The following is a 70,276-nucleotide window of genomic DNA, read 5'->3' on the forward strand; positions in this document are numbered from 1 at the left end:
ACAACCCTGAGCTTGCCAGCTTCCTGCCCCAAGTACCCACACCAGTCCCCACATGGCGTGGAATGAGCCACCTCGGTGAGAAAACCCAGGAGGAGACCCAGTCCAGCCGAACTGGGAGGAAGCAGAGACCAGCACCTTCACCCTGGCTCCGCCCCAGGCCCCGCCTCCCGGACAGGACAGACTTGAAAGGGAAAAGCCTAACCCCTCAGCGAAAGAAGGCTGGGGAGGAGAGAGCAGGAGAGGAATGTCAACAAAATTCTGGAAAAGGGAAAGCAGATAGATGAGGTTTTAGCTTTCCCCGCACTGCTGAGTGTTCCGGGAGGGAAAGAAGCAAGGTCAGTGGAGCCTCAGACAGTCTTAGCAAACGGAGCCTCCAGCGTCTAGAGACTGAAGGCTGTGGTCGGAGCCCTGGGGTCTGGCGCAGCTCACTTCCCCAACCCCCTTCTGCTCCCTTTTCTTGTTCGGCTTTCCAAACACAGGGAGCCAGGCTTCCAGCCTCCAGCAGGAAATTCAGAGGATCCGTCACCGGGAAACTGACTGGATCAAGGGAATCGACCTACATATTATGATATTTTGGGGTCCTCCACCTCAGGGCCAAAACCGTATCCCATCCTTTATCTGTGAGACCCACCAAGAAACTGGCTCTGCATCCACATGGGGCTTCTCTCAGCTGTTAACCGCCTCCCTCTTAAATAGGACCAGACAGCCAAGAATCAAAGTCATTTGAGGGAAGCCTTAACTACGAAAAACACAGACCAAAGCAAACAAACAGAAAAAAATGAACTCCAAGGAAACAGAGATAATGTGGAGATGGCAATAAGAAAAACAATTTTCATTATAATCATCACTTCCAGAGGGATAAGAGAAGATCGTTAATTCATGTAACAAGAGGATGATGTTATAAAAGAGAACATTGGGTAAGGAACATCTCTAGAAAATTAGAAATGACAGCAAAATATGGAAGGGTTGAAATATAAAGGGGTGGAAATTTCCCAGAAAAATGAAGATAACAGGAAAAAACATTTAAAACTTAGAGAAGAATTTTGGGAGTTCTAACATCCAAACAACTGGTGTTCCAAAAGAGAGAACAGTTAAACTGGAGGAAAGTAACAACAAAATCATAAGAGAAAATTTCCCAGTGCTTAGGGACCTGAAGTGCCAGAATGATGGACCCATCAAGGGCCCAGAGCAAAGAAATATCCCTGGGAAATTTCAGGACAACGGACATGCTGAGAAAATGCTAAAAGCTTCCAGAGAGAAAGCGGTTTCTATCTAGAGATCACTACTCAGAATCACATCATTTTCCTCAATGGCAACACTGGAAGCAAGAAGAAAATGAAGCAACACTGTCAAAATACAGAGGGAAAATTATTTCTAACCTAGGATTTTATACCCAGCCAACCATCAATAGTGTATGAGGGTAGAGTAGAGACACTTTGAGACATAAAATGGTTAAAAACATTTGCCTCCCACAGTTCCATTCTTAGGAAGATGAAGACAAGGGATCCAGAAAACAAGGAACCAAACAGAAGTGAGGGGAGGACCCACGGTGAAGATGAAGGGAGGTCTCAGGATGAAAGCTGTTTGGTGGGACTAGAGAGCAGCACACCCAACTCTCCAGGAGGGATGACGCCAAGGCCAAAATGGACCTGATTGAACGCCAGTGGGTCTACCCTCACTGAGTAGAATTTTAGGGTTCTGTCTATCCCTTTGGGCACAAATCAATGCTAAATATATAGCATGCCAAGAAAATGAAAAAATGAGGCAAATATTTAACTCCAAGAAAAACAAAAGTTGTACAAGAAAGGAAGTGTACTCATGGCACAGTAGGTGATTCAGCTTTTAGCAATATTTACACAGTCACAATAACATAAACACTGAATAGTAATTTAACCAAACTGTCATGTTTCCATGTGGAGGATGGAGAAGTGTGTATGTGTTTAAGTGTCTGTGTGTGTATGCGGTGAGTAAGAAGTAGTAGGAAGTAGATAGGCAGTACCTAAAACAGAAACACCATGGAATAAAAGAAGATGTTTTAGAAATTTAGGTGTAAATAACAGAACATCTAAAAGACTTGAAAGTGGTTGTCTCTTTGGAATGAAATTTGGTGGGGAGAAGAGTACGACAGGGTGCTGCTTTTTACATTGTACTACTATTTGACTTTTTAAAATGTTTTTCTTTTCTATGGAGGTATACTTGACTTATAATAAACAATGCTGATTAAAAGTACACAATTTGATAAATTTGGGCATATGCACACCATACTCCCCCAAAGTTTCCTTGTGTCCCTTTGTAGTCCCTCCCACCCAGGATCATTCCTGGACAGGGACGTATGGGTGACTGGAGGTCAGGAACCACCTGTGAATGGCTCAACACCTCCCCCTTCGGTCTGTGTTTCTAGTGCGGGTTCTCCAGATGCCAGGCTGGGGAAGACCTCACAGGCCATCTTGGCCTTTAGCGCTCAACCTGAGGACCACCTCCTAGTGGAAGCCTGCCTGACTCCCTCCCTGTGCCTCCAGAACTTTCCGTTCTGCAGTGTACTGGCCTCTTTCTCTCCCGTGCCCAGTGATCCATGACCTCCACAAAGATGGAGACCCCCTTCAATTCAGAGGGCCTGGCTTAGAGCAGATGCTCAGGAAATATTTGTTGAATGAATACATGAAATAGAAGACAGAAGAGATGAACGGAAGGGTGAATGGGTGAGTAAATGAAAGGTATTTTCCCAATGATGTCAATGATGTAAGATTGTTTGTATTAAAGATGGTATCTCCTTAAGAAAAAGGGAAAGCCCAGAAGAGGTTGAAATGCGAGGAAAGCTCTGAAACACAACTGGAGCCATTAGTCCATTCTTGGAGGGACCTGGGAAATACGTGTCCCTGGAATGAAACCTTGTCCCGAACATCCCTGCTGGCCGGCTCTGGGACCCCAGGTCCACCTTGGGAGCCCTGGGTAGAGCTGTCCCCAGCAGCCAGGGATGAGTCTCACTAGGGGGCACTCTTCCATTACACTGGCCCTGCCCAAGCAGACACAGAAACCTGCCCCAGGCTCTTCTCTTCAAGGAACCCTGCAGACCCTGGGGCCTCCTCACATTCCCTGCGGCCTCTGGCCAAGAGCAGAGGTTCTTTCCAGCAGCAGTGAGCATCCACCAAATCGGTACCCACTCAGTACAGAGTAGCTTTGCAGAAAAGACCGGTGTCTGGGGTTACGTTGATATTTCAAAACGATCTTCCCTCCTTTACTGCCTCAAATATGCCAGTTCTGAGATCTCCATCCCCATCACCTTCCCCAGCCTGAGGGCTGCTCAGATAAGAATAAATTGAAAAGTGGACTCCTGCAGTTTCCCCGTTTATTCACAATATACACCGGACACACCTGTCTGCAGGGCTGGGCCAGTGGAAATTCTGGGCAGTTATAGACCCCAGAGCAGGGAGGGGAAATGGGAGCAGTGTTCAGAGATCCTGCCCCAGGGGGACTTCACTGCCCACAGGAATCATCCCAGCCTTGGGCCTGCAGAAGCATCAGAAGCCAAGGGGCACGGATGGAGGCCAGGGGTTTGAGGGGTGTGTGCAGTTTGGAAAGTTAGGACTCCTTCATTTTTTAGGATAACATCCTCTTACCTCAACCATTGTGGGGCCTAATTTCCAAAATGCTCCAACTCTGGAGGAATTAATCCCCCGAAAGACATAGACCCTGTGAAACAGCCAGTGCCTGATGGAGATTCGGGCCTGATGCCTGGAATAGAAGGAGAGGTGGTGGTGGAAGGAGAGACTTAGGGGGAAACCTGGGGTGGGGGAGGGCCGAGAAGGGGGCAGAAAGTGGGCCATGGGGACTTGCAAAAGGACAAAGAGAAGAAGGCCCCCAGCTTGACTCTTGGAAGTGGAGATGGGAACTTCCATCCCAACGTCCAGGTTCTTCCTGTGAATTTGCTCCCTGCTCCAGATTCTGGTGGGCAGCCTGTGTCCCATAACCTGTCAAAGGAAGTGTCCAGGGGAAGCTGGAAGGGAGGATTTCACAACTAGCAGAGTCTTCCTTTGATGCTGCCCCCTGGGCCCTGGAGCCCCTCCTTCGCCTATCAACCATTTGGGAAGTAAGGGGACCATTCCCTTCCCAGCTCCATGGGGGACCTGGGCTGCTAGAGTCTAGCTTAGAACTCGCCTTTATTTTTCCTGTTGGGTGCAGTGGGGAACAGTGGCAGGGTCAGACTGAGGCCACGTCACAGGCGCAGACCCAGACCGGAGCCCAGGCCCAGGCTAAGCAGGGATGAGGGTGTGGGTGCCTGGATCCCTTGCTAAGCCACGTACAGGCCTATGAGGCAGCCACACCCCTGGGAGCTGCACCCTCCTGAGCAGAGGCATCAAGCCTGGCTTACTCTGAGAACTGGGTCACCACTGCATCTTTCCTGGGCAGGATTCCAGGTCCAGCCAGCCACACTCTCACCTGGGAAGAATCATTACCTGCAGGGAGAGGGGGCTAAGGGAGAGGGAGGCAGTGTGGACAGAGACGGACAAAGCTGGGAAGTAGAAAGCACTGGCTTACTAGGCGAGCCTCTCTTCCCCTGCTGTGTGTGTGTGTGTGTGTGTGTGTGTGTGTGTGTGTGTTAGCCAGCTGGCCAGCCCAGCGCCCACCTGTGCACACCTGCCTCTGGCACATCTGAGCTGTGATGACCCTCTTACCCAACCACCCTACAGAGCCAGGCGGGTTCCACTGAGGCCCCTGGCCCTGCCCTGCCCTGCCTGCCTGGGAGGCCCTGCCCTCCATCCTTGCAGAGAGAAGGGAAAAAGAAGAAAAACGTGTGTAAATTTCCCATCCAGGTTTCAGGATCTCTCTCCCGCTTCTGTCTCGGGAACACAGAGCTACACAATCAGGGGGTCCCTTTTAGGGCTGCAGCAGGCCTGCCCAATCCAAGATGTACCTCCTGACTCCAGCCACCTTGAGCTGGCCCCTTTCTGCAACCATCTCAAGGATGTTTGCCCAGCATTTTGTCCAGTGTCACCACAAATGCCCCTGAAACACAGAGCTGTACCATGCGACCTTTTCCCTGATTTTGCAACCGGAGTGCACATGCCCACACCCACTCTCACACTTCCACCAAGTGTTCCCAAGAAGAATGCTGTCCACAGGGTAAGAGGCCACCTGGGTACCTCTTCTCTGTTTCTTTTTATTTCTAAAATTCCTACCTATTGTATCTAGTCGGGACAGCGGCATCTTGGCCATAGCTCCTCTTGGTAAGGTGGTCCTTGGATGACCAAATATCCCCTAACTTGACACAAATGACTTATTTTCTCATTTGTCTTAGCCAATCACTTCAGGAATACCTTGAAGATACTGCAGGTTCAATTCCAGACCACCACAATAAAGTGAATATTGCAATAAAGTCACACAAATTTTTTGGTTTCCCAGGGCATATAAAAATTATGTTTCCAGTATACTGCAGTCTATTAAGCGTGCAATAGCATTATGTCTAAAATAACAATGTACGCACCTTAATTAAAAAATACTCTATTGCTCATCATCTGAGCCTTCAGCAAGTCATAATCTTTGTGAAATAGTAACATCAAAAATCACACATTTCCATAACAAATATAATAAAAATGAAAAAAATTGAAATATTGCTAGAATTACCAAAACGTGACACAGAGACAGAAAGTGCTCAAATGCGGCTGGAAAAATGGTGTTGATTGATAGACTTGCTCAATGAAAGGTTACCACAAACCTTCAATCTGTGAAAAATACAGTATCTGTGAAGTGCAGTAAAGCATAGCACACTGAAACGAGGTACTCCTGTGTTTGAAACACAATATTTGGCTTCCAAGTAAATCACACACACATACACACATTTTGGGGGAGGGTTTTATTAAAAATTAACAATGTCCCTGGCTAGTAAACAGCTCTTTGAACTTACCAAGTTTTCTTGTCCCAGTCCCTTCCAGTGAATCTCGCAATTGCAAACTCCACCGTGAGGGGAGGTGGAGAGGACCCAGTCAGGGCTGGAAGTCAGCCCTCATTCTCAGGATGGACAGGGGCCTGGGCCTCACACATGGAGGTGTTGAGAGGCCCAGTGTGGTGAGAGCCCAGGAGGATCTGTCAGAGCAGGCTTTCAGAAAGGGGGGTTTCCACCGGCACAGATGGACCAGCCTAGTGCAAAGGCTGGGGAGGAAGGGTCCCAGGGGCAGAGGCCAGAATTCCATCCAGAGGGGGAACAGCAGAAGCAGCAGAAGTGGACACAAGGGAGGGCTCCTGGCTGGCAGGGTTGTGGATGGAAATGAAGAAACCAGAACAGAGAGAGGGCAGATGAAGAGAGGAGGGCTCCCAGGGCCTTCCCTGTCCACCTAGGGAACCTGGATTCTGGTGGCTGCGGAAAAGTTCTGGGAATGAGAACCTGCAGCCCGCTGGCTACCTGGCTTCATCACTCTCTGTGTGACCCCTCATTTATAAAACACGGGTGATAACAGAAATCCCTGGGAGGATAACTGGAAGGGCTGGATGGGATGACCAGGCCCAGGAAGCACGGTGCGCGCTTTCCGTAAAGGGCTGCTCCTTACTAACTTCTTTGGGAAGAACTGGACAAAGCCCCTGGCGGCGGGTGATTCAGCTAGTTAAGTGGATCAAATTAACCAGGTTTTTCAACCCAGATTCACCCTTCCTGTAGAGACAGATCCGAAAAGAGCTGGCGAAGGTGTTTGTAAACAAGAAAAGTGCAATTCGAAGGTTGCCGCCGGCGACAACAAGCGAGGCTTAGGGCTGGAAGCAAGAGTCATCTCTTCCCTGGGGGCAAGGTTCAGCCGCGCAGATAAGGACATCTTTGCAGTCCTCCCTCCCCGTACACAACACACACACACACACACACACCCCAAGCCCCCTCGCAGTCCTCCCTCCCCGTACACAACACACACACACACACACACCCCCAAGCCCCCTCGCAGTCCTCCCTCCCCGTACACAACACACACACACACACACACACACACACACACACACACACACACACACACACACACACACACACACACACACACACACACCAAGCCCCCTCACCCCCAACCACGTCCCGAAGCAACACCCAGAGTCCCTCGGGGGCATGCGATGTATAGCCCTCTGTGTCGTCCGGCCAATGGAGCTGGAGGAGAGAGGAAGGCAGGGACGTGGTTGCAGGACGTCAGGGGCCAAGTTGGACTCAGTCCCCAGCAGCTCCGAAGGCAGAGCAGGGGGTGCAGGCCGGGAACGGTCGCCGCGAGTCCAGGAGGCCGCGGCCTCCGGGTCCTCAGCGCCGCCTCCCCGGAGGAAGGCGGGGGCGGGGAGGAGGGGGTGGGAGGAGGCGGAGGGCGGAGGAGGGCGGCGCGCTGCGAGGTTATTTGTGGTTCGCTTTGATCCCGAGGGGGAACCTGAAACTCTCACATTCCTGGCATAGCAGCCGCCTCCGGCGCTGGCCGACCCTGGGGCTGCGTGCTGGGGCCCAAGCGGCCAGAGCGTCGGCGCTACGGCCGAGAGCACACCTCAGCCGCCGCGCTGAGCCGAGCCGGGCCGGGCCGGGTCGTCGGGTCTGACAGCGCCGAGCACCCGCGGGCCGCTGCGGTAAGGAAGGCCTCTCGGCGCTTTGGGGAGCGCGCGGGGCCGCAGAGACTCGCCCCAGTCGAAGCCCGAGCCCCGCCGCAGCCTGGGCTTTTCCGGGAGCGGGAGCGGGAACGGAGCGGACCCAGCGTCCTCCAAGGCACAGCGCGCCTTTCCCGGCAGCCACGAAGCAGGGCAAGGACCGCTCCGCCCGGGGGTGTCTCTCGAAGGCGCGCGGGTCTGCTGGGGCTGGAGGAGGGGGGCAGCCTCTGGGGAGAACGTAGTGGGTGTTTGGGGTCGCGGGTCGGGAAGAGGGGATGCCAGGGGATGCGGATCTGGGCGGAAGGCGCCGCTTGGAGCTCAGTTTGCAGCGCCCTGGGGGCTGATTTGGTTAGGTAGGGGTTACAGGTGTCTTTGCCCCCCAACTAGCCCAAGAATTCCTCTTTGTCTTCCTTGGAAAATCCTCTCTTGAGCCACGGTCTGGCTCTCACTTAGAAAGAATGCAGCTTGCCGTCCAGCCCGCTGACGTCAGCGCTGGAGCATTTGGAAAACAAAGAGGGCTCGGGAGGGAGGGAGGGAGGCGGCTCCACGACGCTTAAAGACCTCTCCGGACCACTGGCTACCGTCGTCCACCCAGCTCCCGGCGCAGCGGCGGCCACCGGGTGCTCGTAGTCAGCCAGGAGTCCGGGTAGGGCGGGATGAGGTGCGGTCTGACTAGAGACCCTCGCTTTGGTTCCTTAGGCGCGCGTGAGCCCAGGCAAAGGCCGGAGTTGCGTGCTTGCTTAGAAGAGGGTGTTTCAGAGACCTGGGCGCGCTAGTACAGCAGGGGTGCACGGCCCGGGTCGCGGGAGCAGATTTTAGTAACGGCTCAGCTGAAAGGATGTGCATCCAAGGGTCTTGACCGGGACAAACGCGGGATGAGAGGCGCGGGAGGTGTTCCCTGCACCCAGGCACACTGTTGGTGGGGAGAGGGCCTGGAATCTGTCCGGAAAGCTGCATTCTCCGGTCCTCCTCGGCTGCAGTCAGCCCAGACAGTGATTAACTTAGGAATGCCCCGTGGATGAAACGCTAGGGAGAATTGATTCCGGTTTGTTTTGCCTCGGGTAGCTCTAGAGTCTTGCATCTCCCGTCCTTGTGTGTTTGGGGCGGGGGGAATGAGGGGGTGCCAGGAAGGATGAATACAGAGTACCCTCCAGACGCATCTCCCTCTCCCCGGTTTTGGGCAGCTGGGAGGAGGGAGTGGAATGGCTGCTCTGCCAGTTGGCCAAGCCCTAACTTGAGCAGGGCACTGGGGCTAGTTTTGGGGCAGAGGAGGGGCTGCGTTCCTCCTACTGTCCTCCCGTGCACACAGGACCTCCGGAGGTGTGGGTTTTGTTTGGTCTTCCCTGAATCCCAGTTTGGAGGTCTGTCGTAGAGGAGGCTGTGGAAAGGAAGCTGGGTGAGGTGGGCAGCCTGCCAGGCCATGAGCCACTGGGAGCCCAGGCTCAGAAGGGAACACCTTCCGCAGGAGATATTATCTCCCTGCAGTTTAGGCTCAGAGCCCCCAGCCCCAGGTTCCTGCAGCCAAGAGCCTTCCCGCTCGCTCCCTTCCTTCTTCAGTCGGCTCAAGTGGTGTTACCAATGTCAAGATGCTGATGGCCCATCATCCCCTGCGTGCCTAGAGGGCCATCAGGGCACATCCAAGGAGCAAGTGTGTGTGTAGCTGGGGGTGGTAATCATAAAATCGAAGACATCGTGCCACCCTTTCTTTTTACCTGGAGCACTTACTGTCAGCGCACAGACTATGTGACTGGCCCACAAACCTTGATGGGTGGCACCTTTTTGCCTCATCTCACAAAACCATTGTCCTATTATAGTCTCTCTTTCATCCCTTATTCACCAATCCAGATGCATTTTTTCCTTCTTCCTGTTCACCTTGCAGAGTGACTGCCAAGGTCATCCCATGACAGGGAAGGCTCAGCAGAGTAAAGGGTGGTGAGTTAGCTGTGCCAAGGCCGGCGCTCAGGCATGCTTCATCCTAGACGGTCCTGGGGGCTGTTTGCCTAGGGCTTCTACCAGGCTGGAATCATTCTTTATCACCTGCCAATAAACTGGGGCCCTGTCCACCCCTGGACTGGAATGCTCAGTGGTTAGAGCTGAATTAGGCCTGCGCTAGAGTCGCTCATCAGGCTCTTTGATGGGAAGCTGACTGCAGGAGGCCAAGGTTCCTGGTGTCTAGGTTACTGGTGTTTTTCTCTAGGCACAGTAAGTCTCCATGAATATGATTATAATGGCGGTCCTTTGCCAGGGATTTCCAGCACACGAGGAGCTCAACAGCCATTGCCTGTTTTAATTCTCAACTCCGTGAGGCTAGCATTATTCCTTCATATTTCCGATGGAGAAAATGAGGCTCAGAAGTTAAGTGACTTGCCTTAATCAGTAGATGGCAGCATTGGCAGTTGAACCCAGGCTTGTGTGCCCCTCCATAGCCTTGCTCTTTACCATCATGCCTTTGACCAGACAGTAATGGAAAGTCCCCCCCTTTCCCATGTGCTCCCACTGAGTGGTCTTCTTTCTCTCCTCCCAGGTGCTCTGGGGCCAGGTGCCGCTGGCCTTTGTCCAGGCGGTTGTGTGCAAGCCCAGGAAGCATGAGGACACTGGAGGACTCCTCGGGTACGGTCCTGCACCGCCTCATCCAGGAGCAGCTGCGCTATGGCAACCTGACCGAGACCCGCACGCTGCTGGCCATCCAGCAGCAGGCCCTACGGGGTGGGGCTGGGGCTGGGGGCACAGGGAGCCCCCAGGCCCCCCTGGAGATCGTGGCCCCCGAGGACAGTCAGGTGCTGCAGCAGGCCACAAGGCAGGAGCCCCAGGGCCAGGAGCACCAGGGCACCGAGACCCACCTGGCAGAGAACAGCCTCTACCGGCTGTGCCCACAGCCTGGCAAGGGCGAGGAGCTGCCCACCTATGAGGAGGCCAAAGCCCACTCGCAGTACTATGCGGCCCAGCAGGCGGGGCCCCAGCCACATATGGGGGACCGGGATCCCCGCGGGGCCCCGGGTGGCATTCGGAGGCAGGATGAGGCCCTGCGTGAGCTGAGGCACGGGCACGTGCGCTCCCTGAGCGAGCGGCTCCTGCAGCTGTCCCTGGAGAGGAACGGGGCCCGTACCCCCAGCCACATGAGCGCCTCCCACAGCTTCCCCCAGCTGGCCCGCAACCAGCAGGGACCCCTGCCCAGGGGCGCCCCTGCAGAGGGCCCGGAGCCCCGCGGACCTCCACCTCAGTACCCACACATCGTGCTAGCTCATGAGACCACCTCCGCTGTCACCGACCCGCGGTACCGCACCCGTGGCAGCCCGCACTTCCAGCATGCGGAAGTAAGGTAACTGCCCACCTCGGTCTTCAAGCTCTTGGCTTCCAGCGTAGTTCTCCCAGGGTGAAGAGCCTCCAGAATCCTGGCGAGCTCCAGAGGAAGGCCGATGATACCCTCTCCCTCCCAAGATGGGAGCTAATGCTGGAAGAAAAGAGGGATTTAGCCAGGGTCACATGAGAACTTAGCGGCATCCCTTGCTTTAATTTGGAGGTGGACACCATTGTCTAATTTTCTGTGGCAGTTGAGTAACTAGGGTTTTCAGAGGCTATGAATTACAGCAGGGGGTTAAAGGTTGGGTTTCAGAAAGAACTTGCAAAGACAAGGGTTGGGAATCATTGCCAAACTGTTTCCAAGTTAAGTGGGAAGAAGGTAGAACCTCCTTCTCTGGAGGTTTCTAAGAACAAGTGGACATGTTTGCTTTCTGTGATTACTGGGAGGCATTCCTAACTGTAGGCAGGAAGAAAGGACCAGATGGCCTCCTTAGGGACCTCTCCCCGCTCCTACACCGGGGCAGGAGCTGCCCTGTCCCTACCATTCATTTCCTTTCATGTTTTTCTGTGTGGTCCGTGTGGGTGGAGCCTGGAGTGGGAGAGGATTCCTGGTCCAGGTGAGCCCCTTTCTGTGGAGGCTCCGGAGAGGCTGCTGCGGGGAGGGCTTAGTGTTTGATTCTCAGTGTGAAGGGAAGCCTTTAGAGGATGCGATTTGGCTTACCTTTTTAAAACGATTCCTCTGCTGCATGTAGAGAATGGATTCTAGGGGCTAGAATGGAAGCAGGGATGCCCGGGAGGGGCAGGAAGCCCAGATAGTTTGCAGAAATAGGGTTCCTAGAAATGAGGCTATCGCTTGGCTCCGCACCTTCTCCTGAGAAGCTGACACACGCCCGTTTCACACGCCCTGCATCTACCCCGCACAGGGGTCCAGGAAGCCCCACCAGAGGAGCCTGAAGGTTTGCAGACTCCCTCTTCCTCTGATGGCCCAAGGTCCAAGTCTGGTTCTCTTCGTGCCTGCTGAGTCCTCATTTAGTCACCCACTTTCCCACTGTGTGCCCTTTCCCGGGAAAGATGGCTTTCTTAGCTCTCGAGAAATGAGTGACGTGATAGTTTGGAATGAAGGGACCAGAAGATGGAGCCTGTGGGTTTTCGCCACCCTCCACCTCCCAGGCCCCCCCACCTTATCTTCTTTCTCAGGGCTCCGTCCTGGGAGAGTTTCGGAAGCTGAGTCGTGGTTTCTTCTCTTGGACCAGCCTTATTGAGCCCTGTCAGGAAAAGATAATATCGTGGAAAGGAAGTAGACTGTTTGCAGGAGAACAAAAAAAGAGGGAGGGGGAGGGGCGAACAAGGGGAAGGGAGAGCAAGTGTGAAGGAAAGGAGGCTGTATTCTTTCTTGGAGCCAAGTCATCCCCAAAGAATGCCATTTGTGTCTGCCTGGCCCAGGGCAGGGGGAGCAAGTTCAAGAAGCAACCCCAAGATGCCACATTTAGCAGCACAGGGAGAGTTTGCACATTCCAGTGGGGACTCTCGGCTCTCACTGGAAGCTCTACCTTGGGCAGTAAGAGAAATACATCTGCCAGCCTCTCCTTTGGCTGCTTGCTTTGAGGCTTGCTTTCTGGGAACTGGGGGCAGGGACTGTTCTTATAGCCTAGGGTCATAAGAGGGGCAGGGGAGCCCGGAGTCTGGAGGGGGAAGGATGAAGGGGAGGGATGAGGGGAAGGGCAGGCATAGGTGCTGAGGTGATGGACTCATGTGGGGCTTCCGGGACTTGAGAAAGTTCCTGGTGAAACTGAGGCCATCAGTTCTTTTACACTTAGAGCCACAAGGCCCCAGAAAGGCTCTGTGACCCCACAGGCCTCTTGCTTTTTGCTCCTTCCCTTGACATGGGGCCCTGAGGCTGACGTTATACCAGTAGGACACTGTCCCTAAACTCAGGCTATTGTCATAGTCCTGAGGCAACCACTATGCCCCAGAAAATCCACTGTTTGGGTCACATTTACTCTTTGAGCAGAGAGTAAGCTGCGGTCTCCACTAGGAGAGACAGAGGATGGGCCGTCATTGTGGGAACGCCCACTGCAGGCCCAGCACTCTGCCAGGCACATGTAGCCCTTACAAACCCCCTTGAGGCTGAGAACCTTACTTTCATGATTGAGCGGAGTCCTGCCGCACCATGGGCTTAAACACTGGAGCCGGAGTTTGAATGCCTATTTTGTCAGACTCTGGAGCCCAGACTCTACCCCTGACATCTGTCTCGCCGCTCTAACCTTAGCCGCAGTCTTCTAAAAATGTTTCTTCAAGGGGTGACGGGACCCAAAATGGGAGGGAGAAGAAGTGCGTGTGAGCGCAGGGCCTGACACCAGGGGCCGGAACAGACACCAAGTGGCCCAGGGGCCTGGAAGTTTGTGTGTTCAGTCATGATGGATGTGACCTCCACACTCAGAAAGAGCCTTCTATTGATGAGAAGGGTCAGGAGTGCACTTTTCAAGATCTCTTCTTTAAGCTCGGGTTGCTAGGACTGCTCAGGCTGATCCCCAGGGCCTCGGCCACAGTGAGGCTGGGCATGAAATAAGCATGCTCATGTTAATCCCCTCCAGCCCTGCTCCCCTGGCCCTTGAAGGTCTTGGGGACGCCATGTGGAAAGGCCTTCCCCACCAGTCGCTGCCTCACGCTGTGGGGAGGCTGTCTGCCCAAGAGGGCTGGCGTGACTCGGGGTGGTTTCTCGGTCTCTGAGCACCTACTCTTCTGTTCCCCAGGATCCTGCAGGCCCAGGTGCCCCCTGTGTTCCTCCAGCAGCGGCAGCAGTACCAGTACCTGCAGCAGCCCCAGGAGCACCCCCCGCCCCCATCCCCGGCTCCCCTCAGCCAGGGCCCGCTAGGCTCCCTCAGCCTACCAGGGTTGGAGGCCCCAGCAAGTACCCAGGCCTCCTCGGGCAGTGCCCACCTGGCCCAGATGGAGACTGTGCTGAGGGAGAATGCCAGGCTGCAGAGGGACAACGAGAGGCTGAAGAGGGAGCTGGAGAGCTCGGCGGAGAAGACCGGCCGCATCGAGAAGGTAGGCCCTGCTGGGGCCTCGGAGGGGCAGGGGGAAGAAGGGACCCCGACGGGGCTGGCCTGGCTGGGCTTCTCAGCCGTCCCTCAGTCCCCGCCCCCATCCCTCGTGCACCCTCCCTGGCTGACTCCAGACAGCTGGGGAGCAGCCGGCACAGCAGGCCTGGAGCATGAGCTGTTGCTGCCCAGTGGTGATTAGAAAGAGCCCATTCACGGCTCCCTCACACTCGCACCCTTCCCCTGCACACACCCCCTCCCGTGGACACCTCCCACAGAGAGCCCTTTGTATCCCCCACACAACAGCAAGTCTGTTCCAGGCCAGCCCTGGCCACAGAGGAAGCCCCTCCTCTTGGAAAAAACGAGCGACTTATTGGAATCACAGGCCAGCGAGGAGCACGTGCGGAACCTGCCAGCCGCCAAGTGGGAGGGGCAGCCAGGGCCAGGCTGGCCCTCTGGGGTGGATGGCGGTGGCTGGAGAGGCAAATCCTCCAAGCAGAGGCGGCTCAGGCTGGGGTCTGGTGCTCCCTTCTTAGTGAAGGGTTACCAGCTGTGCGCTCAGCCTTAGCAGGTGGACTCAGGCCTCCCGAGGCCATCCTGTGGTGTCCAAGATAAGTCCACCCTCCGGACCGTGGTTGGAGTCTGAGTGCCCACTCCTGGGCCCATTGTGCTCAGATTTCTCAGTAGAAGCCAGACAAAAGGAAGATGCTTCTTTCTGGACAGTGGGCCCCAGAAAGCTGCGCTTAGTCACGCTGCAGGCAGCCACTTCCAGAGATCCTGGCCTTGGGTTTGCTCAGGACCTTGGGACAGTTGAAGGGACCCTCGCTTGCGTGTTCCAGCAGTCTGGTCCACCTCTAGAGGCTACAGGCTGCAGCCCATCCCACCAGAACTAGGTGGATTTTTTTGCTGTGGCTTTTGATCCTCTCCTCTCTCACCCTTTCTGATGGAGAATAGCAGATCAGCCGGGGTCTGTGGAGGGGACCTTGATGCCACTCCCTCCCTGGGAGCTATCCCCTTCCTTCAGCTCTGCTGTCTGCCTCTTGCAGCTGGAGAGCGAAATCCAGCGGCTCTCTGAGGCCCACGAGAGCCTGACGAGGGCCTCTTCCAAGCGGGAGGCCCTGGAGAAGACTATGCGGAACAAGATGGACAGTGAGATGAGGCGGCTGCAGGACTTCAACCGGGATCTGAGAGGTGAGGACGGCTTACCCAGGTGGAGGGGTGGGGAGTACCTGCGGACAGCTTGATCCCACTGTTCTAGGGAATAATTCAGAATCTGTCCTCTGCAATAATAGTATAAATCGACTCAAAGGAGACTAGGCTGAGACTCCTTGGGGAGTCTTGTCTCTGTGTTCTAGACCTTAGGGCTCCTCATGGACCTCCCACCCATGTGGCCCAGGATGACCTGGAGCTTCCCTATGAGCCCACCCCCAACTTGGAGAATGCAGCCCGACAGATAGGACCGAGGGGACACCCCAGCAGGCGGCTTCACCTGTATTCAAACATTTTTCCTTAAAACCTCTTTTCTTTATTTGAAACAGAGAGATTGGAATCTGCAAACCGGCGCCTGGCAAGCAAGACACAGGAAGCGCAGGCAGGCAGTCAGGACATGGTGGCCAAGTTGCTGGCTCAAAGTGAGTAGGGGTCGCACTCAGGAGCCTGGCCAGAGGTGTGGCCAGGACAGCCCCTCAGCACAGGGAGGATCGGCCTCCTCTATCAAAGCAGTGCTTGGAGCTTGGGTTTACTGAATGTCTACTACGCACCCAGCAGTGGACTAGACCTGGGGGAGGGGTAGTTTCTGAAGATGAAAAAGATCTGGTTCTCTGTGTATTGGGGAAATCAGTGGATCCAGAGGGATAGCTGGGGAGCTGTGGTTTGCTGAGCTGTGGTGCTGACCATCGGTTCGGTGTCCTTCAGAAGCATGGGGGAGGCCAGAGAGCCTTGGAGACAGGTGGGATGAGAGAGAAGGAAGAGTCTGAGTCTCCCAGGGGGTGCCCAGGGGGAATGCGGGAAGCTGGGGAGCATGGTGAGGCTGGGCCATAACAGGTGGAGGCACCAGCCAAAAATGGGGCGTAACCAACAGGGCAGCCCAAAGAAGGGGCTCAGGAGGATCCCCTAAAGAGGGTGGTCAGAGGCTTCTTGAAGAACAGATGAGTTCATTGTTGACTCATCCATTCAGTCACTCATTTGTTCACTAGCACAGCTGTGCTGAGCCCCTGGCCGGCGTGGAGCACAGCAGGAACAGGTCAGGAAGGTGCCAGGGCAGGGAGGTCAAGAGAGGCAGTGAGCTTGAGGAAGGAGCAGGGTCTTCCCACCCCGGATTTCAGGCAACAAGGGTGGCCTGGCCCCGGAGGCGAGATGAGGAGAGGTCCCCAGCAGCCTGAGAGAAGGGCTCTGTGGGGTAGCAGGGTGGGGAGCAGGCCACAGGTGAAGAAGCAGCAGGATAGCTCAAGTGGAGGTTCAAGCAGGGAGTTTGGGGGAAGAGGGAGGACAAAGGGAGCCCCGAGCTCAGCAGTAGGAAGAAGCTGCAGCAGTCAGAAGAGACAGAGAGGCAGTTATTTATTAAAATCCTCCTGTATGCTCTTACTACGTGCTGTAGTGGTGTTAGGGTGTTTGCAAAGGAGTGGAGTGGGGGCGGCTGGTGGCCGGGCGAGGGTGGCTTCGAGGAAGGAGGAACCCATTCAGAAAGCCTGCTGTGCTGAAGCTGGATACTTAGGGGGTGTCCAGAAGTGGAGGGGCAGCTTGAGGGCTGAGCTGTGCTGGCAGCACCTCCCTCCTCAAGGAGGGCTCGGCCCTGGACAGGGCCGACAGGAGCCCAGCACTGCAGGGCTGGGGGGTGGGGGTGGGCAGGGGGCAGGCGGGGCTGTACTGGCGGGAGGCGATGACTTAGGGTCTCTGGGAGGTGGGGAGGGGACGGCCCCGGGGGTCCCGTTTGGAGTCTGGGGAGGGCGGGTTTCTGGAAGGGGGTAGAATGGGGCGCCCTGTAGTAAAGGGCCGACTTTGGGGGCCGGGCTCTGCCAAAGAAAGGAAGTCACCGGCGGGTTTCTGGGAGCGGGCAGGGGAGGGGCGAAGGGGGAGGCCGGCCTGGAGGCGTTTCCGCTCCCCGGGGAGCGAGCGCCAGGCTGTTCTTGGCTCCGGGCTGGAGCCATTAATCTGGCAGCGGCGGGTGACCTGGATGCCAGGCATTCCTGAGCCCGGGCTGTTCCGCTGCGCCCCGCCCCGCCGCCGCCGCCGCCGCCGCCGCTCCCTCCCGCGCCCCGCCCGCCCGCACTGCGGGAGGAGGGAGGACACTGGGACAAAGGGACTGGGACGTGCCGGTGGGGCCTCGCTTTCCCAGGGGGAAAGGCCTTCTGCTCCCTCCACTGCTCGCTCGCCCTTGGCCCCTCGCCCTGTCTCCCTGATTCGCGGCCACCCCGCCTGGGAGCGCCCCCGCCCCCTGCCCGCCAGACAGGCCCAGGGTTTTATCCTGGTGGCTGGGGATGGCCAAGGGCTCAGGCTTCCCAGCCCCTGCCGGGGCCTTAGAGGTGTGGGAGGTGGCAGGAAGCTTCTGGAAGCCAAAGGCTGGGCCCTGGGGATCCTCCCCAAGGGCTGACGGAAGCCATGCAGCCCTTCCTTGCTCCCAATAGCCATGGGGAAACCAGAATTCTCAGGGAAGATGCCTCTGGTTGATCTCATCTTTTTTCTGGAGTCAGTCAACACTAGTAGGGAAGTGTGGCCCCTATCGCCAGTGCCATCTGCTTTTCCTACTAGGCAAGCTATACAGACCTCCAGCTCAGGTCAGACCCTGTCCTCCCTGGGGATCTGGCCTTGAGTCCTGAGGCCTGGTTCTCCCAGCCCTGTCCCCCTTGGGCAGTTTCTTCCCACTGAGCCTCAGATTCTGAGGCTGTAAGATGGGGGCATCATAGACTGGGATGAGATGCAGGCCTCCTGCAAACTCTGTAAGCTGTTGGGCTCTGTGAAGCCTCCCAGGATGGGGTCACTACCTCCAGGTCCAAAGTCCCAGTCAGCACTCCCGCCTGCCCCCTCCACTCCATCAGGGGTCAGGCCAGCTTGGGATGAAAGGCTCAATTTCAGTGTTACTGAGCTCTGCCATCTTCTCCCTCCACCCCAAAGAATGAGGCCAGCCTGGACCCAGCCTTCTGAAATCCAGCGTGAACCAGAGCTGACCTGGGTCAGTCGCCTGTGTCCTCCCTCTCTGCCCCAGGGCCCTGAGTAAATGAATCCTCCCTTCTGCCTGCCAGGTCCCAAGCCTTCACTCGTCTGTTCCAGAGCTTGTACTTCCTATGTGATAGGTATAAAGATTAAAGATGGCTCAAAGATTAAAATTAATTAAAATTAAATAAAATGAAGAATTCGGCTCTTCCCTCACACTAGCCACGCTTCCAGTGCTCAGTAGCCCCGCATGCCTAGTGGCTACCGCACTGGCTGGCACGGTGTAGGACCAGCCCGTTACGACAGGAAACTCCACCGTGCTATGATAGTGCTGCCCTAGAGAGTGCCTTTGAGTCCACCAGGCAGGCCCCAGAGCCTCTGCCCTCCAGCAAGGCGGGCAGCCCACACACTCTGCGGGTAGGGGCGCCTGGGTCCACAGAGTGAGCCCTGGAGCCCACTTCGGCAGCCCTCTAGGTGTGAGGGCCTCACACCACAGCCAAGCAGCCTGATCCGTCAGAGGCAGGCTGACTTGGGTCCCCATCCTGGCAGCACCATTCACCTCCTATGTTTCCTCCCCTTTAAGTTGAGGGGTCACAAATCCTGCCTCAAGGGACTATTACTGGAGGCTTTGGTGGAATAAGATGTATAAGTGCCTGGCTCCTGGGGCAGCACACGGTGGTCCCTTCCCCTCTCCTTGATTCTTCCACTTGAATGATGACCACACGACAGTCCACCTGAGCCTCCGTTTTCTCATCTGCAAATGGGCGTCGTCACAGTTCCTACCGGTCCAGTCTCTAGTGTCACCGTGAGGCTCGAGGGGAACTGTGAATGTGTTTTGGAAATGGTGACACCTGGCACAAGTGGGCAGTGTTTGGGGCTCTCTCCTGGCAAGACCGTGTCCCAGCAGAGGAGCAGTGTAGCCCAGTGACTACTGCAAGGGCCCCGGCCTGGCGCGCTCATTTACTCATGACTTAACCTGAGCCTCAGTTTCCTGGCCCATGCAATGGGGTTACTAAGGGTACCTAACTCGTAGGTTGTGGGGAGGATAAGATGCAGTCATGCTGCTGCAGTGGTCAGCCCAGAGCCCAGTACGTGGGGGGTGCTCCGTGGGGCCAGCGAGGTGGCTGCCGTCACTGACCAGGCCCCCCCTCTCCGTCCCTGCAGGCTACGAGCAGCAGCAGGAGCAGGAGAAGCTGGAGCGGGAGGTGGCACTGCTGCGCGGAGCCATCGAGGACCAGCGGCGGCGGGCCGAGCTGCTGGAGCAGGCTCTGAGCAATGCCCAGGGCCGGGCGGCACGAGCCGAGGAGGAGCTGCGGAAGAAGCAGGCCTACGTGGAGAAGGTGGAGCGGCTGCAGCAGGCCCTGGGGCAGCTGCAGGCTGCCTGCGAGAAGCGTGAGCAGCTGGAGCTACGGCTGCGGACGCGCCTGGAGCAGGAACTCAAGGCCCTGCGTGCGCAGCAGGTGAGCTGGGAAGACCCGCGGAGGTGGCAGAACTGGAGCAGCATCAGAGGAGGCCAGCTCTGAAGCCCCCGGGAGCCCCTGCTGAGATCCAGGCCGAGCCCCCTTGGAAAGCCAGGGTGATCTGTGCCGGCCTTGCTGAAGGCCCCTCCCAGCCACCAGTCTTAGCAGAGGCTTTGCCACGGGGCCATGTGCCGACCTTGGGGACTCAAGACTTGGGCCTCTGTCCTCAGCAGCAGCACAGGTTGGCACACTTGGTCTCTAGAGAAAGTCACTCAGGAGCATTGATGGAGGAGACTAGCCACCTCTTGTGTGTCTCCTCAGGATCCTGGGAGAAGATAGTCGCCCAGATGCTGAGTCTTTATCCTCACTTCGGACTATGTGAATAGCTCTTGTGTTTACAGACCAGATAGGGTTCTGTCTCCACTCCCAACCTTACCCTTCCCACAGAGATAGGGTGACCAGACCTCCTGGATTGCCCAGTTCTGTCCTAGTTTACACCAGTTGTCCCAGTGTCATTGAGTTGCACCCCTTTCCCGGATTGGAAGATAATTTATGTGGTCGCTATTGCAAAGGCAGACCTGATCTTCTCACACCCTTGGCCACAGGATTTGGGGCGGGGGTGCGGGGACCCACGCCTCCCCTTTGTCTCTGGGTGGAAGTGGGCTGCAAAGAGTGTACGGGGAGGCTGACCAAGCCCAAGGCTCGGTGAGAGTCCTCCTGTGGAGGCGAAGACCTGTGGCCGATGCACCCCAGCTGCCGCCCCTGACCACGGTGCTCCTCTCTCTGCAGAGGCAGGCAGGCAGCCCCGGTGGTGGCAGTAGCGGCGGTGGGTCCCCGGAGCTCAGTGCCCTGCGGCTGTCGGAGCAGCTACGAGAGAAGGAGGAGCAGGTCCTGGCACTGGAGGCCGACATGACCAAGTGGGAGCAGAAGTATTTGGAGGAACGTGCCATGAGGCAGTTTGCCATGGATGCGGCCGCCACGGCTGCCGCCCAGCGCGACACCACTCTCATCCGGCACTCCCCCCAGCCCTCGCCCAGCAGCAGCTTCAACGAGGGCCTGCTCACCGGCGGCCACAGGCATCAGGAGATGGAAAGCAGGTTGGGCATTACAGGCCGGGCACCTGGGTGGGGGTAGGGGGGTGGCGATGTCAAGTCCCTGCCCATCCTTAATCCGTGATAAACACCCCTCGCCCCACCTGGCCTAACAATCCCTCCTACTTCTGAGCTGACCCCCGTGCTTTTGGCATAGCTGGCATCATACACGTATTCTTTCCCAGAGGTACCAACCAAGTCCTTGGTCTGCCCAGGAGACCCCACTGTTGGATGCCATCCAAGGCTCTGGGACTCTATCCCCTCCCCCTCCCCCATGTAAATCAGAGAGTAAGACTTTCCTACTGAGTCCACACCATGTACCACCCCCAGAAGGAATGTGGCCGAGGCCCCTGGCCTGTGGGTAGCTAGTATTTTCTCTCCAAAAACAATCTCAGAGGCCCCACAAGATTTCCATTTAACCTATACCTGGCTCAAAAGCACAAGCACGTTGACTGAGCCCATTTGGTCAACAGCCCTGGGGGTGGTCCTCCAGGACGGGGGTTGTGCCATTGCTGTCATTGGATGAACCCAGGACCTGCCCCTTGATGACCTGCCTTTGCTGGTGTGAGAAGGGCCCAGCACTTCTCGCATGGGCAATTTTCAGAGCATCCAGTTCCAGAGCTGTGATGGCATTTCTGAAGGCCCCCTCCTGCCCCTGCTGCAAGGCCAGGAGAGCCCAGCCTGGTTGTAGGAAAGGCTTTCCCTCCAATGTCTACAAGGCGGGAAGGATGGGGGCTGTTGGATCTGTAGGTCTGAAGATGCAAGCATGACCTCTCACCCCTCAGGTTAAAGGTGCTCCACGCCCAGATCCTGGAGAAGGATGCGGTGATCAAGGTCCTTCAGCAGCGCTCCAGGAAGGATCCTGGCAAGGCCACCCAGGGCTCCCTGAGGCCCGCCAAGTCGGTGCCATCTGTCTTCGTGGCTGCAGCAGCAGGGGCCCAGGGCTGGCAAGGGCTCTCCTCCAGCGAGCGGCAGGTGGATGCCCCTGCCCGGCTGGCTGCAGGTGAGAGGAGGCGGGTAAGCGGCAGAGGCAGAGGCAGGGGCTAGGGTGTCCTCAGGCCTTTCCTCTCAGAACTGAGGCTCAGAGGAGCCAGGGCATCCCAGCCCCTTACCCAGGGAAGCTGGCTTATACTCTGGCTCCAGTGATCCTGCAGCCCACAGCTGTCCCCCTGGTGTGAAGAGGCAGGCTGTAGCCCCCATCTCTGGAAATTCCACCACCCTGGCCCCAGCCACTTACCATCTAAGTAAAAATAGAGCTCCCTGTACAGATGTACCTTCTGGGCCAGCCCTTCCACTCCCCCTTCTAAGCAGATGCCACAGAAATCTGAGAGTCCCTACTGGTTTTAAGATTTAATCTACACCCCTTTAAGAAAGGCTCTTCTACTCGAAGTTTTTGGAACCCAATCCAACCTGATAGTTATTCCCATTTGGAAACAGGAGCGTTTAGTTGTAATCGAAGTTCTTGCAAATCAAGAGCAATTCGCATCCCTAATAGGTACAGTTAAGTAGGGGTGTTCTTCCTGGGGTTTCCACCTTATGGACAAGGCAATAACTGTGAACCTCCTGCCTTTCCAGCAGACAGGGCCCCGGCGGAGGAGCCAGTGGCCGAGGCTCCCCTAGCTGCCCACGCCAAACATGGGAGCAGGGATGGGAGCACCCAGACTGACAGCCCCCCAGACAGCGCCGCCGCCTGCCTGGGCCTGGAGCCCGACGGCCTTCTGGGGTGCAGCAGTGGCCAGAGGACAGCCTTGCTGGGTAAGTCCCCTTCCCCCCAACCCCCCGACTTCTCTGCGGGGCTGAGGGCATGTTGGGGTGTGAATTGGGGCCCCTGACCCTTTATTCCCAGGCCTGGCCCCACTCACTGCCCACACTCCACAGGGAGCCCTGCACAGGGACGGGTGAGCAGGGTGTGAGGCCCACCACAGTACATATGAGAGCTGGTTGGATGCATGAATAGGGGAACTGAAAACCCTGATTACAGACAGATCCACCTGGGAGTCTCTTTATCTTCTCTTTGGAAGTCTTCTTTTATTGCCAGTCTAAATATCTAAGATAATGGAGCTTGGTGAGTTACCCTTTCACTCAAGTTAGGAGACTTTGTTTAAAAAGAATCCGGGAAGGAGAAATTTGAGAAGATGCCATTACTGTGTTTGCTCCCTTTCACATTAGCCTTTGCATATTTGCCTGGCCTCACCATCTCAGAAAACCACAGGCATGAAAAGAATGCGGCAGCCTCCCTCCCTTGGGGCTCTCCACCCTCCCTCCAAGCCCTCCGACCAGTTCCAAGTTGTAAACAACTGTGTCTTCCACTCTGGAGGCTGGTGGTCTGGACCGAGAGCCCAGAGGGAGCAGAGCTTTGTGCTTAGGTTGGCCAAGTTATGGCGACCTGGGCAGCTGAGTTGGGAAAAGTTGGTGAAGATAGATCCTATCTTTCAAACGTGGTAGGATTTAAAAGAGCAGTGTGGTAATGCTCGTTGGCATGTGCCTGTGTTCTTATCTCTCCAGATTCTGTTGCTACATCCAGAGTCCAGGACTTGTCGGACATGGTAGAGATACTGATCTGAAGGAGGTGGTGCCTTGGGGACTCCGAACCACTCCCTGCTCTCCTCTGCCCTCTGCCACGTGGCCATTCCAGCAGCCCCTCCAGAGGCTGCTTCACCCTCCCCCAGCCCAGCACTCATTCCCATTGACCATCTGGTCCCAGGAGCTGAGGAAGGATGCTGCAGAGGAGAAGGGGAGCTGTGAGCCGGCCCCCAGAAGACTCTGCTCCTTAGCCCCACATTCCTCCTGGGCTCACGTGGAATGAGGACTGGACCTTAACCTGCTTGCAGCCCAAGGCTTGCTGCCAGGGTAGCAACCGAAAGCTCAGAAGGGAGTAGCCCCTTCTGCACCCCCAGTGGACACTCGGGCAGAGGGGGACAGGATATGTTGATTTGGGGGCTGATTGCCAAGGATGGCTGCCCGTGGACGCCAGGTGGGCTGGTTTACTAGTCAGGCCTGGCTCAGTGTGGTCCCTCCAACCTCCTCAGCCCCTCACCGCCTCCTTGGGCTCACCCACACTTGCATCTTGTGGGGCCCGTTGAGGCCACAGCCTCACCCCTTCACTTGGAAAGGACTGGGATGCGCTGTGCGGTTTGTATATAATTCCCTTCCTTGTGGAACAGAAGACTGAAGCGGGCTGCTTCAGATTTGTCCCCTCGTTCTGTGCTCCCATCTCTGCTGTCACGGTTCCGCCCAGTTATCTCCCCTTCTCAAGCCCTTGGCCCGTGATCCAGTTGATCCACGGGATATTGGCTATCTTTTTCCCCATCTTGAACCCTTTTTGAAATGCCCACGTGACCCTCTCCCCCACCACCATCACCAGCCTCTTGAAATGGCTCCACAGCTCCTGTCCTTGGGACATCCTGTCAGTTTGGTTATGAGCCCTGAGCCAGGTGAAGTGAGCCACCACACAAGTCTGCTGTGGTGGGGTTCCCAGCACCAGTTCTCCCAAAGGAAACTGGAGACATGGCCTTGTTCTCATCAGGGTCTCTGTCCACCCACCCTGGAGGGATTGGGAGACGTGACTCAGATAGTCCTCTGAATGGAGCCCCCGTTACAGCATGGCGCCGTGAGGCTGGCTCCTCGAGCCGCCTGTGCCCAGCGCCCTGAAGCAGGGCCGGCGCTTGAGAACTGGAGTGAAGCATCCAATGGCAGCCTGCCAGTGGCTGTGACTTTGACTTCTGGTCTTAAAGAGTCCCCCAGCTCAGCCCCAGGAGCGATTGGTGGGTTTTAGCAGTTTGTCTTGACTGTTTTTAGTTCTCCTTGAATCTTTGTTTTGTTTTTTTTTTCCTTTACCGTTTTTAGGTTTTATATGTGTTATTTTATTCCCATGGTTCCTCAAGTTTCCTTTTTAAACATTTGCATTTGCTGGACAATTGCATATTTTTTTAAATCTCCCTACCCCTCTTGAAAGCTGAAAAATGCATTTGGTTCATATGCATTGTTTACAAAGAAAAAAAGAAAAAAGAGAAAAAAAGGCAAAAAAATATTGTGGAAGAAAAAAAACAACTTAATATATTTTGGATTAATATTTGGTATTTCTTTTAAAGTATTTTTTTGTGCTGTGAACATTTTCTGCCAAAGACCATGATGTGTGTCTGTATGTTTAAGTTATCGTAAATATTTAAAATGTAAACATGGCTGTTTTGTTATGCCACCCTGTACCAGGATTGCTGCTGCATTCCACTGGGTATAACAGTATTTTAATAAAAAAAAAAAATTTAATTAAAAGCGGTGTCTTTGCACAGGTGAGAGACTACACTGAGAGGGAAAGGAGAGGGGGTAGGAACTTTGGGGGGGCCACCCGTGTCATAGTCCCCAACCACTCTCAGCACTGAGCTGGACCCCTACTCGTCCACCCCATGCTCCTGTACGCCTTGGTTCTTAAACACTGACCAGGGCATGTCCATAAACCACCAGCTCAGGGTGACTGCCATTTCTCATACAAGAGGAGTGAAGGCTGGTTTCCATTTTCTGATTGTGGGAAACCTTTGGGCAAGGCTGGTCCCTCCTTATCTGCAAGGCTAGGAGGCTATACAGTGTAATTTCTTCTAGGATCCACAAGTCCTGGGAATTTGTGAGGCTGCATTAAGGGCAAGGTTGGAATGAGGATGTGGTTGGCTTTCCCCAGAGAACATTTCTCTCAGTCTGGGAGAGTCTGGCAGAGGGGCAGCCTCCCCAGGTAACTTTGTTCTAACTGACTTTGTTTGCCCACACGCTGTGGTTACTCCACAGTAGGAAGGGGTGTCCAAAGGTGGCTTTACCCTTCCCTCCCCCTGTCCAGCATGGAGTTCCTGTCTGGGACCATCCAAGAGACAGGGAGCCGTGCTGCCTGGAGCCCTGCAGAGGGTCTTCATGTGTGCGGCAGGATCTTGGGCTCTGCCTCCCTCCCTGGCTGTGGCCTCAGCACCCCTGCCCAAGTTCCAGGAAAGCATATCACTCCAAACCACAAAAGAGAAAACATCTCAATCTCAGGGGTCCTTGTATCAGAAACAAAGCCCCTGCTGCCATGAGCCAGTCAGCACACTGAGGTTCCCCGTCAGGAACAACCAGCCTCATCAGGCTGTCAGTCAGGAGCCAACCACCAGGCAGAGGGCGGCCAGACAGGCCCGTGATGGGAACGGTCACCTCCACGGCAGTGAGTGAGCCAAGTATTTTCAGGGCTGGTGTAGGGACTCAGCAGCCATGTTGATGAGTATCCGAGCAGGATCGTAGAGATCAGCTTCCCGAGCCGGCCGACCTGCCCACAAGAGATGGAGCCAGACAGGTGGAGGAACTGGGAACATGCAAGGACCTTCTAGCTACTTTGCGATAGCGATGGGCCCCAGATTCCCCGGCCAGCACAATGCACCCCGTGGCCACGCCTCCACCCCAGCCTCTCCAGGCCACCTCCCACCACGTGGGCAGCATCGATGCCCATCTTCCCAGGCCCCGGACTGTGACTTGCTATGTGGACTGTGGCTAGGTTGCCCTCCTCAGATACAGGCCTGGTCCTCGGAGGTGGCCCGAACAGTGAAGCTGCTGCTCCCATCTTCTTCCCTCGGCCACACCAGCCCACAGAGACATTCGCTAAGATGTGGTGTCCAGCCAAAACGACAGCGCCTGTGGCAGGGCGCTCCAAAGAAGAGCCTGGCCACGAGGCTCCTGTTCACCTCCACCTGCCCCCAAGAGAGCCCTGGAGGGCAGCCCAGACCCGGTGCTGTAAGGCCTGACGAGGGCACCATCCCACCCCCAGGACCTGGGCCGGAGGCTTGCAAAGCATCTGTGCCTTTGGCAGGAGCCAGTCCATGAAGAGTCACTTTAATATTTCCTTGGCACAGGCCAGGGGGTAGAAGAAACCAGTGTGCACAGCACACACACGTGCATGTGCATTTGTGTATGTGTATGTGCACGTGTGTGCCTGAGTGTGCCCCACAGAGAAGGACTGGAGGGGCACCGATATCTTCTGGCTGGTGTCCTTGCCGGGTCACCACAGCGTCTAGCGACAGGGTCACCAGTGAGTATGAGGGGCCATGTCCTCTCAGAAAAGGGGTTGAGTAGGCTTCTCAGTGCCATTTGACGTGCAGTCTAACTAACAAAGCTCTGGGCTGGGGGCGTGCTGGGGGCTGGCCCTGGGGAGGGGAGTGTCTGCCCATGTACCCGGGAACCCGCGGTGAGGGGGCCTGGGCCACGAGAGGGCCAGTCCCTGGGTCCCACAGGTGGCTCTGCCGGGTGCTTGGAGGCCCAGTTCCTCTGTGAGGGACAGCTCTGCTCTGCCTGCCCTGCCCACACCCAGTGCCTCCGCTAACAGGGCTGGGAGTGCGGCTCAGGAGGGGGCCCCACTGCCCCAGAGGGCGGGAAGGCAACCAGTGGGCGCTGTCCCAGCCCTTTCCTCTCTCTCACCTCCAGGTTAATGGTTAACTCTTCCCCTGGCCCCAGCAGAGCAGGTACCAGGCTCAGAGGGTTTGGTGAAAAATGCCAAGGTGCAGGCAGCAAAGTGGGGCCCAGTAGCCCAGGAGTGGCTGAAGCCCCTCCACGGGCCCCGGGAACCTGAGCTGGACAGGAACCTTGTTTGCAGTGCCACCGTCTTGTCTCCTAGCTCAGTGAGGACCCGGCCAGGACATAGTAGTCCCTGAACACTGGTCCCTGTGTGTGACCGATGCCTCAAGAAGCAGCCCAGAAGCCCCGGCACCAGGCAATGCCTTCATGGGCCCGCCACGTCTAGGTCCAAGCTGGGACCCAGCAACCCAGCTCCACAGCAACCCAGATCTCAGCCTTCTTTTTTTTTTTTCTTTTTTTATTGAGATGTAATTCACATACCATAAAATCCACCCTTTTAAAGTGTACAGTTCAGGGTATTTTATATCACAGCAACCATTTTAAGCCGGCGGTCAACCATGGGTTAGCACCAAACGCCCCGCCAGTAGGCCATATGGACATAATTAGAAGTGCTATTCGATCTGGTGCATTCACACTTGTCGGCTCCTTCTTCTCAGGATGAAGCTTTGATCTTCCTAGAGCTGATGGTCTCCTTCTACTGGGCCTGCCTGACAGTTCCAGCACACCCACCCTGGGCCACAAAGAGGACACTGCCTGCTCTGAGCTGGAGCCCTCCGCCATCTGACCCTCAGGCTGCTGGGGCAGAAGTCCTGGTCTGAGATTCAGGCAAGAGGCCCACAAGCGCTGAGCCACCAGGCACCCACTGTCTGCTCAAGATTTTACAGAGTCAAGGGGTGGGTTCAGTTTTGTGGGACCTGAAGTTTATATCATTTGAGGGGTCCCCCTTGAAGAAGAAGAATGCAAAATGGCAAATACAAAAGGAGGTCTAGAGTCTTGGAAGGGGCTTGTTTAAAGGAGCGCCTTAAGGTATAAGCTTCATTAACCTCTCAGTCAGTCTGCATCTGGGCTTCCGACATCAAGTGTCCAAACGAACGGTGCCCTGGGAGGCACCATGATTCAATTTGGGCTCATCCTTGTTTCTCTCCGATGAGACTTGGAGCTGGGGATCAAGGAAGCTGCAGTTACTCCAACCCAGGACACAAGGAGTGGCTACTTCTGGGTACCCACCTGGGGTACCCAGCTCTTTCCCCTGGGGCAGAGGTGCCTACAACCAGGAGGCCTGGAGTCTGGTGGAGAGATGTCGCCGCAGAGCCCGGACAATAGGCCTTGCAGAGGACCAGACCCGTGGCTGGCCCATGTCCACCCCTGCTCTCACCCACCGAGCAAAACTCCAGCCCCCTAGCCAGAGTTTGGTGGGGCCATGGGGTTGGGGTGGGTGCGGGGACACACAGACATCTGACAGTCAGCTCCCCAGGTACCCTGGAGAGCCATGCCAACTTGATGGTGGCAGGGCCTGTCTGTCCGCTTTTGATTCTGAGCTGGCCAAATGTCACAAGCTGTTCTCAGATAAATGCCTCTTGAGAGTCCAAAGACTCCTACCTGCGGCCACATTCCAGGTGTGGCTGAGCAACAATGTGGACAGTTCCCTGCACTGCTTTGCCTCTTCTTGCATCAATTGGCCTTCTTTTCCAGCTCCAGGAGGCCCTGCCCCATTTCTCCTCTACAGCTTTTGCTTGCTCAACACAATGTGCTGTGGAAATCCTCACAGCGAGTTGCATCAGCGGCAAAAATACCAAAATCACAACCATGGAGTGATTAACTGAGGAAGCCACAGCCGAGGTTCACCCTGAAAACTACAGCAACCTGCTTTAATTTAAAATAAAGGGACTTCCCTTGGGACTTCCCTGGTGGCGCACTGGTTAAGAATCCACCTGCCAATGCAGTGGACACAGGTTCAATCCCTGGTCCAGGAAGATCCCACATGTCACGGAGCAACGAAGCCCGTGAGCCACAACTACTGAGCCTGCGCTTTAGAGCCTGTGCTCCTCAACTAGAGAAGCCACCGCAATGAGAAGTCCGTTCACGGCAACGAAGAGTAGCCACGGCTCACCGCAACTAGAGAAAGCCAGCGTGCAGCAACGAATACCCAACACAGCCAAGAGAGAAAGAGAGAGAGAAAGAAAAGAAGGAGGTGATCATATAAATAAATAAATAAATGAACAATAAAATAAAGAAAAACAGCCCTCCTTCCCAGAAGCTCTTCTCTAAGGCTTGGGTTCTCTGACTCAGCAAGACTGACTTCTCTTTACTCCATCCTATTTCTCTGTAAGTGACTGGGCTATCTCTTCATTCATTCATTCATTCATTCATTTGTGTTACAGATGCTTATTGAGTGCCCACCATGTTCCCAGCACTGGGGCAGGCACTGAGGGTACAGTGATGAATAAGGCAAATTGTGTGTCCAAACACCTTTATGTTCCCACCATCTCTTTTACTGTTATACCCCATCCTGAGCCAAGCACAGGGGTGGTCAAAAGTGTTGACTAGGGCTTCCCTGGTGGCGCAGTGGTTGAGAGTCCGCGTGCCAATGAAGGGGACATGGGTTCGTGCCCCGGTCCGGGAAGATCCCACATGCCACAGAGCGGCTTGGCCCGTGAGCCATGGCCGCTGAGCCTGCGCGTCCAGAGCCTGTGCTCCGCAGCGGGAGAGGCCACAACAGTAAGAGGCCCGCGTACCACAAAAAAAAAAAAAAAAAAAGAATATATAATTTCAATCACGCAGAGGTTCCTCCTGTCCCCATGCTGAGGTCACAAGTGGCCCTGAACACTTCCTGGACAGTAGCTTCTTAGGATGTTTTGGCCAGAGGGCCGATGCCCTCTCCTTAGCCAAACCCCCACCATTCTGGAGCTAAGGGAGAACGAAAGAGATTCTACGGGCGGAGTCTTGGGGTCAGAGAAGGAGACGTTGAGCCCAAGGGCTTGGGCAGAGGTGGAGGGGAGTAGCTGAGCAGGTGGCCGTGGGTGTGTGAGCCCAGAACCGGCCCTGCAGGATGGCTGGCCCGTGAGGCAGGCCCAGGCACTGCAGGCCACATGGGCCCCGGCCAGCCCCAGCCATGGGAATAGCTGGTAGAACCAAACTCCCTCCGCCTCCAAGACAGCCGCTCCCACCTGCCCCTGCCAGCCCCGGGCTCCCTCTGGGTAGGGGCAACGTGGAATTCTTTGTATCAGAATGACAGTTCCCAGCCATGCCCTATGATACTTGAGTCCCAAGAACAACTCACAAGGCTTCAGACCAGAGCCCTGTGCCCACAGCCAGACCAGGAAGGAAGGGGCTCAGGGAGCATTTGCTGCCCTCCTACCCCATGTCGAGCTGATGATGCTTCACCCTCTCAGACCATCTCTGCCAGTTTGTGTATTCAACAAATATCAATTAAGTCCCCACTATGTGCCAGGCTATTCTAGTCCTAGGAGAACATGGGGAACAAAGCAGACAAAGTCCCTGCCCTGTGGAGCTTGCATTCAAGCAGCAGTGGGATGGTGGGGAGAAAAACAGGAAACTGAATTAATTTTATAGGTGTATTAGAACAATGATTCTTAAACCCTCTGTGGCAAAAAGCCAGTTTATTTTTTTCCAGTCTGCATTTGGATTTCAGGGCAATGTCGAATTGCCATAGATGCTGAAGTATCTATAGGTACTGTAGTACAGAAGTTTCTAAATGCTTACTCTCCATTTCTACACTCACGTCCTCTCCTGCTGCTGGTCCACATTGTGTGAGAAGATGAAAAGAGCTTTGGGAGAAACACGAGTGTAAGAGACATGAGGAGTTGAAAGTAAGGCAGCGGGGCTAAGGGGAGAGTTGCAGTTTTAAAGGGGTGGTTATTGAGAAGGTGACATTTGAGCAAAGATTTGAAGGAGGTAACAGAGAAAGTCACACATGTGTATGAAGATTGGACTTTGGTTGAAGCCTTCTTGAGGGAAAGGGGCAGGGCAGCAGGAAGTGAGGGAGCATTGTAAGGGGGGAAGAAATGGGGATCCCCCAGGACGACCTTTCTGAATCCTGCAGGGTCTGCAGCTCCCTGGGGTGGCTCTTCCCCCAGGGTGGGCCTGGGGTGATCCACACCCCCTCAGAGCATCCATCTCAAGCTAAGGCAGGGCCTCCCTTCTCAGTGCATCCACCTCCAGCTTTGCACAGAGGAGGTGCTTCCAGCTCAGGAGGTGATTTGAGCCCCATTCCTGTGCACATAGGTGCAGGGCCATGACTGCAGGGAAGGTTCCATCTGACGTTTTTCTGCATCCAAGCCCAGATATGTGGCACAGTGGACAGGCGAGAGTCTCTCCTCTTCTTGAACACACTTTCACATCCAGTCACATACACACACTTCCACACCAAACACACACCCAGACTTGAAATATACTTGCAGGCTTGGCCACGTGCACACCTGCGACCAACATCTATGGTAAACCTTCAGGTACACTAAAGTGGGTATGCACACTTCTACACACACAAAAAACCACACACACACATAGCTTTGTGGGCCTACATCCATACCCATGCACACCACATACAAACCCCCAGAGATGCACACATGCTCCTTACACATGGACTCACTCTTCCCAAGAGAGTTTCTACTAAGATAAAACATCTGGTATCTACATCAAGTGGCAGACAGAGAGGTGGGACAAAGTTCACTCATGTGCTCAGGTGGCCCCGCCAACACAGCCACACAGGAGTAAGCAGCAGGCTTGTCCCCTCACCACCAGGCCTTCGGGAGGTCAATGCTGGGGTGGGATCAGTCTGGGGCAGGAATGTGTCAGAGCTCCCGGGAGCTGACTCAAGGCCAGGAGCAGACAGCCTTTTGCATTCCCAACAAGTAGGTCACCATGATGAGAAGTGCTTGCCTACATGCTGGGACCCAAGGTCGACTGGAACAGAACTGGGGAAAACCCAGCTGTCATGGAGCATCAGGTGTTAAATAGTTGTCTTTTATTCTAGCCCTTTGGTTAGGTCTTTGCAGCACTGGGGAGCTTGTGTCAGGGGCCTGAGCCTTTGCTGTGTGCAGTAATTTATTATTATTTATTAGTTTTTTTTAGCATATTCCTTAGGATTTTCTATATACAAGATTATGTCATCTATAAATAGAGAGAGTCTTACTTTTTCCTTTCCAATATGGATGCCTTATATTTAATTTTCTTGCCTAATTGCTCTGGCTACAACTTCTAGTACAATACTGCATAGAAGTGGTGAGAGCATAGAGTGGAGAGATATCCTTGTCTTGATCTTAGGGGGAAAGCATTTAGTTTTTATCGTTAAGTATGATACTAGCTGTGAGGTTTTGGAGATGCCCTTTAGCAAGTTCAGAAGTTCCCTTTTATTCCCGGTTTCTTGTGTGCTTTCATCACGAAAGAGTGTAAGATTTTATCAAATGCGTTTTCTGCAACTATCGAAATGATCATGTGATTATTGTTATTAAATCTATTAATATGGAGAATGACATTGATTTCTAGATGCTAAACTAAGCTTGCATCCCTAGGGTAAATCCCACTTGGTCATGGTATATAATCTTTTCTATATGGATTCATTTTGCTAGTATTTCACTGAGGATTTTCCCCACAGGAATATAAGCCCAGGAAGGCTGGGGCCACATCACTGCAGTATTCCCAGTCCCTCCAGCAGTGCCAGGTACAGTGAGTACTCACTGAGCCCCAAGAAATGAATGAAAAAAAATGAATCTATAAAGCATAGGATCTCAAGAGCCTCCAAAGAGGCCATGTTAGAAATAGTGTCTATTTCATTATCACAAATGTCTGAGTATGCATGATGCTTGTAAAGCACAGTCAGGGAAGACTATGAAAAATCCAGAACTAGAATGAAGCCCTTCCCAGGGGAGGAGACGCTGGGCAGCTTGTTCCGCCAGTCAAGGGTATTTCACCTGATGGCCCAGACTCAGGAGGCAGAAGCTTCTGGAGACTTGGAACCCTCCCTCCACAGGCAGCCCACCCCCACCCCCAAGCTGGGGAAACATGACAAGGCCCCAGGGTGGTGACATATGTTCTAGGGCCCCTGAGAGCAGACACAAGACAGATGAGTGGGTGTGTGGTGGACAGCGGGGTCTTGTCCACTGTGATCTGGGCGGAGATTTCTGGATGCTGTGGCCGCCAAACCTGTCACCACTCACAGGCCTGGCCTTAATACAACTTCTGAATAGGTCTTTAATCTCATCCTGAACACAGGGCTGTTAATCTGAACCGCTGGAAGCTGGCATGAGGGTTAAGTGAGAAAATGTATGAAGAGCCCTTAGCATGATGTCTAGCATAGATTAGGTGTTCAGTAAATGGGGACATTATTATTTCTATGGTCATTTTTTAAACTTTTAAAATTATTCTGGAAGGAAGTCCACTGACAGCCAGACTCTCTTATAGCTTTATTCTATTCATAACTTTAAAAATCCCCCAGTAGGTGCCACTTGGACCAATCTAAGACCCAGAGAACATGAGGTATCCCCCACCTCACCCGGACACAGATGAAGACTTCTTCAGGACAAGCCAGCAAGGAAGTTTTCTCCTGTCTCCCCAGGTAGGAGCTTTAGGGGAAAGGAAAGCTGCCTTTCCTTTTGCCTCTCCCCCACACCATGTGTCAGCCTGGCTTTTGACTCACACAGTGAGAACTGCCCAGTCACAATGCCAAGGCACAAGGGGGCACAATTGGAAGAAACCTGATCATGGCCAGAGAGCTGGGGTGACGGGCCCTGCCTGCCAGCTCTAAGAATGGACCCCAGGTTCTTCCCTCCCCGTGTGCTGGGAATTCCTCTCTGGATTCTGGCATCAGGCCTGAGCTCCTTATCTCCTCCATACCAGCCTTATCAGAGCAATTCAGTGAATCTACCAAGAATGTATTTGCTGCCCTTTCAGCAACCAGAGCTCTTGCAGAGCTGGCCTTGGGCCCTTCTCCTCCAGGAAGCAGAGCAGCAGAATGAGCCAGGCCAGAGCTCCGGCCTGAAATGCCCCTAAGACCAGGACCAGCAGTGCCCCTCTACCTGGGTGAGATCTAAGCACCTTCAATGGGACCACATCCCAGATCACCTCACAGACTCTACTAAGGTGTGAACTCCAGGGTGGTCTCGGTCAACTCTGGCTTGAAGGAAAGTAGAGGGAGAATGGAGGCATCAGGCGTAGAGGGGTGGAGGAGAGCAGGCCTGGAAAAGCCATGGGGTCTGGTGATGGAGAGGCCAGAGGTGATTATTCAGAGCAAACCTTCACAGCTAAAGAAGGTGCCAAGGTTGTCGGTACAAGGATGTTTATCATAGCGTTGTTTACAACAGTGAACAATTGATAATAAGTTCAAGGTCCAGCCATAGGAGAGAGATAAATAAATTATGATTCAGCCATGCACAGGTAAAACCTGACAGCTGGAGGTGGGAGGGAAGGGAGAGGAACGGAATGAAGAGGCGGAACACGGGATTTTTAGGACAATGAACCGCTCTGTATGATGCTATTACGGTAAATACAGGTCATCATACATTTGTCAAAACCCATAGAATGTAAATAACAAGAGCGAACCCTAATGTAAACTTGGGACTTAGGGTGATTATGATGTGTCAGTGTATGTTCATCAGTTATAACAAATGTACCACTGTGGGGTGGGGTGTTGATAATGAGGAAGCTGTGTGGGGAGGTGGGGGCCAGGTGGCATATGGGACATCTCTGTACCTTCGCCTCAATCTTACTGTGAACCAAAAATTGCTCTAAAATAATAAAGTCTTAAAAAAAACAAACCCAAGACCCTGACAGCTCGCAGGTTTCATTTGGCTTTTAAGGAGAATGGGATTATTTCCTGAAATTAAAAAGATTGAAAATTTTTACGGAAAAAAAAATCCAGATGTCCATCTTCTCTTGAACTCCAGAAATTCCGGCAATCCTAGGCCCTTATTTCCACCTGGCAAGGCTTTGGCTGGAGTAAGAAGCAGCTGCTCCTCTCAACCGAGGAAGCCCCTCCAGATGACCAAGGTTTCTACCTGGCCAAAGTCGATCACGCAGTTTCATGCAGTCTCCATCGGCTTTAGGTGTAGATCTCTTGTTCATGCTATTCCCTGTGCCTGGAACATTCTCCCCTGTGTCCCCAACCCTTTGCCCTGCTAAGTTGTTTTGATCCTGCAGGAATTTCTCAAATGTCACCTCCCCAGGCAAGACTTCCCTGACTACCCCAACTGAGTTAAGTCACTCTGTTTTCTGTTCTCATTGCATCCTTATAAAACTCTTCACTGCTGTCACAGAAGAAGTATTTGTGACAACTCTCCCTTACAGAAGAATTCTACTTACTAAACATAGAAGGAATGAGGAAATACAAAACTACCATTAGAACTCCAGATCTCTGCAGGCAAGGTCCACCCCTGGATGTTAATCTTAGTGGCAAAAATTAAAGAAGAAAAATGATATTTGCATAGTTTCAAAATACTCTCCCCAAACGAAATTTTTATTAATGACAAAAGGAAAAATGGCAACACTGGAGTGTAGAAACCTGGCAGATTTTAACTTAACGAAGTGACCAAGAGGTTAACATCGATAGTGATAAGGCATATTGTGATCTTGTACCTCCTGATACCATGCGCTGAGAAGGGCACACCACCCCTGTGGCATCCTTTCTGATCACATAACCTCAGTCTAATCATGAGAAAACATTGGACAAACCCAAATTAAGGGACCTTCTAAAAAGTAACTGACCAGTACTGTTAAGTCTCAAGGTCATGAAGGACTAAAGAACTGTCACAGATTGGAGGCGATTAAGGAAAAAATAACAACTAAACATAACATGAGACACTGGTTTAAATCCTAGAACAGAAAAAAAAATTCTTGTGTGTGTGTGTATATATATATATATATATACATACATATATATATATATATGAGAAAATCTGTACTAGATAGTACTGCACTGATGTTAATTTCTTGGTCTTCAGAACTATAATATTAGTTGTGGGAGATGTTAATATCAGGGGAAGTTGAGCTAAGTGATGGGTATATGAGAACTCTGCATCATTTTTGCAAGTCTTCTGTAATTCTAAAATGGTCACAAAATAGAAAATCAAAGAAGTATTTGCGTAATTATTTGCTTGATAATTGTGTTCCCTGCTAGGCTATAAACTTCACAAGAACAGGGACTGTGAATGCAGTCATTTTCATCATTGCACTGTTTCATGCACCTGACACACAAGGGGTATTCAATAAACATGTGCTGAGTAAACAGACTCGTGGTTACTGACACAGAAAAAGTCCATGTCATATTACTGAGTGAAAAACATAGGACACAAAACAACACATATAGTATGTTAATACTTGTATAAACGAGACTAAGGATTTACAAACCAATGCTGGCTGTGGCTGTCTCTAGAAGATAAAGTTATGGGTAATTTTTCTTCTTTTTAATTTGTTATATTTTCTGAGCATATTTAAAGGCTCACAAAACTACTTTTATGTGCAGAAAAAAGTGTATGCACACACACACACACACACCCTGCATCTTCATTTCAAAGAAAGCCATGAGCATGCCTGGCAGACCTGGAGCCAGGCCTCAAGGGCTAAGCAGGACATGCGTGTGCGTGGGCAGTGGTGACCCAGCTACATGGTGACTGCAGCCAGTGCAGGGAAGAGGTGCCATAAGGATGGCTTCTGTGCTTCTGTGCTTCTCAGTTTCTCCATGCAGCCAGCCAGCACTCCCTGAGCAAAAGTGTTGAACTAGTGCGTTCATGTCCTAGGGCCGCCGTAACAAATCACCGTAACAAAACAACAGAAACGTATTCTTTCCCTGTTCTGGAGGCTGAGAGTCTGAAATCAAGGTGTCAGCAGGGCCATGCTCCCTCCAAAGGCACTAGGAGAGAATTCTTTTTTGCCTCTTTCTGGCTTCTGGTGGCTCCCAGCAATCCTGGGCTTTCCTTGGTTTATAGCCGCATCACACCCCCAATCTCTGCCTCCATAGTCACATGGCCTTCTTCCCTGTGTTCCCTCTGCGTCTCTGTATCCAAATATCTCTCTCCTTCCCCTTATAAAGACAACAACATGGGATTTAGGGTCCACTCTAGTACAGTATGACCTCATCTTAACTTGGTTACATCAGCAAAGACCCTATTTCCAAATTACACAGGTACTGGGGATTAGGACCTGAACATGTTTTGGGGGGACACACAGTTCAACCCTCTACAACTACAAACTTCCCTGTACCCATTACCTATTACTGTGTAACACACCACTTCAAAATTTAGCTGTTTACCACCATATTATTTGCTCACAATTCTATGAGTCAGCAGTTTGGCCTGGGCTTATCTGGGAGATTCTTCTACTAGTCTCATCTGGATCACTAGTGTGACTACAGTCTTCCAGTGGCTTTACTGGGCCTGGAAGGTCCAAGATGGCCTTATTAATATGTCCGGTTCTTGGTGCTGGTGGCAGTCAGTCTTGTGAGTCTCATCTGAGACGGTACTGTTCTTCTCCATGTGTCTCATGCTCCAGCAGGCTAGCCCAAGCGTGTTCACACACAGGCTGGCAGATTCTAAGAGTACAAGAGCAAAAACTAGTCCTCTTGAGGAAGAGGCTGCTGCATCATAGTAGTCAAAGCAGATCACAGGCAAACCCAAACTCAAGGGGTAGGGAGACAGACGCCACCTCTTCATGGAAAACGCAGCAGAGCCACATTGCAAAGGGCCATACACACAGGATTGAGAGGGGTTGTTGAAACTATCTTTGCAAACAATCCACCATAGGTCCCAAGTTCTGGGAGGATAAGATGAGCAGATGCAGGTCTTGCCCTTAAGAAGCAAGTGCAGCAGCTGATCATGATGCACTGGCGAATGAGCTATGTGTTTAGATAAAGGCATGAGAGAAAGCACCATTCTTTGGTGTATGTAGAGGAAGATAGTATGAGGTTTAAACTCAGTAATCCTCTTGCTCTCTGATTCCCAGGCGAAGGGCCCTCTCATCTTTGGTTCTGGATAATGACCCATGTCTTGGGCCCTTATGGCTCTAGTCACAAGCTCAGATAATCATTGCTGGGGATCATAGTCTAACCCTAAAGCAAGGATGGCATGATCTCAAATCTCCAAAGAAGCAGCTATATCCTCATGCACAATGCTGACTGAGGCAAGAGATTTTCAAACCAGGGAGTTGGTACAGAAATGGGTGGAATCCTGGATGTATTTATTCACTGTGTAAAATATGGGGTCACAGGCCTTTTGTAAGAACCAACAAGAATTATTTGCAAACTGTACCATCATCTGTAAAGATGTGTTTGGCTCCTGGTTCATTCATTTATTCATTCATTCTCTCATGCTATGTTTAACTTTGTTTTGTCTGTCCAGAACGGAACCCTCCTCCTAGGATCTGCTCTTCACCCTTCTCCAACCACGCGCTTCGAATGGGAACTTCCATCTTCATCCAGGGTCACCCTTAGCTGGTGTTAGATGCACCAGGTGAGGCCCAGGGGCTGGCAGGACCACTCACATGGTGTTCCACTTACAGCCTTCAACCTGAACCTTGGGACACGCACCTGGAGGTGGTCAGCAGGGGAGAATGGAGCTCAGCCTCCTCCAGTGCTCTCATGTCTGGGCCCTGTTACCAAGATGATGAGAGCCAGCACCTCTGTAAGCCTGGCTGCCCCCTCAGCAGCAGGCACTGGCCAGCAGACCATCATGGTGGGCTGGTTTTGCTCTAGGTACCATGCCCTCTGCTCCCACAAAAACCTGGATCAGATTGCCCTGACAGCAAACACATCTGCTCATAACCTCAACAAAAATGACAAGTGAAGCCTTTGGTTCAGATGGGAAGGAGGCAGAGGGACATTTATGGAGGCCCCTCAGCTGGAGAGGACTAGAGGGGTAGCTTCCTCCTAGGGATCAGAGCCTTTCCTTCCCCAAGTAGTCCCTAAGTGCAATTCTGCACACCCTCACTCCAGGGGCAGCCAAGAACTCAGCCCATGTGAAGCACATGATGGGGTCACAAGAGCAGGTGGTCAGCTCAAGGCAATGGGACTGTCTGGACACGTACCCCCAAAGCTGTGATCAGAGATCAGCGAGCATCACAGAAGCCATTGGGAGGAGATGGTCTGAGCAGGTGAAGGGCAGAAGTCAAACGGCCAGAGCCTGGAGAAGCTCAAATACATCTTCCTGGACTCTCTCCCGGTCATAACCCCGTTTGCCCACCAAGCTCCCAAGCACCTTGGTCGGCTCCTGCAGTAATGGCTCTATCTGATTCTGTAAACTGACTGCCCAGCAGCCTGTGAGAGCCCTGATGACAGGGCCCGTTGTCCACACTGCAGACCCGGCTCCAGCCTAGGCCTGGCGTGGGGTGGAGGCCGGCAGTGGGAGCTGTCAGTGGATAAGCGACCTCTTGAGCAGCTCTCATGAGGACCTTAGGGAGAGCTAGCAATGGGTGTCAGGGCCAGGACAGCCCCAGTGACTGGAGGGCAGGTCTCAGACAAGAGCAGCAGAGCATGCAGCAAGCTGAGACCAGCAAAACTTGATCTAAGACAAGCTCTGCGAGGGGAGAGGGACAAGGGGACTCAGGCTGCCCCACCAGCAGCATCCTATCAGAGGAGGCTGAGAGCAGGGAGGACAGAGATGCAGGGAGGTGATGGCGGGGGGAGAGTAAGGTGTTGCGGGGAGAATCTCCAGGTGAGGGGCTCAGGGCAGAGAACAGGGACCCAGAGGCCTGGGTGCCCATAGAGGAGTCCTAATGTGAACAACATGAAAGATGTCAGACCTTGCCAGGATATTATGAGCAAGACCCCACAGCTAGGCTCAGGGAGCCCCCGGGAGCAGGAGTGGCCGGGAAGGTTGGGTAGGAGACTCCTGGTAGAGCCAGGTGGCCCCTGCACTCAGGGAGGTGAATGGGTGCAGGCGTCCACAGGCTGAGAAGGGGACTGCAGGGGAGAGGCTCCCGGAGGATCCTCAGCATCTTGGTCAGGAGTGTGACATCCGGGCCCACCTGGCAGTGCACAGAGCTGGCAGCCGGGAGGGGAGGTGGGGCTGCAGAGAGGAAGCAGCTGGGGGTCAGAGTCACCCCTGGTGGAGCAGCAAGGACAGGAGGAGGGAGATGGAGCTGGGTGCTGGTACCCAGCATTCAGGACAGGGGGAAACAGAAGTGAGTCACAAGTGGAGAAGAGTGAGAGGTGAGGCTTTTCTAGGGTGTGGAGACCACATCACTGGAGGCAAGGGTTGCATGTTACCCTGATTACCTGGAGGGCACAGGGAGGGATGGGAGGCAGGGAGTGGCAAGGTCAGTTTGCATTTCAGGAGCTGGAGACTCACCCTGTGGGCCCCGCCATCCCTATCCCAAGGCCCACAGTGCTATGCATCCTGCTACTTCTTTGGCAGCTCTGGCCTTAAGTTCAAAATAGTGACCTACAGGAGGGCTGGGGGAGGCAGCCAGGGGCCCCAGCAGGCAAGCTGCCCATGGGAGATTCCCTGCTGGGCAGTGACCATGGGAACCCTCAGGCCCAGCATCCCCGGCATGGGAGGAAGCGGGGCCCTCGGGCCTTGGGCCTCACCCAAAACGGAGTCCCTTAGCAGCTCACTGGCTCCCCGAAGCACTGGGCCCAGCCTGCACGCTTCCCATCCCGCCCGGCGCTCCCTGCACTGGTGGCCCGTTAGGCTGCTCTGGCCAGGCTAGAAGGTCCTAGGGCCCCGTCTCAGGTCCTTCACTCACCTGTCCCGCGTCAGGGTTGCTGTCCGCCTCCCACCTCAGGCTTAAGGAGGGGATGACCTGGGCCTTGGCTCGTCACGAGCTACCCGGGGCTCGCAGATCCCACAGCATGTCAGGCAGTCTGGGCTGGGCTGGGCTTCTGAGCACCATCCTCCCCCATCATCTGCCCGGATGCCCAGGTCCCTAAGACCCACCTCTGCTGAGGGCCACACAACCGCCCCTCTGCACAGCCCCAGCTGGCAGAAACCAAGAACATGCTCAGGGCGAGGGTGGGAGCTTCCCAACCCCCACTACCCCCCACCAGCTCCCCACACCTCGCACAGGCACCTCCCACCCAGCACTCACTTGCTCCCAATGACAGGGCCCAGCCACAGTCTGCAGCACTTCCTCCATGCTCCTGGGTGGGGGTGGGGGCGGGGGTTCACCACGTGGGGCTGATGTGGGGACAGGTGAGTCATCACTTTCAGCAGCAGAAGGCTGACACAGTCTCCGGCTCCCACAGGAGGGGGGAGGACGATGCCAGGACAGGCCCAGAGTGGGTGAGAGGGAATCACAGCATTTTTGACCCCTCCTCTACTGTCATGCTGGCCACGGATGGTGCAGCAGTCCTGCCTCAGAGGAGCTCAGGCCGGCTGGAGGCAGCTGATAAGAGAAACTCACAACGCGTGGAGCAAGCGTGGAGCAAGCGTTCGTGAAGTTCGTGAAGTTCGTGAAGTGGAAGCAGAGATTCTACAGGAGCCCAGGGCAGAGACCTGAGGGAAGCCAGGAAAACTCAGAGAGGAAGAGCACCTCACCTGAGGCCTGTAGGTTGACCTGTCAGATAAGGAACAGGCTTGAGGACGGAACGCGGGTGGCCAGGGTGAGGGCAGGGAGATCAGCGGGCAGCGGGGACTGGCAGCCATTCTATACGGCTAGAGAGTGGAGGGCCAAGGGGTACGAGATGGCCTGGAGAGAGGGTGACCAGGACAGCACGGACTCCAGGAAATGCCTGCTGCCCGGAAGGGGGCCTCTTTCGCCGGATGGCCACAGGGTGGGTCGGAAGTGGGTGTCCTGGGTGTGATGGCGAGGATCATGTCCTCCAGAGGACTCACTCCTGCTTCTGCCCCATGAGCCCTGGACCATAACTGCTGGACCCACAGGAGCCCCGGTATGTCCTCTTGGGACCACCAGCCAAACACGTACTCACTCTCATTGACCACACGGGGAACTTATTCTGCAAATAGGCATCTGAGGTTCAGAACATCCAGCGAACTTGCCTGAAGTCAGGTGGCACATCAGGCACAGAGGAGGTCCAAGCCTGTCCAACGCAGGAGCTCTGGGCAATGATAACGGGTGTCATACTTTGTGTCACACACATACACAACAGATCTCCTGGTCATGTAAACTTGGGAAGTGCTGGCTTAAATAACTCAAAGAGGCACTTTTCTGCAGGACTTTTCAGGGTCTTTAATGTGCTAATGGGTGATTCACCGGAGAGATTTCTGAATGCATTTGGCATGGAATCCCTTCGTCCCTGACAGAGCTGCTGTCTCCAAGGAGCCACTCTGGGGCTTGCTGGTCTGGATGGTAGAGTCAGGGACTGGGCTCTGGAAGCCTGCCTGCCTTATGCTTTGTGTGTGCTCACTTTGGTGCTGTCCTTGTGTTTGAGAGGCTTGGTTCGTTGCGGGTACACGAGCTTGGGCAGAGGAGAATGGGGAAGGTGGGCTCCCTGGGCCCAGCCTTCACAAGAGCCCTCTCCACTCTGTGCCCATTGCCTGTCTGTGGTTGAACGAGGGACACCCCTAGACAAAAGAGCCATTCCCGGTCACCAAGGGCACAGGCATGTTTAGGAAAGGTTTCTGGGAACTGGTGGCACTTTATGGTGAGGGATGAGAAGATCGAAAGCGTCAAGGAAGAAGCCACGGTTATGGGAAGAAGTGGGACTGAGGCTGGGAGAGGCTGGGAGAGGGAGCTGGTACCTGTGGTGGGGCTTTGAAGGCTGTCCATGAGGGACTTCGACTTGGATCTGGGGCTATCAGAACCACAGAAGGTGCTTGAGACAGGGATGACTTGATCAATCCACACACAATTCCAGCCTGGAGTCATACCCAGCAGAAGGGATGCTTTCCTTCCTCCCCGTGGGCTCCCAGGACCTGTCCCCACGCCGTCCCCACCACGTGACCTCAGTCACCGCCTGTGACCTCTGGTCTCACCCCTGCTGGAGTGTGCCAGCTCTGACTCAGCCATGCCACCTCTGACCTGGGCCCCCCTCCTGCAGCCTCCTTGGCCTGATGTCTCCATCTCCATAGGCCCCCTCTGGCCCTGAGATGGCCTCACGTTGCCCTGGTGGAAAACCGTGTGCCGGGCTTTCCCAAGCTTCCCGCCCTCACTGCACACTCCTTAGTGGCGCCATCCTCACCCGCCACTTCCCTGCATCATCAGGCACTGCCCTCAGCACATTTAAAGAAGGGTAACATCTCTGGGGCACCAAGAAATATCTGGGCATGGAGAAAATGCTGGGGGGTGGCCCCCTGCTCCAGAGAACACAGGAGGGCACTCTCTCCTTGGCCTAGCCTGCTCTTCATCCCAGCTTTCCTGGAGCCCATCTCTGGCTCTCTGGGAAATGGGCACATCAACCAGGCCAAAGACTAACCCTCATGGTCACCCTGACCAGAATGCCGGGCACTCATAATAGGCAGATGCCAAAAGCCGCCTGGGGAGAGAGAGGGGGGACAGAAGAAAGGGTCTTGAGAGTCTCAGACTGCACTGACCTGCTGCCCCCCGCCCCATCCCTGGGATGGTTAAGGGTCCATATGGCTGGGCTAAGGCTGATGTCCCCTCTGCCCTCTGTGCCAGGGTGCTGCCTGACACATCCTTTCTTTGATGGGTTAGTTCTTGGATGTGGTTCTCCTTCTGCCTTGCAGAAGTGGCTTTTCTGATCTCTGCTGGGATTCTGGGAATGGGGTCACCGGCGTCAGCTCCTTTTACACAAATACGTGCACACATACACAAAACAAACATATGCAATGCTGACACCCTGGAGCACTGTCCTTGGAATTCTCTCTCCCTTGGCTTCCATGGAAGATCAGAAGGCTTAGCACCTCTTGAACCCGCTGATCCATTCCCTGCTGGCATGTAAGGTATTTTTACAATTGTTCTAAAATCCCATTATCTCATCCTCTGAACAGGTTCCGTGACTGGTCCTGGCTGAATACGTGACTGGCCACCGGCCACCAACTGGTCCCCTGCTGCCCTCGCTCCTGGGGTAGCGAAGCGACCGAGACCTCTGGGTCTTCAACATACTCTCCCCTCCTGAGGCCTGGATTATGGGAAGAACACAATGAAAAGATAGAAAGGAATGGTCTTGACCACAAGGGATAACTGTAAACACCAAACGATGTTTCTAAGAAACACAAAAGTGAAATTATACAGTTGACAAGCCAGGAGGAGCTCAGAGAGAATTTTGATCATTCTTTCTAGCCAGCACTTACCATATTAGTAATTTTTATTTATCTGTGTTATTATTTGCTTAATTCATTCAACAAATATTTACTGAGCACCCACGCTATGCCAGGGACTATTCCTGATCTGTGATAAAGCAAAGATGTTGCCCTCTGGGTGCTTACATTCCGTTGGAGGAGAGGGAGAGAAAGACAACAGTAACAGTATTCATAATTAATAAGCAAATGACAGAAAACAGTAGAAAGTGATACGTGCTAGGGAAAACAGAAGCTGAAGAGCAGGGAAAGTGGTGCTCGGGGTGGGGGCAGGTGGTAGCCTTCGAGAGAGTTAGCAGAGGAGACCCCGGGGAGGAGCTTGGCAATGGAAGGGGCAGCTAGAGCAAAGGTCTGAGCAGGGGCTAGGGCAGTGGGAGAGGTACCAGGGAAGAGACCGCATGGGGCCCGGTGAGGACTTTGGCTTTTGTGAGAATGAAGTGCAGAGGAGGGGGGTGGCGTGATGGGACCTCACACCTGTGAGAGCCCGGGGAGGCCAGGGTCAGCCTGCAGCCCCATGCCTAGCATTCAATAAATACTAAATACTGGTGGAACGAATGAATGAATGAATGAACCCAAGATGGAGATCATGCCTCCACCATCCCAGAGAGACAGGACCGTGGAGATAGCTCTGAACAAAAATGTTTCCAGTCTGGTCATTGTGTCTGAACCAGAGATTCCCGTCCATATCACTTGGGGAGTTTTTCAAATTCCTCAGGCCCAGTCCCAGACCCCTCCCCAAAAGTCTTGATTCCTAGATTGGGTGGGGCCCAGCACATGTATGTGATTCTCAAGCAAACCCACCCCCAAGGGAGAAACTGTGGTCTAGACCTTCCCAGATGCCTCCAGCTCCTCAGGACCTGACAGCAGTTCCAGCCCCAGGGCACATATTGAATGAAGGAATAAATGTTTGTTGACTGAATTCATGCACGTACATGTGCATGAAGATAGCTAATTAATTGTTCTCAGTGTATTTCTGCAGAGCTCTGAGCGCGGGGCCTCTCCTCCGAGGAGAGGGCTGCTGAGGAATGAGGCTGGACTAGACAGCCCGGTGTCTGCAAGAGCAGGGGCGCCCAGCCGGCAGTGGGGGCTTGGAGGGAGGTGGCCGTTCACTTCCCCTTCCACACAGGAGGGGCCACCCACATTCCAGGGACGGGGACCACATTCTTCCTGCAGGAAATGCTGGGGCTGCGAGGACGGTCCTGTCCGCCCCTTTCCCTTCATGCTTCTTCCCTCTTGGCCAGCTGCCTCCCTGGGGGCCTGGGGCCCCAGCTCAGGGCGTCTGGGTCTCACAGATTCCCAGCCTCTTGCTTGCAGGTGTTGGCTGCCAGAGATTTTTTCATGTAAACAGTAGGGAGCCCCTTATTCTCTTGACATACTTGGAATAAGTACGGCCATTTTTTCTCTTCCCAGAATTCAAAAAAGGCCAGAAATTCCACAAGGCATCTGACTCAACTCTATTTTCTCCTTCCTCTTGCTTTTCCACCCTGAGCCTTGTGCCCTTTATAGAGCAGCCCCAGGAGCCTGTGCGCTCCAGCCTGGGGCTGTGGCCACACCTGGTGGCCAGAAGGAGTCCTGTGAACCAACTGGGTCCAGAGGCCCGCCTGGTGCACGCCACCAAGGGGCAGCTCTGAGCGCAGGAGAGCAGAGAGCAGTGGGCCGAGGGCCCAGCACAAAAGTCAGGCGGCCTGGCTTCGGTCCTGCCCCTCCACCTATCAGCTTTGCAGTAAATGTGTTCCATCTCTCAGCCTCATGTCTCACATGGGTGCGCCAGTAGTTTCTTTCTCTTAAGGAGGCTGTGTGGGTTCAGGGAGATAATACACGGAGAGCACTTCACAAACAGTAGCTATAATTATTGTATGTTTTCTAGTATTTGAGTGCCTGTCATATAACAGCTACCGTACAAAGTCCCAGTACAGTAACTTTGAACTAAACGTTCAGGGCCCACAGAGACCACCTTACCGAGGGGACAGTCAAGGAAACAGCAGCTTTGGGCTCCATGTGATAAAATGGTGCTCAAGGCAGAGGGGGAGGGGTTTCCCCGGTGGTGCAGCAGTTAAGAGTCTGCCTGCCAACGCAGGGGACACGGGTTCGAGCCTGGGAAGATCCCATATGCCACGGAGCAGCTAAGCCCGTGCGCCACAACTACTGAAGCCTGTGTGCCTAGAGCCCGTGCTCCGCAACAAGAGAAGCCACTGCAATGAGAAGCCTGCGCACCGCAATGAAGAGTAGCCCCCGCTCGTCGCAACTAGAGAAAGCCAGCACACAGCAACGAAGACCCAACACAGCCAAAGATAAATAAATAAATTTACATATAAAAAGAAAAGGTAGAGGGGGAGGTGGGCTAACCCTTTGCAAAGAGATCAAGACAGTTTCACAGAGGAAGGAGACCCTTGCAAAGGCTTTGAAGGTTGAATAGGAGTCCTTAAGACAGACGAGGGGGAAAGGACATCACAGGTAGAGGAGTCAGCATTTCCCAAGACTCAGAGGCACCGTGAGCAAGCTGGGTTTGGAAGTCCACCGTATAGGAATCTAAAGTGGGAAAAGGACAAGGGTGACAGGGAATCTAGCGAGACGGGCAGAGGCCCATCCTAGAAGATCTTGGAGGCCTTGCCAAGGAGAAGTCCAGATGTCTTCTCTCCCTAAGGGCACTTCCTTGTAGTGAAGGTTTCTTTTTAGGAAGACCTCTGGCCGTAGTGGGAGGGGGGCAGGACAGACACTGGAAGAGACGAGGCTGGGTCAGAGTTAGAGGATGGATGCAAGAGGTCGGGCAGGGCTTCCCTGGTGCCGCAGTGGTTGAGAATCCACCTGCCAATGCAGGGGACACGGGTTCGAGCCCTGGTCTGGGAAGATCCCACATACCACAGTGCAGCTAAGCATGTGCGCCACAACTGCTGAGCCTGTGCTCTAGAGCCCGCGAGCCACAACTACTGAAGCCTGCGCGTCTGGAGTCCGTGCTCACCAACAAGAGAAGCCACCGCAATGAGAAGCCTGCACACCGCAGCAAGGAGTAGCCCCCGCTCACTGCAACTGGAGAAGAGCCCTCGCACAGCAGCGAAGACCCAACACAGCCAAAAATAAACAAATTAATTAATAAATTTAAAAAAAAAGAAGTCAGGGCAGTGGCCCCCAAGCTTCAGTCATCCGCCTGCTCCTTCCTGGTGTTTGACATATCCAGGCACAACCCCAATCATTATTTACATAATGTTTCCCTTTATGTTAGTTCAGTTTTAGGTCTGTTGTACCTTTATAGCTACTGCTTCACTTTTTCCGAACATCTATGTAAATCCTACACTCTTGAAATGAAACGTGTATGTCCACTTGCCACTGGAAATCACTTCTCTGCCCTCCTGCCTTGGGAATCATGGATCCTGCTAGAGCCCACCAGCAGGGAGGGGAGAAGGTTCTGCTCTGTGGTGTCAGCCGGGCTGCATCCCAAACCCCTGCTTCAACCTTTATGGCATTTGTGACTTTGCTTGGGGGCTGGAGATGGGCACCACGGTTGCAGCTCTGAAAACAAAGACAAAACAGACCTCCCCAAATAATGCCATTTGCAGCAACATGGATGGACCTAGAGACTATCATACTAAGTGAAGGAAGTCAGAAAGAGAAAGGCAAATATCATATAATATCATTTATATGTGGAATCTAAAAAAATGATACCAATGAACTTATTTACAAAATATAAACAGACTCACAGACTTCGAAAACACACTTACGGTTACCAAAGGGGAAAAGAGGTGGGGGAGGGATAAATTAGGAGTTTGGGATTAACATATACATACTACTATATATAAAATAGATAATCAACAAGGACATACTGTATAGCACAGGGAACTCTACTCAATATTCTGTGATAAACTATCTATGGGAAAAGAATCTGAAAAAGAATAGATATGTGTATATGTATAACTGAATCACTTTGCTGTACACCTGAAACTAACACAACACTGTAAATCAACTATAATATAAAATAACAATTAAATTTAAAACAAAACAGGGGGCTTCCCTGTTTTGTTTTGTTCCCCTGCTTCCCGATGCAGGGGACACGGGTTCGTGCCCCGGTCTGGGAAGATCCCACGTGCCGCGGAGCAGCTGGGCCCGTGAGCCATGGCCGCTGAGGCTGCGCATCCGGAGCCTGTGCTCCGCAACGGGAGAGGCCACAACAGTGAGAGGCCCGCATATCGCAAAAACAAAAACAAAAAAAACAAAACAAACAAACAAAAAAAAAACAAAACAAAACAGGCCTCCCCAGCCCCTGGCGGCCCAGACTCTTGTCATTAGTGGCCCTCCTCCCCTGAGCATGTGGGCTCCAAACAGGCAAATGCGCTTCCCTGAGACAGACAGAGTTAGGCAGACCTAAGGACACCTCGGTGGTGGAATCCTCTGTGGGTAACTGCATGGTGCTGTGTTAGTGAAAAATATGCAGGGGGAGGGAGAGAAGGAGGAGGAGGAGGAAAGAAGGTAAGAAGAGAGGAGATGCATCAACTGATTTATCTTCCCAGGAATCTTGTAAGGTAGGAATTATTGTGCACCTTTTACGGATGAGGAACCAATCTCAGAGACATTAACAAATCTCAGAGACGTTAAGCTACCTGCCAATGTTGCTTCTAATGAGAAATAACTGTATAACTAAGCAAATAATCCAGATCCGTCTGACATTAAAGCCACTGCTTTCTTTTAAAAGAATGATGTTCTGGGACTTCCCTGGTGGCACAGTGGTTAAGAATCTGAATCCGCCTGCCGGGGCAGGAGACACAGGTTTGAGACCCTGGTCCAGGATGATCCCACATGCCATGGAGCAACTAAGTCCATGCGCCACAACTACTGTGCCTGTGCTCTACAGCCCACGAGCCACAACTACTGAGCCTGCGTGCCACAACTACTGAAGCCCACGTGCCTAGAGCCCGTGCTCCGCAACAAGAGAAGCCACGGCAATGAGAAGCCTGCACACCACAATGAAGAGTAGCCCCCGCTCGCCGCAACTAGGAAAGCCCGCACACAGCAACGAAGACCCAACACAGCCAAAAATAAATACATAAATAAATAAATTTTTTTAAAAAAGAAGGATGTCCATAATCACACCACTGTAGCAACTGTTATTTTTTTAAATCCCTTTGTAGTCTTTTCTGCATGAATCTCTTCTTTTATTCACCTAGCATTGTATCACGAACATTTGTAATGTTGCTAAATAGTCTTCACAGTAATGATTTCTATGTGATTTTCCACACTGTGGACATACCATGTTTCACTGAGCCGTCACTGAGCAGGGTGGTGGTTTCAACATCTCGGGATTATCAATCCCCACTTCCACCCTCCCCAAGGCAGGCTCCCCTGGGGTGAGTCAGGGCTCCCACCTGCCCTACGTCTGGAAGGTTATTTAAGTCATGGGGACCCCATCATACCTGCAGTGACGCAGCAAGGTATTCTGGGGCCTCAGAAGGTGAGAGCGACTCAGAAAGTTGTGTCCTCTTCCCCCTCTCACAGGCTTGCCATAGTCTTGGCCCTGCCCCTGCCCCTGTCCCCGCCTCATCAGGCCACAAAATCGGAGGTGTTGTGGACTGGACAGGCCAAAGGCTGCTCTAAGTGGTTTCTTACTGCCGGAGAAGGCAGCCCAGACATCTCAGGGGCCAAAAGGCACCCAGAAGACCCCAGAACTGGGATAGAAGGCAGACCCCTGCAAAGGACCTGGGTCATTACTTGGTCCCCATTCCCCTGAGAGGCCCCTTTCAGAGAGTCCTCTGTTCTCTGCCCTCTTGGGGAACACACACATCCCAAGCCTCAGCAACTCCAAGATGGCCTCTGGAAGCAGAAACACTCCCAGCAGGCGAGCAGGTGTGCACGCTGCCTAAGGTGACCGGCCAAAGATCACATTTTCAGGATGCTTCTTTGTTTTATCTGTTTGCAAGGCAGATATTTGGGGAGGTTGGACTCAGAATTGCTTCTTGGTTGCCAGTCCCATGGGAAATGGTTCACATTCTTCGCATAGTTGCAGGGCTGTGAGGCAAAGGAGCTGACTGCACACGAGTGCCAGGAGGCTGCTCCCGCCAGACCCGAGGAAGATGAGCCACCGCCTCGGCATCCTCTCTGCTTGGACCGGTTCCGGTGTGGGAGCACTGGATGTTCTTTCCAAGAAGGCAGGGTGGTGGGAAGTCTCTAGAGGGGGGTTTTGGAGAGACAGTCATCGCATCATTTATGCAGGCCCAGGACTGAGAAGATTTTCAGAGGTCGAGTTCTCTGTGCCCCTGCCTGGCGCACACGCCCAGTGCCAGCAGCACTGACCTTTGGAGATGCTCACAAAGTGTTAAAGAGACCAGCTTTCTTGAGCGCGTGGGACTTCCATTTCTTCTGGGGGTGTTGCTGTTTGCATTGTTTCCTTTTAATAAAGAACATGGATCCTTTAAAAACAAAATCAATAAAGTTATTTTAAAATAAATAACTAAATAAAAGGGCCACCAAGCTAGGGCATTTCATCTCGTGCCTGGATTGTAAACCCCAGGGTGTAGCAATCTTTCTTGTCGGAAAATCATGCTGTTACCCCTCTGTGCCCTTTCACTGGAGTCGCTCGGACAACTGCCTTCGCTGCTGCACGGGGGTGGGGCCGTGGCCTCCTTGGGTCAAACCTGCGACTGGTGGCCCGTCCTCACCCAGCATGGGCATGCCAGCGTGCAGCCAAGAACCACACACCTACAGGGTTCTCTGAAACGAGGAGCACCGTTCCTGAGACCACTGAGCGGAGAGGGCTTCAAACGGCAATCTGGACTTTATTCAGGCGCCGCTCAGTGCCAGGAAATGCAGGGAGAGAAATCCCCTCTGGCACCACCTTTGTGGTCTGTGCCAGGCCCCTGCCCAGCCCGCGCGTGTAGATGTGTGCTCAGGGAACCCGCCCGTGGCGCTGTCCTGGGAGCTGCCCCCGCCCCCCACCCCCTCCGACGGCCACAGCTTCAGAGCTTCAGGAAAGCACCAGAGGAGAGGAACTGATGGCAGAAGGAAAGCCAATTAGCTCGCAGCCTGCTTGATGACTGCGTGACTGCTTAATGTGAAGCTGTGAGATCCTCCTGGGAACCTCGTGCCAGGTGTGCGAGTGGGATTTAAGAGAGGCCCGGACCCCTCCCTGGGGTGGCTACTGTCCAGGAGGTTGGAATGAGAGGCATGCCTCAGAAGTGCCAGAGCTGACAGGCTGACAGCCTCACGTTGCCTGAACTTCCAATACGGCCGAGGCTCTCAGCCCTGGCTGCACACCGCACATCACCAGGAGAGCTTTCTAAAACTCCCTGCAGCCGGGCCGCACCCCAGACCAACTCAATCATGCTCCTTGGAGGCGAGACCCAGATATTAGCATTTTTTCAAGCTTCCAGGTAATTAAAATATTAGCCATGGTTGACAAGCAGTGCTTTAAAAAGATATCTGGGGTACCCTGGTGGCGCAGTGGTTAAAAGTCCACTTGCCGATGCAGGGGACACGGGTTCGAGCCCTGGTCCAGGAAGATCCTACATGCCGCGGAGCAACTAAGCCCTGCACCGCAACTACTGAGCCTGTGCTCTAGGGCCCGCGTGCCACAACTACTGAGCCTGTGTGCTACAACTACTGAAGCCTGTGTGCCTAGAGCCAGTGCTCCGTAATAAAACAAGACACTGCAATGAGAAGCCCACGCACTGCAACGAAGAGTAGCCCCTGCTCGCCGCAACTAGAGAAAGCCTGCGCACAGCAACGAAGACCCAATGCAGCTGAAAATAAATAAATTTGTTTTTAAAAAAATGAAAGAAAGAACAAAGATATCTGTTGCATCCCAGGCTCATCAAACAAAGTAGGGCTCCTCCTAAGTGATTCACAGAGCCGCATTCTCCCTCGAGGCCCTCCTCCCTAAGAGTGAGAGGAGAGTCTCAGCTCCTGCCATTCTTCAAACGCCATCTCAATCCCCACCTCCTGTGGGAAGCGCTCCCCGGCTGCCTCGGCTGCTGTGAGCACCTTCCTCTGAGGTTCCCGGTCACTTAGGACCTGTGTCACTTACCACGCATAGCCATTGATGGACTGATATTTGCCTTGTCTACAAACAGGGCTATCCGTTCCCGTGGAGGCACGCACTCTGTTGCATATTATGCTTCCTTGTAACACACCGACCTACCACCCACGACCATGCATCACCCATATTACATGCTCAGTAAGTCTAAGTAAGGCTGACTTACATTCTACTGCATTTCAACATTTCAGGCAATCTTGGTAAGAAAGTTGAAAGAATGTCTGACACAAATTAGTGGTTTTAATGTTGATCAGTCATTGTGGTCACGGAGGAAATGGGGGTGGCCAGCAGGGGCTGAAAATGGCTGCAGGAAGAAAGGCTAAGAACTGCCTGTTAGACTCTCTTCCAGGAATGTATGTGTAACCCATATAACCCAGCTCCCATTTGGTCCAGGCTCTGCACTGGGCATCTGCTAAGACGTGGCAGTTCCACGGGGTAGTGGGTGGGGGAGAGATGTTTTCTAATTAAGAGCACTTTGAATATTTACTGCAGTCTCTTAAGGTAACTTGAACATGGCAAACTGAACCCACACTTCCCTATCTCCTCTCTACCTCTCTGTATATCACATCTGAGGAGCTGATATATCGGCTAGGCCTTAAAGGGTGGAGAGAGAAAGAGAGGGTGTTTCAGGCAGAGACACTAGCTGGGACACAATGCCCACTGGGTTCTCAGACTGGCCGGTGGTCCTGTGACTGTGGAATGAAGGGATTAAAGGATGGGGGTGGTTAAAAAGAGACTGAAAAGGAAGAGCAGGGCCAGTGTATGAAGGGCCTTGAATCGCAGGCTAAGGAGATGGACTCCAGGTTTTATCATCCAAAGCTGAAGGCCGAGAAGTGTTATAATAGGGTCACTCTGGCAACGTGGAGACCAGCCAGGGCACAGCAGCAAGCCTGGGAGAGATGGCTGGGCCAGAGAGAGGCTGCCCACGAGGGCTGCACAGTCGGTCCACCTGTAGCTGCTGGGGAAGACGTTTCTGAACCCCACCTCCTGTGTGGTGTGTTCTCAGGCCTGGGGCCAGTGTTGGAGGTGCTCCCACATCCCTTACCTCAGAGACCCGTCCAGAGGTCCTGGCCTGCCTGTTCAGTCACCCCAGACCCAGATCGGCTACTCCACAATGCTCCTTCAGCCTCTGAGCTGAGATCAGAATACCCCCAGGTGTTGGTAGGCCTGCCCTCAGCTGGCTTCACCCACAGGCCAACATTTTTGTTTTATGTCCAAGCCAAAGGACACTTACAGTCACCACCAAATGGAAAACAAATAAGCAAATATCTAGAGTCAAACAAGAAATATATTTCAGTGAACTTTTTAAAACTGAGGAATAGCTCTTGAATTCTAAAATTTTTATGTCAATTTTTACCAGAAGATTTTAGGAGTCTGGGCTGCTTGGGTTTTCCAGGACGCTGATGCTGAGATGGAGTTAGGAATGCAAGATGACTTATGGGGTGAAGTGTGGCAGAGGAGAAAACACCTGTGAAAGAAGGGAGAGAAAACACGATTGGAGCTTCCAGACTGCGGTGTGGACCTGACAGTCTCTGCCAGCCCACCAGGGAGCACTAGAGGAGCCCAGGGTTAGGGGGAAGCATGGAAATGCCTCGGCCCTTGTACCACCACCTTGCTCAGTCGTTTCCCAAGGCCACCCCCAAGAAGGCCTTAAACTTGTTCTGAAAGCTGGGCGGATGTAGCAGGAGTCAACAGCTGTAGGTTGTGAGCTGACCACAGCCTTGCATCTGGGCAGTCATTTCTTGGAGAGACATCTTCACGTCTGCCATGGGACCTTTCCTCCCCACACCTGCCAGTCTGAGTGGACCACACCTGGAGCGTTTGAGCCCTGTCCTCCAGTCTCCACAAGTGGTCCCTTCACTCTCACCTTCCTTTCCTCCTGCCTCAGTCAGCAGAGGACATCTCTCTCAGGGATCTGTTCTGTCTTCTCCCTCTTTCCACTTCCCAACGCTGATGCCTTTTCCTTCATTCACTTCCTCACGATACTCTGCCCAAAACTCACCACAACCAAAATCAAAAGATGAATGACTACCTGGGAAATAATCTGTATTACTTGAGTCACCAAGGATTCACCTTCCCAAGATATAAAAAGCTCAACAAAAGTCACAGACATAACCAAACAGAAAGATGAGCAAAAGATATGAATGATAGTTCATAGGAAAAAAAACACAAACGGCCCTTGGGTGAAGAGATGCCCGACCTGACTCATAATGAAAGAAATTCCAGTTACGACTACACAGAGATACTGTTTTCACATATCAGATTGGCAAAGATCAAAACCTTTGATTCAGCACAGCGTCGGTGTGAAAGCAGGGCACTCACACACTGCTGGTGGGAATGGGAATTGGTAACGCTGTATGGAAGATTGACAATATCCCTTTAAGTGACAAATTCCCATGACCTTCCAAAGGCGGTAGAATGTAATAGTTAAGAGAATGAAGTGGAGCCCCAGAACCTTGGTCTGAATCCTAGCTGTTCAGGTCGTCTACTTTTCTGTGCCTCAGTTTTTCTCATCTGTAAAAGGGGATGATAATAGTACCTACCTCTGGAGATGCTCATGAAAGGATTAAAATATATTAGCAATTGTAGAGCACATACTATAGTGTCCGGCTCTTAGCAAATGCCATGCAAATGTTAATATCATTATTATTAATTGGCCCAGCAATCCCACTGCTAGGAATTTATCCTACAGATACGCTTGCTCATGTGCTAAATGAGTGTACAATATATTCACTGCAGCGCTGATGCCGCTGGGGAGAAAACTGCAAGTAACCCAAATGTCCTTAAAAAGGTTAAATTAACTGGTGCATGTGTATAATGGAATACTATGCGGATGCAAAAAAAACAAAAAAACAACCCAAAAATAGCTCCTTAGTACTGATCCATTGTGTACAGAATACTACCGTAAGCTTTTAAATAAGGAGTAGTATAAACACAAGTCCACATTCCCTTATCCACAATTATGAAGTTCAAAACTCTCTAAAAAAAAGAAGTTTTTGTTTGTTTGTTTGCTTAGGAAATTTGGCACAAACTCATGTGGTAGCAAAACTTGAACTGAAATGAACTGAACTTACTTAAGGCTGATTACGGCTCCATTTATCCTACCTGGTGCAGAAATACTAGCGTGTTTTGTCACAGACTCTGCTGGGGGTGTGACATAATATACACGTACTACTTTTGTACACTCCTTGAATTCCGAATTCCCAAACTCACCTGCCCCCGAGGGTTCCAGATAGGGACGTGTGGACCTTCTTTGACCTTTTCTTTTTCCCGTTAAAATAGCTCTTTAAGACTGCACAAGAAATTAGCACCAGTTGCCTGTAATGAAAGGAGCTGCCTGGCTGTGTGACAAGAACGTGAGGGACAATTTCACCATATTTGAGTCCAAGAATGTAAAGAGTCTGTGGATATCTTACTTATTCAAAAAATACCATTGAAGACCTTCTCAGCCCAGGCTGCCGGGTCATCTTTAAAGCCTGGACACCCTCTCACTGGCATGTCTGCGGCAGCCTGCCTGGGAACTCGGACCTGGGAACCAGGGCTCGAGGGTGGGGGCAGGTGGGACAGGAGCCTCATCTCTGACTCACGGTGATGCCCTGGGCAGATGGGGAGGCCTCCTCCCTAGAAAAGTGCAGACACTGGGAGTGAGTCAGTTTCAGGCACTCCGATGGGCCGATTGGCAGGGAAGCCAGGTCCCTCGCTAGCACCCTCCTGCACACCTACTTTCTCCCGGAAGGGCGAGAGCCACCCTCCAACTCCATCTCAGCACATCTCCCAGCAGAGATGTGGTGTGAGGGTCTCCGATCCAGCTGTGACCGGCAGGGTCCTGCAGATGGAGGCTCAGGGTGGATGGCAGGGTGCACCACTGTGGACACACAGGAAGCTCCCAGCAACCCTGGTTTCAGGGGTGAAAATTCTGAACAAGCCACCACATGAAGTCATGACAAGGGGGGATAGTTAAATACATCCAGGGGATGGATAGACCTGAATATGCAGTATGGAATAATGCCCATGACCTAGTAATGAGTGAAAAAAGCAAATTGCACAACTACATATATATGTATATATGGGATATATATATATATATATATATATATATATATATATATATATGGGAGATATATGTATATGGGAGATATATATATATATGTATATATGGGAGATATATATATAAAATCATATATAGTCCCACAAGGACCCTTAGATGGCAGGGGGTAGAGGGGAAAAACTAACAGAGCCAAGTGCCAGTCTGGAGGGACCTGCCCATCAGGAGCCCACCGACTACTCTTCTGGTTTCTCAGGAGGCAGGCACTGCAGGAGGGGCTGGAGTGGAAAGCAGGGCACAAGCAGTGAGACCCCGGCTCCCTCCCCACCGGGCAGCAGGCTAGCTTATCCTTCACCCAGAGGAGACTGTAAAGTTAGACCCCAGGGGACTCCAGATTCAGGGGCACCAGGGCACAACAGAGGGTAAGGGGGACCCAGCACTGAAAACGGGGGATTGGGTGAAGGTCCACACATGGAGGATGAGCCCATGACCCATTTCCCCCCACACCCCCAAACACTGGCTGCCACTCAGCCATGCAGAGAGCCCTGCCCTCCCCACCAGGGGTAGATTATACCATTCTCAGGAGAAACTGAATGGCCTCAGAGGAAAGACCCACAGAAACTGACACCTGGGGCTCCCCAGACAAACCCCGGTCCTCCTATCACCCTCCAGTGAAACAAAGCTCTAGCTAAGCCCACAGTTTCCTGTTAGATTTTTCTGAGCACCCCTCTTGAATTATGAACAGATGTGCAAGAGTCACCAGTCACTTGAAAAAACTCCTGCCACAAGAGACAGAAACCACAACAAAGAAACAGAATAAAGCAGACAACGTATAATGCACAGAGTAGAAGAAAACGTCAAGAAAAACAATAATATCTTTAGAGAGGTGAGAAACTGGCTTCTGTTAAGTTAGATCAGGATATTTTTTAAAGACAGAAAGAAAAAAAATCAGAAATTAAAATTGTGATTCTAAAATAAAACAGACAAGATTTAATAGGAAGATTTGGAGATTAGAAAAATCATCCAGAGAGACTAAAAAGAGAAAGGACAGGAGAGAAAAGATGAAAAAATTTGGAGGCTCAATCAGAGGCCCAATGAGGAAAGGAGGTACAGAGGAAGTGGAGAGAAGGAAATCATATGTAAAAATATCACAAGAGAACTTCCCTGAACGGAAGGACATGAGTTAAGTGCCTGTCAAGTACCCAGTAGAGTAAATGAAAAAAGACCCAGAGCAAGAGAAGTGGTGGAGAGATTTCCAAATACCTGGCATAAAAAAGATTCTAAAGACTTCCAGCAGGAGGAAAACAGGTCATCTACAAACAAACAGGAGTCAGAAACTGAGTAGGGCTGCAAGAAGAGCAGGATTTGATCACTGGAGGTGAGAAACTCAAATTCATTTTTTAAACGTGTAGGAATTGAGCTACTTCTTCAGATGTTGTATAGACTGTTGAAAATGGGAGCCTGGAATTCTAGAGATTTTAGTGCATTTTTTTCTTCTTTTCTTTTCTTTCTCTTTCTTCCTTCCTTCTTTCCTTCCTTCCTTCCTTCCTTTCTTTCTTTCTCTTTTTTCCTTTTCTCTTTTGTAGGATCCCTTCCCATAAGCCATGTAGCAACCTAGTGCATATCCTTCCACACTTGTCTCTATGCCTAGATATCACACATCTACTAAATGTATATATGTATATACACACACACATCCACATGTATACATACATGCACATATATCCATATTTAGACACAAACATATGCAAGCATATCCACATGTGTGAACACGTGGCAGCACAGGATTGCGCCTCTCATACCTCTGACTGTAGTGTTTGCATTGAGGCCAGGCTTCCCCAGTCTCTGACCCAGCAAGGCACGGACATTAAGCCAGGCCTGTTCCCAGGACACGGAACTCCAGGAACTTGGGACTTTGATTCAGTGACACCCCATCCAAGTTGCCAAAACTTTCTTAGAACTGCATTCTCCCAGCCTCCTCCAGCAAACTCCCCATATTTAAAATTTATTTATTTATTTATTTTTGGCTGCATTGGGTCTTCATTGCTGAGCGTGGGCTTTCTGCGAGCGGGGGCTACTCTTGGTTGCGGTGCACGGGCTTCTCATTGCGGTGGCTTCTCTTGTTGTGGAGCACGGGCCCTAGGCGCACAGGCTTCAGTAGTTGTGGCACGTGGGCTCAGTAGTTGTGGCTCACAGGCTCTAGAGTGCAGGGTCAGTACTTGTGGAGCACAGGCTTAGTTGCTCCGCGGCATGTGGGATCTTCCCGGACCAGAGATCGAACCTGTGTCCCCTGCATTGACAAGCAGATTCTTATCTACTGCGTCACCAGGGAAGCCCCAAACTCTCCATTTTTTTAATCACAGGAGTTTTTCCCAATAAACTTGAAGTCTAATATCCCATTTTAGTGACTGATTCTTGAAGGACCCAAACAAACAAAGTATATATGTATATATACATATACATATATATGTGTATATATATATACACATAAACTATATATATGTATATATATATATGACTCTAGGTTTGTTTTTTTTTATACAGCAGGTTCTTATAAGTCATCCATTTTATGCATATCAGTGTGTACATGTCAATCCCAATTGCCCAATTCATCACACCACCACCACCATCCCCTGCTGCTTTCCCCCCTTGGTGTTCATAAGTTTTTTCTCTACGTCGGTGTCTCAATTTCTGCCCTGCAAACCAGTTCATCTGTACCATTTTCTAGGTTCCACATATATGTGTTAATATATGATATTTGTTTTTCTCTTTCTGACTTATTTCACTCTGTATGACAGTCTCTAAGTGCATTCACGTCTCTACAAATGATCCAATTTTGTTCCTTTTTATGGCTGAGTAATATTCCATTGTATATATGTACCACATCTTCTTTATCCATTCGTCTGTCGATGGGCATTTAGATTGCTTCCATGACCTGGCTATTGTAAATATTGCTGCAATGGACATTGGGGTGCATGTGTCTTTTTGAATTATGTTTTTCTCTGGGTATATGCCAGTAGTGGGATTGCTGGGTCATATGGTAATACTATTTTTAGTTTTTTAAGGAACCTCCATAGTGGCTGTATCAATTTACATTCCCACCAACAGTGCAAGAGGGTTCCCTTTTCTCCACACCCTCTCCAGCATTTGTTGTTTGTAGATTTTCTGATACTGCCCATTCTAACTGGTGTGAGGTGATACCTCATTGTAGTTTTGACTTGCATTTCTGTAATGATTAGTGATGTTGAGCAGTTTTTCATGTGCTTCTTGGCCATCTGTATGTCTTCTTTGGAGAAATGTCTATTTAGGTCTTCTGCCCATTTTTGGATTGGGTTGTTTGTTTTTTTAATACTGAGGTGCATGAGCTGCTTATATATTTTGGAAATTAATCCTTTGTCTGATGATTCGTTTGCATATATTTCTCCTATTCTGAGGGCTGTCTTTATGTCTTGTTTATGATTTCCTTTGCTGTGCAAAAGCTTTTACGTTTCATTAGGTCCCATTTGTTTATTTTTGGTTTTATTTCCATTACTCTAGGAGGTGGATCAAAAAAGATTTTGTTGTGATTTATGTCAAAGAGTGTTCTTCCTATGTTTTCGTCTAAGAGTTTTATAGTGTCCGGATGTACATTTAGGTCTCTAATCCATTTTGAGTTTATTTTTGTGTATGGTGTTAGGGAGTTTTCTAATTTCATCCTTTTACATGTAGCTGTCCAGTTTTCCCAGCACCACTTATCGAAGAGACTGTCTTTTCTCCATTGTATATCCTTGCCTCCTTTGTCATAGATTAGTTGACCATAGGTGCATGGGTTTACCTCTGGGCTTTCTATCCTGTTCCATTGATCTATATTTCTGTTTTTTGTGCCAGTACCATATTGTCTTGATTACTGTAGTTTTGTAGTGTAGTCTGAAGTCAGGGAGTCTGATTCCTCCAGTTCCGTTTTTTTCCCTCAAGACTGCTTTGGCTATTCAGAGTCTTTTGTGTCTCTATACAAATTTTAAGATTTTTTTGTTCTAGTTCTGTAAAAAATGTCATTGGTTATTTGATAGGAATTGCATTGAATCTGTAGATTGCTTTGGGTAGTATAGTCATTTTCACAATACTGATTCTTCCAATCCAAGAACATGGTATATCTCTCCATCTATTGGTATCATCTTTAATTTCTTTCATCAGTGTCTTACAGTTTTCTGCATACAGGTCTTTTGTCTCCCTAGATAGGTTTCTTCCTAGGTATATTATTCTTTTGTTGCAATGGTAAATGGGAGTGCTGCCTTAATTTATCTTTCAGATTTTTCATCATTAGTGTATAGGAATGCAAGATATTTCTGTGCATTAATTTTTTATCTTATAACTTTACCAAATTCATTGATTAGCTCTAGTAGTTTTCTGGTGGCATCTTTAGGATTCTCTATGTATAGTATCATGTCATCTGCAAACAGTGACAGTTTTACTTCTTCTTTTCCAATTTGTATTCCTTTTATTTCTTTGTCTTCTCTGATTGCTGTGGCTAGGACTTCCAAAACTATATTAAATAATAGTGGTGAGAGTGGACATCCTTGTCCTTTTGCTGATCTTAGAGCAAATGTTTTCAGTTTTTCATCATTGAGAATGATGTTTGCTGTGGGTTTGTCATATACGGCCTTTATTATGTTGAAGTAAGTTCACTCTATGCCCATTTTCTGGAGAGTTTTTATCATAATGGGTTTTGAATTTTGTCAAAAGCTTTTTCTGCATCTATTGACATTATCATATGGTTTCTATTCCTCAATTTGTTAATATGGTGTATCACATTGATTGATTTGCGTATATTGAAGAATCCTTGCATCCCTGGGATAAAGCCCACTTGATCATGGTGTAGGCTCCTTTTAATGTGTTCTTGGATTCTGCTTACTAGTATTTTGTTGAGGACTTTTGCATCTCTATTCATCAGTGATATTGGTCTGTAATTTCCTTTTTTTGTAGTATCTTTGTCTGGTTTTAGTGTCAGGGTGATGGTGGCCTCATAGAGTGAGTTTGGGAGTTGTCCTTTCTCTGCAATTTTTTGGAAGAGTTTGAGAGGATGGGTGTTAGCTCTTCTCTGAAAATTTGATAGAATTCACCTGTGAAGCCATCTGGTCCTGAACTTTTGTTTGTTGGAAGGTTTTTAATGACAGTTTCAATTTCATTGCTTGTGATTGGTCTGTTCATATTTTCTATTTCTTCCTGGTTCAGTCTTGGAAGGTTATACCTTTCTAAGAATTTGTCCATTTCTTCCAGGTTGTCCATTTTATTGGCATAGAGTTGCTTGTAGTAGTCTCTTAGGATGCTTTGTATTTCTGCAATGTCTATTGTAACTTCTCCTTTTTCATTTCTAATTTTACTGATTTGAGTCCTCTCCCTCTTTTTCTTGCTGAGTCTGGCTAATGGTTTATCAATTTTGTTTATCTTCTCAAAGAACAAGCTTTTAGTTTTATTGATCTTTGTTACTGTTTTCTTTGTTTCTATGTTATTTATTTCTGCTCTGATCTTTATGATTTCTTTCCTTCTGCTAACTTTGGGTTTTGTTTGTTCTTCTTTCTCTAGTTCCTTTAGGTGTAATGCTAGATTGTTTATTTGAGATTTTTCTTGTTTCTTGAGGTAAGCTTGTATAGCTATAAACTTCCCTCTTAGAACTGTTTTTGCTGCATCCCATAGAGCGTCATGTTTTAATTGTAATTTGTTTCTAGGTATTTTTTGAATTCCTCTTTGATTTCTTCAGTGATCTCTTGGTTATTTAGTTACATATTGTTTAGACTCCATGTGTTTGTGTTTTTTACGTTTTTTTCCCTGTAAATGATATCTAATCTCATAGCTTTGTGGTTAGAAAAGATGCTTGATATGATCTCAGTTTCTCAAATTTACTGAGGCTTGATTTGTGACCCAAGATGTGATCTATCCTGGAGAATCTTCTGTGCGCACTTGAGAAGAAAGTGTAATCTGCTGTTTTTGGATGAAATGTCCTATAAATATCAATTAAAACTATCTGGTCTATTGTGTCATTTAAAGCTTATTTTTCCTTATTAATTTTCTGTTTGGATGATCTGTCCATTGGTGTAAGTGAGGTGTTAAAGTCCCCCACTATTATTGTGTCACTGTTGATTTCCTCTTTTATAGCTGTTAGCAGTTGCCTTATGTATTGAGGTGCTCCCATGTTGGGTGTATATATATTTATAATTGTTATATCTTCTTCTTGGATTGATACCTTGATCATTATGTAGTGTTCTTCCTTGTCTCTTGTAACATTCTTTATTTTAATGTCTATTTTATCTGATATGATTATTGCTACTCCAGCTTTCTTTTGATTTCCATTTGCATGGAATATCTTTTTCCTTCCCCTCACCTCCAGCCTGTATGTGTCCCTAGGTTTGAAGTGGGTCTCTTGTAGACAGCATATATATGGGTCTTGTTTTTGTATCCATCCAGCAAGCCTGTGTCTTTTGGTTGCAGCATTTAATCCATTCACGTTTAAGGCAATTATCAATATGTATGTTCCTATTACCATTTTCTTAATTGTTTGGGGATTGTTTTTGTAGGTCCTTTTCTTCTCTTTTGTTTCCCACTTAGAGAAGTTCCTTTAGCATTTGTTGTATAGCTGGTTGGTGGTGTTGAATTCTCTTAGCTTTTGCTTGTCTGTAAAGCTTTTGATTTCTCCATCGAATCTGGATGAGATCCTTGCTGGGTAGAGTAATCTTGATTGTACGTTCTTCCCTTTCATCACTTTAAGTATATCATGCCACTCCCTTCTGGCTTGTAGAGTTTCTACTGAGAAATCAGCTGTGAACCTTATGGGAGTTCTCTTGTATGTTATTTGTCATTTTTCCCTTGCTGCTTTCAATAATTTCTCTTTGTCTTTAATTTTTGCCAATTTGATTACTATGTGTCTTGGCGTGTTTCTCCTTGGGTTTATCCTGTATGGGACTCTCTGTGCTTCCTGGACTTGGGTGGCTATTTCCTTTCCCATGTTAGAGATGTTTTTGACTATAATCTCTTCAAATATTTTCTCGGGTCCTTTCTCTCTTCTCCTTCTGGGACCCCTATAATGTGAATGTTGTTGTGTTTAATGTTGTCCCAGAGGTCTCTTAGGCTGTCTTCATTTCTTTTCATTCTTTTTTCTTTATTCTGTTCCACAGCAGCGAATTCCACCATTCTGTCTTCCAGATCACTTATCCGTTCTTCTCCCTCAGTTATTCTGCTATTGATTCCTTCTAGTGTATTTTTCATTTCAGTTATTGTATTGTTCATCTCTGTTTGTTTGTTCTTTAATTCTTCTAGATCTTTGTTATACATTTCTTACATCTTCTCAATCTTTGCCTCCATTCTTTTTCCAAGGTCCTGGATCATCTTCACTATCATTATTCTGAATTCTTTTTCTGGAAGGTTGCCTATCTCCACTTCATTTGGTTGTTTTTCTGGGGTTTTATCTTGTTCCTTCATCTGGTACATAGCCCTCTGCCTTTTCACCTTGTCTATCTTTCTGTGAATGTGGTTTTTGTTCCAAAGGCTGCAGGATTGTATTTCTTCTTGCTTCTGCTATATCTAGGTTTTTAAATCATCGTTTTCCCTAAATACTGTAAATACTTTTCTTCATCTTGCTTTTCTTATTCATCAATGTCTAATGAAAATTTATTATGGCATTTCTCTATTTCATTCTTTTAATGGCTGCACAACTTTCCTAGGTATGGATGCACCCTAATTTACTCAACCTATAAATGGTCATTCACTTCGATTCCAATTTTTGGACACTATGGACAGAGATGCAATCATTATCATTATCTTGTACAGATATTTGAGGATAGATGATAAAGAATAGACTGGCAGTCAAAATATATTTATGTGCATATAATTTATACAATTTATAATATATCAAATTGTTAATTTTATATAATAATTTTAATTGATGCTGCCAGATTGATTTTTTAGAAAGCCTATAAAAATGAACATTTCCACTAACAATATATGTGAATATCCCTTTCTTTCTCTGCAGGTCCACAAGCAATAGGTATTACCAATCCTTTTCATTTTTGGGGGGTGGCTGATTTAACTACTTTGCTAACTACTAGTGATTTTTCATATCTTTTGGTTCTTTAGAATTGCTTTTAAATAAATTGCCAATATTTCTATTGGGTCATTTATCTTCTTCTTGTCAGTTTCTAAAAATTCTTTGCTCCTTTTGTCCTGGTTTATAAACATGGTCTGCAAATCTCTTTATCTGTTGTCTTTGTCTTATTTCTTGCCACACAAAGTTTAAAATTGTAAACTAGTCAAATATGTTAATTTTTCTTTCATAGCTTCTGGGTTTCTTGCATTTGTTAAAGCTTTCCCCCACCCCATCTTCATGGTCCAAGAAGGCTGCTAGAGCTCCAGCCATCCAATCTGTATTACAGGCAGCAGTATGGAGAAAGCGACAAGAAGGGCATTCCACCTCTCTTTGAAAGAAACTTTCCAGAAATTTCTACACAATAATTCCACTTACATGTCATTGCCATAATTTAGAGACATAGCCATAGCCAGCTGCAAGAGGAATATTATCATAGCCATCTTTGGGAAATGCAATCTTCCACACCCACATTTAGAAGCAACGGTGCCCTTGCTTCATGGCATTCAATAGACAAGCAGAGACCACACACTGCTAAGAGTGGGCTGGAGCCTGGGAACCTGCTTTTAGGAGAGAAAGGGCCTCTATTCTGCCTCCACAGACACCATGCTTAAGACAGTTGGACTGCTAAGTCAGGAAGGTCTCAGCTCTGAGGCTTGTGTGAACAAACCCAAGAGTGGCCGTAGCTTCCAGAAGTGGCACCTCTGCCTCAGGCCCCTCTCCCCTCAGGGCCCTCCCCCGGGGACGGCCAGAAGTTTGCAGCGGGTGGGCAATAGGCAAGGCTGCTGGCATGAAGGGCTGATGGCTTCTGAACTCTGGGAAATATCACTAGGCATTTCCAGGAAGATGGGGTCTTTAGAGAATTACTTATGATTCATGCCAATCTGCAGGGTGTGTCTGTGCCAGAGAGAAAAACATAACACTGGAAATACTTTCTCATTCCTTCACTCAGTCCCTTACAAGCCCAGAGAGGGGCCAGCCACACCCACCCAGATCTTTCTTTATTTTATTTATTTTTTATTTTTGTTACGTGGGCCTCTCACTGTTGTGGTCTCTCCCGTTGCGGAGCACAGGCTCTGGACGCGCAGGCTCAGCCGCCATGGCTCACGCGCCCAGCCGCTCCACGGCATGTGGGATCTTCCCGGACCGGGGCACGAACCCGTGTCACCTGCATTGGCAGGCGGACTCTCAAGCACTGCGCCACCAGGGAAGCCCCCAGATATTTCTTGCAGGTTTTCTTCCTACAGTTATGCTCTCTGTTGAGAAAGCACCAATGGAAGAGGTAGGTCAATGGGGGAGCAGCTGGCCAAGAAGAAGGGAGGCTTAGAGGTTTCAGTTTGGAAGAAGCTGGGAAGCAAGAGACCCAGCAAACCAGGCTGTGGGTAATGCGGATCCAGGGCAGCATGCAAAGGCCGGTTCCACCAGGTCCCAATGGTACTATTCTCTGAGTCCTCCACCTCGCTGAGCCTCGGCTTCCTCATCTATAAAGTGGGAGTGGTAAACCTGGCCCTGCCCCCTTGCCAGCACTGAGAAGCAGGGTGATTTGGGGAATTCTCCAGTCTTTCATAGCCCGGGATTAACTACATTGTACAGCCCAGCGTGCTCTGCTACAATTCTCTTTTCTTTTTGAGATACCTTTAATTATACAAGTATTACATGTTCACTGTTAAAATAACCAAAAAAGCAGAGACAGACAAAATGAAGGCCATAAAAGAGAGAAAGCAATTAACATCTTGGCATATGCTCTTACAGTTTCCAGGACCTGGATATATTTTAAATAGAAACCATACTTTATATATGGTTCTGTAATCTATTTTTCACTCAGTGATATACCATGAGTTTCTTTCTAAAAGCAAACTTCCATGAGATATTTTAATACTTGTGTGATATTCTGCCAATGCCGTATTCAATTCTGAACCCATAATCAGTATTACTCATTTTTCCTTTCCCTCAGATTCTTCTGTCTTTATTTAAAATTCTACTCTTTTGTTCACCATGGATTGATTTTTATTTTTTTAATATTGCATTATTCATCTTGATTATGGCATCTTCCCCTAAGATTATTTTCAATTTTTCCAATGAATTCGTCTCTCTATTTCCAGCATCCAGCACAGTGCAGTATACCTGATAGTGCTCAGTAAACAGCTGTTGAAAGAACGAATAAATGAATGAATGAATTGGTGACCGAAGGAAACACTACACCCGGCCCCGAAAGTCTCCCTCACACAGGCTGAGTCAGGAGCTCACTGATACCAGGCTGATGGCTGGGACCCTTCTCCTGGGGTGCCGGGCCTGTGCCCCCTGTGTCTACCTGCCTCACCACAGCAACAGCAACAAGGAATTCTCCCAGCCCTAACGAAGGTGTGGAGTTTTAAAATAATAAAGCCAGAATCTAAGGGAGGAAATTCTAAGAATGTGAAATAAGTCAGAAGAGCAGAGGTGGTTGTTTATTTTCCATTGACTGTCTGGTCCTCTGCCTCCCTTCCCCCACCCCAAAGGCTGGGGGAGGGGTCCGGATTCAGATGTCAGCACCACAAAGCTAAAGGAAACCCATCTTCCTGTGTTTGCCAAGGAACAATGCTGGAGAGGCCATTCCAAGGCCTGCACTTTTCCTCTATACAGAAGAATTTAGGTCCTGGTGCATTCCTGGGAGGGTGGCTGGACAAGGAATTTCTGGACGTAAACATTTTTGTTCCATCACTCAGGAACATTTGGGATGCACTGGCTATCATCCCAGGTGGCCTGCTGTACTCAGATCCATACTGACCAATACCACGTGAGGATCTAACAGTGGATCTGGGGCCTTGGCTCCACCCTGCAGCCAATCAGCTCAAAGTCTGGTCTCATCAGCTTCCTCAGTCTCTATCACCCGGCACTCCCCCTTCAGCTCTTATCAGGCTCTTACCGCTCCTTTTCTGAGCTACTGCCCAAGTCCAGCCTTCCTGGCCCTGACCCTCCTATCCTCACCCACGGGCCATCTTCCCACAATGCACCTACAGGCGAGGCCCTTCCCTGCTCCCAATCCTTTGCACCTGCAGCAGCAGATGCCCCAGATGTATTCCAGGACCTTTATGATGGCCAACCACACCACTCTCATCTCCTGCCTGCTCCCCTCCTCAACCAGGGAGGGACAAAAAAATAGGAAGTTCCATGACCAGTGTCCGTCCCTCAGCCAAGCACCTCCCCAGGGCAGAAGAGCTGGACAGCTGCCCTTCTCAGAAGCACAAACAGCTACTTTGAAGGGAAAGAGGAGTCGATGAATCAGGCAGGGAGATGAAGACCAGCCAGTGTTTACTGAGCATCTACTAGATGCTAGGTACCATGCCCGATGCTTTATGGGCTTTATGTCTCTGTCCCCAAAACACGCCAAAGCATCATGTTGAGTCGTGATGCTCTTTATACTCCTCACAGGCCCACTACTGTGTTTCCTGCAGAATGGGAACTCCATAAACCAACCAATATCATGGGTTCAACTGAGGTGGAGCCCTGATCCTTGTGACTCAGCTGGTGGCATGGCAGGCACTTTTGGGGACGCAGGCTCAGGGAACCAGTTGGATCACATGGTCTTCCTTCAGCCTCTGAACACAAGGTTCCCTCTGTCTAGAACACTGTTCCCCCATCTTTTGGGCTAACTCCTATTGGCCTTTCAGGTCACTTGGCAGCTTCCTCCAGGAAGCCTTCCTGGATCTCCCAATCTGGGCTATTCTTTTATGTTCCCCATCACCCTCAGCTTCTTCCCTCTCTCTGGGTGTTTGAGAGACTGTCTCTAGGATCAGAATGTCAGCTCCTAAAGGATCGGTGATGCCTTGTTCACCTCTGTGTCCCCAGAATTTAGCTCAGGGACTGGCACAGAGCAGAGGCTTGGTAAATATTTGTTGAATGAATTAAATGCTTATTCTTGGATATTCAGTCTCTCCCTGGCTGGTCAAAGAGCACCCAATCCCAAACTGGATTGTCTGCTTTTCCCTTCCTATCTCTAGGCCTTGCCATCCACAATATGCCCTGAAGATGGGCAAATCTAGGGTCTGAACTCTGCCCCTTGAGGCTGGTGTCAGAGAAGGTGGATTCCATCTCCCCTTCCAGCTATAGGCCCTGCCTTCTCGGGACCTGAGTGGACTACTTCGGGTTTCCTTCCTTTTCTAAACCACACCTGGTCTCGAAGCACCGCTACCAGAGGGCTGGTGCTGAGTTCCAGCTGGCCTGACAGCCCTCAGGACCCTGTCCTTCAGCCGGACGTGCGGCAGGTCCTGTGGGGTGGCAGACAGGGTGCCTCCCGTGGAGCCGTTGCCAGGCGTTCTCCGACGGGAGGGGACCGAACTTGCGCGTCCAGGGCGCGCAGTGAACACCCTGTTCACATTCCTGCGCCGACCGGAATGCGGACAGGGATAGAGCCAAAGGCCGCATTCCTCTGGCCGGCGCGGGAACAGGGCCCGGGCCCCTCCCGACCCCGGCCCCGCCCCGTCCGCCGGACGCGGGACCCCCGCCCGAGAGGGCGCCCCCTGGCGGCGCGGACGGCCGGAGGTGAGACCCGGGCCCTTGCCTTCCAGTCCCGGCCCCCTGCGCGTGCTCCCCGTATCCTCCCTCGCTCCCTGCGCCCGCCCGCACCCCGCCTGACCTTTGGATCCAAGAATCCACTCCTTCCTCTTCCCCGGGAAGCTTCCAGCTTCCGGACACTGATTAGGACTCCAGAGGGCCTTTTGTTGCTTGTATCTCAGTAACCCTTCTCCACTGTTGTTTTCATTTTTTATTATTTGCTGCCAATCAAATCAGGTAAAAAAGAATGGCTCCCCAGAGCCTTAACACAAAATCCTAACTCCAGGGTGGTTTCCTTTCCTGGCTTCCCATCCTGTACCCACAAAACCACCCTTGACCCTCCTCTGGTGGGTGCTTCTGTGGGAGTCTCCCACCCTTGTGTGTCATCTCCTCCCCATCAGGGCCAGAGACCAAGATGAATGAGCTGCAGGCCTCACCCTGGCCGAGTCACCCATGCCTGCACCATCACTTCCCGCTGCTCCATTGAGGGCTTCAGGAAAGGAGATGCAGTCCGTCCCTAGTTCTTGTGGCCCCAGGTTGAAACCTGTGAGAAAATGAGCCTGGGTCTGTCGGTCTGTACATTGGCACCTACTGGAAAAAGCACCACTGCCTTACAGCGAGGATCCCTGCTACTGATGGGAGTCGAGGCCCCAAGAAAGTGGAAAGCCACTAGGCTGAGGGTTTCCATGTTAGTGTAGAAACCACTCACATCACATACAAACTGCGCCAACCTCAAACACCACTGAAACAAGTAAGCAGGGCTGTACCTGTTTAAGTCACCCTCTAGGGACTTGAAGAAGAGGGGTGTATACTGTTTACTCACTCCTGCATGAGGGGACAAGCAGCTTGTTTTCCCAGATACCTGGTAACCGTGAATGGTGGATGGTGCCAGGAAGACATGGGCTCACACCCAACTTTCTCAGCTGGTTCTCAGGTATCTTTCTTAGTGGGAAAGAAGCTTCAACCTAACACTGTTTGCATATGGAAATTTGCATGTTTATCAGCCCACACCAGTTAGGCACTAACCCTGTGGTTAAAGTGACACCTGGGCAGCCAGTAATGAAACAGGCATGCCTGGAACTTGCATTGCTCACCATTGGGGAGGGTTGTGAATGTTGCCAAGAAAGATGGGAAAGCAGAAGCCAAACTCTCATTGGCCAACACCTCAGCTGCAAGAAAGGGTTGGGCGGCAGGGGAGCTGGATTGGAAGTTGGCCTTGAAAGCTAGCTTACCTTGCTCAGTTGATTTCTTAGCCTCTACGAGGAGGAAAATACTGCGGTCCCTTCCTACCTGGCAGGGAGGTAGGCCCAGAGTGACAAGTTGGCAGGTGGTCCTGCAGCTCTGGTTTGTGATTGCAGCCCTGGCTCCAGGTCTGCCTCTTCCCCATGACAGAGAAAATGGACATTCTAGAC

General features: G+C 51.3%; 1 protein-coding gene and 1 long non-coding RNA gene across 12 annotated transcripts; one reads left to right on the forward strand and one right to left on the reverse strand.

Annotated features, from left to right (window-relative positions):
• Positions 1-7,382: 7,382 nt before the first annotated feature.
• Positions 7,383-24,906, forward strand: AMOTL2 (angiomotin like 2). 5 transcript variants are annotated; one of them, XM_067737764.1, is made up of 10 exons: positions 7,383-7,572; positions 10,115-10,909; positions 13,644-13,941; positions 14,981-15,125; positions 15,473-15,565; positions 19,248-19,543; positions 20,333-20,640; positions 21,420-21,637; positions 22,210-22,389; positions 23,140-24,906. In XM_067737764.1, exons 2-10 carry the CDS (start codon positions 10,176-10,178, stop codon positions 23,196-23,198), a joined length of 2,331 nt encoding a protein of 776 aa, XP_067593865.1. In that variant the 5' UTR covers positions 7,383-7,572; positions 10,115-10,175; the 3' UTR covers positions 23,199-24,906. The 5 variants fall into 5 exon arrangements, with proteins under 5 accessions (XP_067593865.1, XP_067593867.1, XP_067593866.1 ...); XM_067737766.1 differs by having other exon boundaries at positions 7,494-7,572; positions 22,213-22,389; XM_067737765.1 differs by lacking the exon at positions 7,383-7,572 and adding an exon at positions 8,112-8,236.
• An 11,396-nt stretch (positions 24,907-36,302) lies between these two features.
• Positions 36,303-52,333, reverse strand: LOC137224807 (uncharacterized). Of its 7 annotated transcripts, XR_010943507.1 has the most exons (6): positions 52,165-52,333; positions 49,559-50,551; positions 41,867-41,995; positions 41,026-41,493; positions 37,326-37,534; positions 36,303-37,018 (listed from the first exon to the last, which is right to left on the reverse strand). It is a non-coding gene; the product is annotated as an uncharacterized lncRNA (long non-coding RNA). The 7 variants fall into 7 exon arrangements; XR_010943508.1 differs by having other exon boundaries at positions 36,303-37,534; positions 41,026-41,432; positions 41,937-41,995; XR_010943505.1 differs by having other exon boundaries at positions 36,303-37,534; positions 41,026-41,432.
• Positions 52,334-70,276: the final 17,943 nt, after the last annotated feature.

This window comes from Pseudorca crassidens, chromosome 5 (genome assembly GCF_039906515.1).
Source record: "Pseudorca crassidens isolate mPseCra1 chromosome 5, mPseCra1.hap1, whole genome shotgun sequence".
Taxonomy (NCBI): domain Eukaryota; kingdom Metazoa; phylum Chordata; class Mammalia; order Artiodactyla; family Delphinidae; genus Pseudorca; species Pseudorca crassidens.

Bases quoted from the DNA above. Each gene is read 5' to 3' on its own strand.
- AMOTL2 (XM_067737762.1), top strand. The intron at 15,126-15,472 runs GTGAGGACGGCT...TATTTGAAACAG, and splicing joins CTTCAACCGGGATCTGAGAG to AGAGATTGGAATCTGCAAAC. The intron at 22,390-23,139 runs GTAAGTCCCCTT...TTATCTCTCCAG, and splicing joins CCAGAGGACAGCCTTGCTGG to ATTCTGTTGCTACATCCAGA.